Below are 71626 nucleotides of genomic sequence, written 5' to 3'. Positions count from 1 at the left end.
CTTGGCTAGGTTCATTTCAAATGAGCTTAACCTTCATTTGGCTCAAATTAATTATAAATTCGAAAATAATGGAGTGTTTGGAACAACAGCTTTAACATTCTTTGAACGTAGACTTAATTATGCACTACAAAACTCGAGAGAGAGATTTGGAAATTACTAGACGCAATATATAGGAGAGAATTCAAATGACAAGTTTCAAGATGTGCTCGTAGGCATTTATAGTATTAAGTATTAGCTTTGTACAAAGTTCTAAAAGACACTTGACGCTAGTCGGGTAGTGGGTAGTGGGTAGGAGCCTAAGTGAGCCTAGACATAAGCGATTATTTTTTTTTTTTTTAGTTAAACTTATTATATAACATATAATGTCTACATATACTAAAAAAATGTATTAGAAAACATAAATTGTAAAATAGAATGATATATACATTATTAAATACTAGAACATGTAGAAACATAGAGAACATGCATATAATGAGTGTTCATCTAAGTATCTAACAAGTATTTTACAATTTATTGAAAACATAAAAGCAAAATGAATTATTTATTTTCTGTCTAGGTGTGAGTCTTGAACCTAGAAATTTTCTTAAATAAAAAATGGTTTTGATCACAAATGGTCCTTAAAATTGACTTACCTCATCAAGATAGTCTGTAATTAACGTAGTCTCTGAAAATAGGTGTCGCAAATCAATATTGTCATTCCGTCACAATTTCGTAAAAAATTCTGTTATGTGCTGATGTGGCACATAACTGGATCTCACAATCTAATTAAATATTGTCTATATGGATTTAAAATATTTAAAAATTAAAAACATATTTTTTTATATAACTAAAAACTTAAAAAAGGAAAAAGGGAAGAAAAATAACTTAAAAACCATGTACTTCATCTACTCAACTTCTTCCCCTCCCACCGCAACCGAACACACCAGCCGCTTTGCAATCCCTCCATCTCCATTTTTCTCAACGATGAGTTTCCATTCACCACCTTCATCGACACCGTCGTCGTGATTTTAGAGCCATTGTACAACCAAAATTTTTATTTCTCCAAAAAAGACAAAATTTTACCTGTAAATCCCATTCAAAGAAACCCCATTTCATAAACCAGAAAAATTCAAAAATTAAAACTAACCAAAAATACAAAGGGTAAATTCCCATATCCAAAGCTGTTATGACGACTCCAGACCAAAGCGGCAATGCCCCATTACTCAAAATCTTAATGTAATCGTACTCTCAATCACCTTCTGCATATCCGCCCCAATTAGCACTGCCAGCTCCACCATCACCCACACCACATCCTCGCCCTCGGCTACTCCTCCCTACAAAGCTCTGCCAAGTTCCGCCTAGTCGCCACCCTGAGTCAATCCGACAGCAGCTGCACCAACAGCCCCATCGCCGTCGCCCAAATCAGTAGCCACAACAGCAAGATCTAGGTCGTCACCCACTTTATCATTTTTTTTCCAAGTTTTTAATTTTACAAAATAACAATCGTTTTTTTAATATTTTAAATCCACATGGAAAATATTTAATTAAATTGTGGGATCCAGTTATGTACCACATCAACACATAACAGAGTTGTTAACAGAATTGTGACGGAATGACCACATTGATTCGCAACATTCATTTTAAAAGACTACATTGATCGATTTTCAATTTCATGGACCATTTTGATGAGGTGAGTCAATTTTAGATACCATTTGTGATAAAAATCCATAAAAAAAATATAAGAAACTAAAGTTACAAAACCACCCACCTTGCCCGAAGATGTAAGGCCTTATAACACTGAATTTGTCGTGCTTAACAATATTCTTATAATGCATTTTCAACTCTAAAATTCCTTATCCAAACATAGCTAAATAGAACAAATACAAGTAATTGAACATAATATCAATATAAAGTCCAAGTAGAAATGTACATTTTGATAGATTGGTCATCAATACGAAAAGAGAATGTAACATTTTAAAAACTTCTGAATTAAGTTAAAACCTTCAGGTCCTTAGAGTTTCCAACATATCATAAGCTATACATGTTAAGTGTTGAGAATGAATCTCACATTAATGAGTGAAAGGATTTTGCATGGACATATATGGATTTGGGTTATTTCATATTGACAATTAGTTTTATGGTAGAATCTCAACTTTCTTCATGGTATCAGAGCAGATTGTCTCATGTTTGAAGTTTAATGCTCACACGTGTTCCACATTACCTCGTTTGTGTTGTTTACGTGTTTGGCTTGATGCTACACGTGAGAACACTTGTTGAAAATGAATCTCACATTACTGGGAGAATAAACTTTAAATGGGCTTATATAATTAAGGGGCCAAATTACTATTTATATTGTCAATTGTTTTAGGGAATATTATTGGCACTTCAAAAATCTCATTCTACACTCATCACATGTATATTTTTCTTTCTAAATATAAAAAGTTCGGAGTATAGAAAGAAGAATTTGAAGTGCTAATAACAATTCCTTTGTTTTATAATCAAACATTAATTTTCTTTACCAAAAAGTGATGCATCATGCGCGAGAGTCACAGTGCGATGGGAGAAAACAAAGCCTGATTAATTAAAAAGAAAGCATGTATGAAGTGATGCATTATGCATGAGAGAACAACTCATGTGGAAGAGGACTGAGAATCTTCAGCTTTTTTATATGAGAAATCCCTTGGCTACTTACTTCCTCTTTTAAAATATTTTGTTGCTATTTACAGAAATTTGTGGATTATAATCGAAATCAGTTATATTATAAATCATTATATAAAGATATCTTTGTAAACAATCAATTAAAAATATGATCGTTTAGTTAATTAAACTCTAGCAAATAGATGGACAGTTTGTAATGCTTTTATTGAATTCAATCATCCTTTTTTATACAATCCGATCACTAAACAATCTCATATTTTATTGATTTTTGTAGAGATTTGCAAAGTATTCTATAATATTAACAATTTCAAGTATAAACACGAAATTTCGTCAACCGGTTATAAAGAAATTTGAGGAGGAACTCCTCCTTGTCTATTGAGAAGCCAATTTATTGGGCGAGTGATATGACATTTCAAATTAGCCGTTGGATTAGCTCCTCTCTCTCTCTCTGTCTCTCTCTCTTTCTCTCTTCCCATTTCCGGCCTATTAGTCTTTTGAGCGGCTTCTCCTTCTGCAAGTAGTTTTTCATTTTTATTGTTTGGTTTCATTGTCAAGATTTTAGCTTTGCAACTGAAGCATATATGTTATGTTTTTTTTTTTTTTTTTTTATAAGTTTGATTTCATCACAATTCTTGATTTTGCTTATATGAGTTTATAGCTTGTTTTGTTAATGTTACAATATTTATTAACCTTTTTCCTTTTCATTTGGTCTCAGGGAAGAGATCAAGTCAGTCCTCTGCCCCCAGCCCATCGTCACTCTTTCCCCAACGTTGCTTTGTCTCCATGACATTTATCATTGAAACAGAAGCCTCAACTGAATCGGACGACGAAAGTACAGAGTGTCTATTGGAATAAATCTCATATTGATGGAACAAGGGACCTTGCATGAACGGTCTTGCCAGCACCAGTCACGTAATGAGCCTATCCTACCAGGGTTCCATTGGGGTCCAGCCAATGGTGACCCCCGACAAGAACATCCAAGGCTCGCATACGACCATATGGTTGGGGTACCATCTAAGTTGTTCTCGCCTGAACAAGTTGACGACTACAAGTAACTGTCAAAAACAGCTCAAAACAAAAGGATGGGACACACGTCAGATCTTTCCCGCCATATAATGCCTCATGTCTTCCATCACTTCTCAATCCTTATGGCGACAGAGGAGTCCATTGAAGGACGAGGCTAGGTACTAGCTCGGTCGATTTTATTTGTAATCATAAAAAACTATGATCCACACAGAAACGATATATGCAGAACCAACTTGAAGGGAAAACATAATTCACCATTAATTAAACTATGTAGCATCCTGAGAAGTCATTACACAGCAGATTAACAAACACAGTTATCATTTTTCATTCATGGAATGTATAATACCTGATATATAGTGGCCCAGACGAGGACGAAAAAGGCTTTCAAGGCGAAACAACAGAGAAATAGCACAACATTTCGACTGGCGTGCTTCCACTTTTGAAGAGTTGCGAACTTTTCATCTTCATCTTCATCTTCACCAGCCTCCAAATTCATTCCATGTAGGGCCGCCTTAATCCTTCGGAGCTGTCTTTTCAGCTTCTTCAAATCATACAGGGTCTGATCATATTTCGATTTGGTGTTAACGTAGGCGAACCCCTTCTTATAAATCATCACCAGAACTTGTACCGATAGCAAAAGATCAATAGTTAGCATGAGCTTAAAGTTAACTATAAACTTGTTAATGAACCCACGCAAAATTAACAGTTGCACCCCCATGTAAAAAAGGTTCAAATTCATAGCGGATGCTAGAAGACGGGTGAGATCCAAATCTTGGTTGTCGGTCTCCATTTCCACCTCCGTGATTTTGTTCTTGAAACGCTTCTTTAACTCCCTGAGGACGATGTTTGGATCCATGGTGTTCCTAAAAATACAAAACGATTGAAACGTTTAACCAAAAAATACATATTGGCATACAACAGTTGCGATGCATGCATCTATAAAAACAACAGCAGCATTATCCTACTACGTGATGTCGGATTGATGCATGCATTGACATTGATGTTTATAGTCCAAAGCAATCACATTCTCCATGCTTTACAAATCGAAAGCTGCGTACATATGTTTCACAACAGGGGAAGTTGAAATAATAAGATCAAAGAAGTGCTGTTGAAATTTAAGGGTCTTGATTTGATGAGTTGAAATAGAATCCTTGTTTGAAATACAGCAATGGCGATTTCGATTTGGCTTTTTTGTAAAGTTCTAACTATAGGTATATGAAAAACCCGTTAAGTTAAAAAATACGTACAACATTAAGATGCAACTCTAAAAGATTATGGTCACGAAACTTGAACAAAAGTCACACAAATTTACATAGCATAAATATAAAAGTTAAGCGCCTCACGGCTATGTCATAATAGATTCGAACATTTGTCTCGGATCAACTTCCAGATCATAATTGCTCTAGTGAATAACTAAGGAAAATAGATAGGTGCGAGATGGAAGAGAATAAAAAACCAAGTCTAAACATCTCTGGGTGCAACTATTCACCAAAAAAAAAAAAGTTAGAATTATGCATGAAAAAAAAAAATCTAATTAAAAGTTAAAAAAAATTGAAGCTTGGCGGGAGCTTTACCAGTGTCGACCCGCCACCGTGAGCGGCGGAGAAAAAGAAGGCGCAGACCACTTCAGCCGCCAATAACAACTGAAATGGGAAAATCAGTAAAAGAAATCAACTTACAAGCCGAATTGTGCCAACAAATTCAAAAAATTCAAAACCCAAAACAAAATTTAGAAGGAAAAAAATCACAGATTTGAATAACCCAAATAAAAATAAATACCTGGAAGGGGTTGGGGAGAAGTGGGTTTGCTCTGCTAGGGCAAATGGGGGATTATTAGTAGTCGCAAATCGCAATGGTCTCTTCATTTCCCGCTGAAATAAGCATACTTTCACCAAAGTTATTAAGGATCAAAATGTAATTACACCTACAAGAGACAATACTTAGAGATTAAGAAAGGATAAGAAATCTTTAGTTTGTTTTGATTGTTATCTCTTTTTTGTTAGCTGTGATGGCTTTGTATAAATACCCATAGTGTAAAGTTATTCATTGAATGAATGAGAAATATCTTTCTAATATGGTATCACTCGCCTTAAGTCTCATGACCCCCAATTTTTTATCCCTTTTTCCTGCTTCTCTCTGCACCGCTTCATCTTCTTTGTCTTTTCCGATCAATTGATCGCGTTCTTGATCTTGATCGTGATTCTTGCTCTTAATCGCGATCTCTTCCTCCATCTCTAGCTATGGTGACTATTGCATCTCCATCTTCGGAATCGAATTCTCCTGTTCATCCGATTCCTGATGCAATCCCCAACCTTAATTCTGTGATTTCTTCTTCCATCACGATCCAAAACATTGGATCCATGGTTCCAATCAAGCTTACAACTACAAATTACCTCAACTGGAGTGCCTTGTTTGCTCCGATTTTTCGTCGTTACAATCTTACTGGTCTCATTGACGGAACTATGGTGGCGCCGCCCAAATATCTTCTTGATTCCTCTGGAAATCGTATTGCAACTCTCAATCCAACCTATGTTACTTGGTTTAAGAATGATCAAAACATTCTTATCTGGATTAATTCCACTCTCTTTGAATCTTTAATCCCTTACACAGTTGGCGTGACTTCTGCTCGAGAACTTTGGGCGAAATTGGAATCGTGACTCGCCATTGCATCTCAATCACACATTCACGAGCTTCGTTCTCATCTTCGCAATCTTGTTAAAGGTGATTTGACTACTGCTCAATATCTCCAACAAATTGAAGAAATTGCAGATGCACTTGCATGTGCTGGTGCTCCTATGGAAGATTCAAAACTTATCTCCATCACACTTCATGGCTTACCTCTCGAATTTGACTCGTTTGTGGATGTTATTCAGTTCCATATTGGTTCCACAACTATTGATGAATTATATGGCTTACTTCTCAGTAAGGAAATTCAACTCAACAATCGGAAGAAAACCGTTTCACCTGCACCATTTCAGGCATATCATTCCTCTGATGGTATTCTTCCCTTGCCTGCAAATTCTACTCCCCAAGCTTTTGTTGCTCAGCATGTTCCTCCTTTCACCAATCAAGGTCGCAATGTGGATCACAATTATCTAAGTACAAATCGGGGTAATTTTCAATCTCGTGGAAATTACAGATTCAACAATGGTAGGAATAACTACTCTCAAAACACCAATCAACGATTTAATCGTGGAGCTCGCAACAATTACTCTTCAAATTGAAAGTTATTCTGTTAAATTTGTCGACAACCAGATCATGAAGCTTGTGACTGCCTTCATGGCATAGATCAAAACTAGAATAGCAAAGCTTCTCATTCTGCAATGGTTGCCAATACTTCCAATCATACTCCTACCTAGATTGTGAAATCTGGTGCTAGTTCGCACATGACGAATTCGTATGCCAATCTTCAGAATCCAGAAACATATACTGGTCCTAAGCAAGTGTATATTGGAGATGGCAAAGGTTTGCGTATTCTCTACTCTGGCTCATCATCTTTACATACTTCTACTAATTCTTTTACGTTGAAGCATGTTTTACATGTCCCTGACTTAAAGCATAACCTTCTCTCTGCAAATCAATTTCTACTTGACAACTCCTGCTATATGCATTTTTATCCTTTTCACTTCATTGTGAAGGATCTTTCTTCGGGGAGGATGCTTTTTAAAGGTCCAGTTCAACATGGATTCTATCCACTCTACTCATCATCATTTCCTGCTAATTCTCATCAAGCTTTAACTGCATCTGTCAAAGCTCCAAGGCATCTTAGGCATCAAAGATTGGGGCACCCTTCTGTGAAGATCATAAATAAGTTGGCATCTCAGTCATGTATTTCTGTTGTTAATGGTTTAAATAAAACTTTTTGCTCAGATTGTGCGCTAGGGAAATGTTCCAAACTTCCTTTTTCAAGTACTATTTGTACTACTAGCAAGCCTTTAGAACTTATCCATACGGATGTTTGGGGACCCTCGCCCACAGTTTCTCATCAAGGTTTTCGATACTATGTCATTTTCCTAGATGACTATACCAGATATTGCTGGTTCTATCCTTTAAAGTGTAAATCTAATGTACTCTCCACTTTTATGCAATGGAAATTACTTGTTGAAAACTCTCTATGTACAAAAGTTATTGCCTTACGGTCAGATTCTGGTGGAGAATTTGTTAGCATTGTTGTCTATCAGTTCTTAGTTAGCCATGGTATTCAACATCAGCTTACTTGTCCCCACACCCCTGAGCAAAATGGGTGTGCAGAACGTAAGCACCAGCACATAGTTGAGACTGCTAGGACTTTCTTAGCAGCATCTAAAGTGCCTCATGCTTATTGGGTTGAGGCTTTTGCTACATTTGTCTATCTCATTAACAGGTTACCTACTATCTCCAGATATTCTCCTTGGTAGTCTCTCTTCAAGAAAGCACCAAACTATAAGTTTCTCAAGGTATTTGGTTGCAATTGTTTCCCTTGGCTGAAGCCATACACATCTTCAAAACTAGATCCTAAAAGTAAGCCCTGTTTCTTCTTGGGGTATAGCTTAAATCATAAGGGCTATCTCTGTCTACATCCATCCACTCACAGATTATATGTTTCAAGGCATGTTATTTTTGATGAATCAACCTTTCCATTTCATTCCATGCATTCTTCTTCAACTACCCCTGTTACCTCTTCCTTATACCAATCTCCCATTACATCATCTCTCACATTTACTCATTTTCCTCCCTAAACTGTCTATTCACCACCATTATCAACATCTCCATCCACTCCATTGAATCCTGCACCACTCTCACCATCCATATCCACCTTTTCACATCCTGCATCATCACCCACTTCTGCAGCTCCTTTAAATTCCACTTCCTCACAGCTTACACCACCTACCAATATTCACCCCATGCAAACACGATCCAAGTCAGGAATTTTTAAACCCAAAGCCCTCACTGTAACTAAGCACCCCATTCATCCACCTCTTGCAGTTGACTATATTCCTACAACCTACTCACAAGCTTCCAAATATTTCCATTGGCGCACAGCAATGCAAGAGGAGTTTAATGCCCTTATCAACACTGGTACTTGGTCTCTTGTACCTTCTTCCTCTTCTCCTAACCTTGTCGGTTGTAAGTGGGTTTTTCGGATCAAACGAAAACCCGATGGATCTATTGATAGGTATAAAGCCCATTTAGTTGCTAAAGGCTTTCACCAGTAAGAGGGTCTGGACTACAATGAAACCTTTAGTCCAGTGGCCAAACCTGTGACTATTTGACTAATTCTCACTCTTGCTGCCCAATATGATTGGTTTTTCAATCAATTAGATACTAGCAATGTCTTCCTCCATAACACTCTTACTGAATCCATGTTCATGCAACAGCCACCTAGCTTTGAAGATCCAACTAAACCATATCATGTTTGTCATCTTCACATATCCCTATATGGCTTAAAACAGGCCCCTCGAGCTTTGTATGATAAACTTCATCATGCTTTGTCATCTCTTGGGTTCCAAGGCTCTCAAAGTGATCACTCTCTGTTTGTCAAGCGATCTCCCACTTTGGTATTCATCCTAGTCTATGTGGATGATATCTTAGTGACTAGACCATCATCTGTAGCTTGTCAACAAGTCATCACCCAACTCAGTGCCCTTTTTCCCATCAAAGATCTTGGTGCTCTTCACTATTTCCTTGGCATTGAAGTTAAAATATCATCTTCAGGTATCTTTATCAATCAAACTAAGTATATTTTGGATCTCCTGACAAAAGCAAAAATGGAAGGTGCTAAGCCCTGCAACACTCCTCTTAGTACCACTAAGCTTGATCACTCTTCTCCTCTACTTGCCAATGCTTCTGAATATCGATCTCTAGTTGGAGCTCTTCAATACTTAACCTGGACTCAAACTAATCTCAGTTTTGTTGTTAATTTGGTTTGTCAGTTCATGCACAATCCAAGAATCTCATATATGCAAGCAGTGAAACGCATTCTCCGATATCTCAAGGGTTCTCTTGATCTTGGATTATGGTTCTCCAAGTGTTCTCAGGTTCCATCTATTCAAGCTTTTTCCGATGCAAATTGGACAGCGTGCTCTTTAGACAGAAGATTTACTGGAGGTTATTGCATTTACTTTGGCAACTCACTTATTAGTTGGAGTGCCAAGAAGCAACCTACTATTGCTCCATCATCAATTGAAGATGAGTATCGGCATCTTGCTAATACCGCTGCAGAAATCACATGGCTATGCAAACTCCTTGCTGACATTGCTTATACTCTGCCTCATTCCCCCCAGTTATGGTGTGATAATGTCTCTGCCATTTCCTTAGCAAAAAATTCCATTTTCCATGCTCGAACTAAGCATGTAGAAATAGATTACCATTACATTCGTGAAAAGGTTATGGCAAACCAAGTTTCTGTGCATTTTGTGGGTACACATGATCAGATTGCCGATATTTGCACCAAGTCTTTGTCAAAGCCCAAGTTCCTGGTTCTACGTGAAAAACTTCAACTGAGAATACCACAGTTTTCGTTTGAGGGGGGATATTAAGGATAAAAATGTAATTACACCTACAAGAGACAATACTTAGAGATTAAGAAAGGAAAAGAAATCTTTAGTTTGTTCTGATTGTTATCTTTTTTCTGTTAGCTGTGATGGCTTTGTATAAATACCCATAGTGTAAAGTTATTCATTGAATGAATGAGAAATATCTTTCTAATAAGTACGGCCTCTATTTTCTTATTTCTCATGTTTTTGTCGCATTCCTCTCTTATGAATTATGATCGGCTCTATCCCCAAAATTACACTACAAAATCCTTACTGGCAACTGATTTACACGAAGCTCTATATTGAAAACGGAAATTACTTATATGATATGAATACGCTGCTACAGTAGTGTTTTGCATTGAAATAAATATGTGTAAATTTTATCCATACGTCTTTATTTTATTGGTATGAGATCCCAGTGTGACAATGTATCTGTGTCATGTAAGTGGATGTTAGTGAGAAGTGATTTACATACGAAATGAGGTGAGTTTTAGTTTTTTTTTATTTATGGTCATCCAATTGAAAAAATTAAGCAAAAACGGCAAACATGATTAAACATCTCTTGCTGTCAAAAAATTTTCCCATAGGCCCAACTATAATAATTTCCATTTTAATCACTTCTCAAACCCTAATTAGTTACTAGCTTAGGATGATTTAATGTTGATTTTCCCAAAACCAGCACTTTGAGTTACGCGCGCCTCCTTCGAAAGAGGTATTCTCAAAACGACAACGTCCAGCAGTAGTTTTAAACATTATAATCATTTTTTTTTTTTTTGAATAAGTGTGCATTTCAAATCTGACGGAACTGATGCCCAAATCGATATTCCCTTCTGCATCGCAAACCTCGATTCCTCTGCGTCGATTCAGTTCTCCACCTTCGATTCCAGGTACCGCCATCTTCAATCTCATATATTGATTTGTTAGGTTGATTACAATTTGCAAGTATAAATTTAATTTTAATTTTATGTTTTCTTCGATTTGTTTGTTGCTGTTGAGATGAAATTTATTGGAAAGAATAAGAATGCGATTCTAGGGTTTGAGTAGCACAAATTTGAATTTGGAATGAGATTTTAGGTTTTATCAACCAAATTTATTCTCGCGTATATTTTCAAAATCCCCTTTATTTAGCTTAATTTAATTTTGCAAAATTTTGTGATTCTAACTGGTTTCTGTGAATTTTGTTTCCTGCTTGTGACTGATAATCTTTTTTTTTTTTTTTTTTCAATCTTTCACAAACAGGGAGGTTTTGTATTGGAGAATGTTCCGAAATCGAAAGGGTTAGGGTTTTGTTAATGCATAAGTTCTTATGAGTTAGAAAAACAAGGAGGCACTAGAGATGATGAATTCATGTCCAACTATCTTTGTAATTCTCATGTTTTTAGTGATCTTGAGCTCTGGGGGTGTTCATGTGCTATCTGTTCGTACACTTTCGACTGATCCTTGCAACCCCAAAGCCCAACAGGACCCACAAAATCTCATTTCTGACCAGCTAACCGTACTCATCAATGGCTACTCCGAGTCTCGCATCCCTCTCCTTCAATCCATCGTCTCCACGTATGCAGCCTCGTCTTTGGTTTCATACATTCTTGTGCTTTGGGGAAACCCTTCCACCCCATCCCAGACCTTGTCCCAACTGGCTCGCAATCTCACAGACTCCTCCTTTGGATTCAGTGGCATCTCTGTAATCCGCCAAGCATCTGACAGCCTCAATAATCGGTTCCTCCCCAGGCCCGAAATTAAGACCCGAGCAGTCTTGGTCTGTGATGATGATGTTGAAGTTGACCCGAAATCCTTCGAATTTGCATTTAAAATGTGGGGAACAAACCCGGATCGGCTGGTAGGGTTCTTTGTCAGGTCACACGACATAGATTTGTCAAGGAAAGAGTGGATCTACACCGTTCATCCAGACAAGTACTCTATCATGCTCACCAAGTTTATGCTTTTTAAAAGCAAGTATTTGTTTCGGTACAGCTGTGCAGGAGGACCGGTGATGGCCAGCATGAGGAAGATCGTGGATAGGATGCAAAACTGCGAGGACATATTGATGAATTTTGTGGCAGCGGATGAGGTTAATGCAGGGCCTATATTGGTCGGAGCCGAGAGGGTTAGGGATTGGGGGGATGCGCGCAATGATCATGATGATGGTGATGCACGACGAGGATTGATTGGGGAGGTTGCACAGGTGGGTTTGAGTAGTAGGAAAACGAAGCATAGGAAGAGGAGAGGGGAGTGTATAGGTGAGTTTCATAGGGTGTTGGGGAGAATGCCCTTGAGGTTCAGTTATGGGAAGGTTGTCAACTCCGTTGGCGAACAAGGTCTGTGTCAAAAAGGAGGGAAATTGGTGTTTTGTGATCAATCATAGTTGTTTTTCTGGAAGAACATAAATTTTCAAATATTAGAAGGATTGAAATCTCAGTCTTAAGTTTTATGGTGTAGAACCCTGGATAAAAAAATGCTGCCGTAGCACTCCTTCAGTCTTGCAGTTTACAATGCTAACAAGGTCAGGTTGTGTTTGTCGAGGAAGTTCCTCTGCTTATTGCACTGTTGATGGATGACAAGGCAGGCATTATCGACAATGCCTTGGAAGTGCTTGCTCGAAGAGTTGAGGAGATTGGAAAGAACAGTATTTTAGTGCCTATTCTTTTTCATCTTTTCTCGAAGAGGGCAGGAAAATTCGATCACTCAACCGGTGCTGCTTTCAATGAAAGTGCCGTTGATTTATTAGAAATCAATTCCATAAATGAAAGTTGATCTTCCTTTTCGTATGCGGTGGGCTTGGGCCTGGAAGAGTAAGGCTACTTGCAACTTCGTCGCTGTTTGATCCAATTGAATGGATTGGGCTGCCTCTTAAAAAAGGATCATCCTAGCCATGTATATGCCAATTGTTTCACCGATTTACATGACATAAGTAACCAACTAGCTCTTTTGTCTAATGATATTTTCGGTTTGTATACTGAAACAAGTCTCAAATTCAGTAACCTGGTTACCGGCTGCCGGCATTTTTAGTTTCATCTCGACCTTTAAAATTTCAAAGCTTAATTTCGGTTCTCATTTTAATTAGCAATCTAACAGCAAAAAATCTCAAGAGTATAAGATATTTAGGAGCATATTAAAGAATCCTCAAAATGAAACCCAATGCATGAATCAAAACTAGGATTGGCTATGAATTGTCAGTAGAACGCAATCAGCAAATCGCACGATTCCAGGAATATGCTTGCCAGGAAGCAACCAAATTCGGAGTCAATCATACACCTTGAGCCAACCAGCCTTTCTTCTTCACGACCCCTACTGGTTGGGCTTTGGCAGCTCGGCTTCCGGTGGAGCAGCCCTTAAATCATGCATCAACATTTGAAATCCTATATGTTTAAGGAACGAGAAAAAACTGTTGTGTCGTAGGTGTATATCTCTTGTATCTAGTACACTCAATTAGGTGAGTTGAGTGTTGTAGATATAGTGGGATATTGTTGGGCATTTTCTCGAGTAAAGTAATCAAGGGTCCTCATGTCCCCAAATGTTCAGTGCCTCTCATGGCCGCCTGCAATTTACCGTTTGACGACTCTTTAAATTTGAGTAGGGCAGTTTAACCAGTTAGCTAGCTTGTAAGGGCACTCTCACAAAGGGTAAGGCTTTGTGCATTGGGAGTTGCACTTATGTGAGTTCTAATAGTAACCAAAATATAGTTTTAGCTAGTCAGGCTACAGTAGTTAAGTTTCTCTTCTTCGTTCAAACACCTATAGAAATGGATCGTAATGATGGGCTAAGTGCACACTTACTCAGAAAAAGGAATACATTAAAGGATAATGAAATGGAGCTGTAAATAATTGAAGGGCCATTACTATTAATGTGAAGAAAGTAGAAATCAAGAAACCCTAGGACTCGAAACATTCAAACAAACAAAAAAGGTGCCCTGCCCCTAAGCCCTAAGGGAATCCAATGATACGAACTCAAAAGAAACCTTGTGGTGTGAGAAAGACATTACTACCACAATTAGAGTATAGAAATTAAGTCCATTTTTGGTATAGAAAATTTAGTCCAACATTTCACTGTCATGAAATCGAAAAGGATTCATTGCAGTAGTGGTCTTTGAATTTTACCTTTAGTTTAATTTTAATCCCTGAACTCTTATATTTGTTTCTTTTGTTCTCGAACTTAACAATATGTTGAACCATTGGTCATTTTCGTTAATGTTGTTTATTTTATGGTTAAATTTAGGGATATAATAGGAATTTCATCCCACATCACTAAAATTGAATTAAAAAAAATGAGAAATGAGAAAGAAAAAAAACCTAAACAAACCAAAATTTTTTTGTGTTAGAATATTGAATACATACGAATTCTTTTTGGTAGTTTAATATGTGATTTCTTAGTTGTTTGAGTTCAACCACAGTTTGATCTCCTACCAACTTTGAAATCACATTGCCTAATATTTACAAGTTGCTAAAGTCTAACCATTGTAATTCTGTATTTTTATAGTTCAAATTTAATTTTGTTATAAGTTTTTTGAACAAACGATATTATCTACATTAAGGGGATGGGAGAGTGGGCTAAGTCTCACAATGGGTCCAATTTGTAAACACAAATTTTTTGCGACAAATGAGACAAGAACATGTGTACAAAATAAATGTATTTTCTGATTCGATCGCCATAATGCAAAGTGTGTATGTAGGGGATTGTTGATCTGTGGGTCGCGATGTCTTGATCTCGAATGAACGGATGCCGCAAAAGTTTGTTTTGTGGCAATGGAAGAATCAATGTGTGTAGTGATGCTTGATGATTCTTAACGAGTTTGATGAAGAATGTAGAGAATTTTTTGAGTGTTCTTGAATGTTAGAGTATTTGGAAATTTGGGAGTTTTAGAGGCTTGAGAGCTTCAGTGTATAGGTGTGAGAATCTAGCAATAATGTGATTCAAATTCATTGATGAGAATCGAACATAAAACCTCTCACTTATCAGTGAAATGAAATACCACTAAATTGTAGTACTAAGTGGCTATTGCTAGCTACTTACACCCAGACACTGAACTATAAATAAAATTCATGGACTATTGCTACAATTAAGCCAACGAAAAACTTGTGATGTTTTCTTTTCGGCCACTTGGTCATTTTTATGCAAGAAACTAGACTACTTTTTCATGGTGGTTCAGACGTGGGGGCTTTTCTGACAGCTCCCCTTCGAAAAAAGTTAGGTATTACCTGGTCTTAAATAAGAGTAATAAGGCCATGAAAACGAAAAATCCAAAGCTAATTGGTTTTAAAGAAAAAAAAACTCAAAAGAAAGTGAAGGAGAAAAGCCTCCTTTTAAGCAAGGCATGCAAAGCATCCATCAGCGTCTTTGTTTTTGGAAAGTGATATCCATAAACTCATTTTTACGTCTTAAACTAAATTTTTTACCATTGATCTTTTTCAATTCATTTAATCTGATTGTTGAAAATTGAGAAGAGCATTTGAGAAATAAAAATTAATGCGTGGATATCACAACCCTTATTTTTAGGTCGGCGCTTTTCCAAATCAAGCTTCCCTCATTGCTTTGCCGCACTTAAAAAAATCCTCAGAGATCCACTCTATTTACCTAAACAAACCACTAACCCTTGTTATATGCTTTGCCTTCAAGGCATTACTTTAATTTATAGCTTTTGCATATAAGATGGAAGACTACATAGTGTGATCTTTTGTTGGTTTTTGACTGCATCTCATTGGTGACCGCCTTAGTTTAAAGTTTATCCAAATTGATTGAAGAACTGTTTGGACCTAAATTTACGCTATCGGCCCATACAATCAAGGCCGTTAGATGAGTAAAGTTCTAGACCGTTGGATGATAAAGTGGTTGAGATAATTTTCAATTATTATTAAGGAATAATATTGTGGTTTTAATCATAATATTATCTCTTAATATATATTGGATTATCTAAGCCTAATATTGGCTATATCCAGCGGATCGTTTAAAGATAAATGATATCTAAAAGATAGGTTGTTGCTTACCTTGAGAAGTCTTTGACCTAGACTCTAGCTGATGAGTTTGAATTAAAATCAAATTCTACACAAGTGAAGCCGCACCACACATCTGCTTCTATAAATACAAGCCTGCGAACACCATTCAGGGGACCTCCAATTCAACACCCAACTGCCCTGCGCAAAACCTCTCAAACATCTTGAGATTTTTTATTTTCTTTTTTCCGCCGACACATCTTCAGTTTGGATAAACAGCACTGTGAAGGCAACCGGCGAACATCTTCAGTTTGGATAAACAGCACTGTTGCCGTAGAATCAGCCGTTCCCGAAGCACCTTCAGTTTGGATAAACAGCACTGCGTCGAGGCCGACTGATTATCTATCCAAGTCTCGGTCGAGAAGGATTTTCAAATCCTTATTGGCAGAGGTCATCTCATTAGCCTTCCCGGCGAAGTGAGGTGTTACTAGGTTACTACATTCGGCACCTTGAGAGCCGAATTTGATATTGAACTTCGTAGAACTAGCAGCCTTGTCTTCAGGCTCGAGAATCCAAAGGCCGAGATTTGTTCCTTCCTCGGCCGCAGTCGCAAGATAAAGAAGTCACCGACGCGCTCAACGCAACATCAACAAATTTTACTCCTCGGCCGAGCTCGGCCGACGAGTTGGCACGCCCCGCATTCAACCGAAGGACGTAGTTAGCTTATTAGTTACTCGGCCTGCGCGCCACGTAGGCTTTGTAATTTTTAGGGTCAACAAGAACATAGAGAGTCCTTGCTTGATGGTACTCTATAATTCAAACTTTATATCCATGAAATCACAAGGAAACTTTATGAAATATGATAAGGGCATATGCCACTATCATTTCCATATTGGCTCCAATGCCAAGGGCATAAAGAAACACTTGGTCCATCTATAATAATTGTCTTCAATAGACTTGTCTTTAATACATTAGTAGCTTGCACATCCGTAAATAATTGTCATTTATTTGTAGTGCATTGACAACTTACAGTCTTGCAGTCGTTACAACTACATGAATGACTGATGCTAGTATTGCTTAAAGCAATATCAAACTTCTAATGATATACACTAGCTAGTGTTGTGATTAAAGAGGATGATATAAAAGGCTAGGTTGTGTAGACTTAGCAACACCATTTAAAATAATAATAATAATTATTATTCATAGTTAATACTTGAAAGCATGTCAAACTCCTATGGACGAGGACCTATCAAATAAGAAAAGCCAATTCTCTAGAAGGATATCATCAAATGTAGCCTCATAGTGAAAATGGTTGAATAAAAAAATTAGACCTTCCATTACACATAAGGAACAATAATTCACTATAACAATTCTATTGGGTAACCTATTTAAATATGTGGCCCCAAATAATCTTGCATCTAATTTCATCTTTGATTTTATAATTGGTCATGTTCAATTAAAAAATAAACTGTATCGTTATTGGTCTTGGGAAGATTAGTCTAACCGTACTGCTGAAGTGCTCAGTTGCATCAACTATACTATTGATGAAATATCATATTTACATGTCATTTTATACTTATGAATATTAAACGGTCTAATCACGTACCACATTTAGTACGTGTGCATTCGAATTGACTAATCGTTTCATGTTTGCGTCGACATGAACATATTGGTAATCTCATTTTTGGATTTGACATGTTATTGCGTGTTGATTTGCTATTTTAACGAACTTTATAAATCAAGGCCATATCCTAAACCAATAACTTTAAGTAATGTAAAAACATAACATAGAATTTTGAATAAACTACTTTGAGCATTCTAACAACGTAATATATTAAAATTGTAAAACATTTTGAACTAGCTTCAAGGCCAGTTTTGAGTTTTCAATTGTCTGGGGCAAAATTCAAATGGTGCCTTCTGTAGATTAATTAATAGACATCTTTTTACACACTAATTAATTTTATTAACAATGATAAATATCAGGATTATAAAATAATATATGTGGACTAGAGCCGAAGAGAAGGAAAACTATGTGATCAAGAGAACACAACTAGTTTTTTTTAATTTGAATATATGTAGGGACAAAAAATAATTGGGAAATTCTTATAAAAAATAATTAAGAAATAGTTTGGTGCCCATAGAAAAAAAAATGCTCATGTGTATTAAATAATTTAAAAAGTAAAGAAATAAAAGACATTACGAAGGATCGAAACGCAATCTCATAGAAACACTTTAATAAGTAATCAAACTATTTGATATTTATACGAATATAACACAAACTCATACTTAATACCTTAATATTTTTGTCCCTTCGATTTTTTTAGTCCGGACTCATACTTAATACCTTAATATTTTTGTCCCTTCGATTTTTTTAGGCTCCGGACGGTCGTCCTGCTGACACTAGGACAGTGCTAACCCTAACTAGATTTTAATATAAATATTTGAAAAAGTCTCAAGTTCAAATTACACCCTTGAAAAAAATAATCAAACATAACTACTAACTAGGCAATTACCTAATCGATGTTTTCGTTAACTTTCATTGAAACAAATTTTTCGTCTTCTAACCAAAGAACCCAAAACCCTAACAACCATTGTTCTAAAAATATCCGCCTAGGCCCCATCTAGACGTTAGGCGGTTGGTTACCGTCCTGATTAATGCCTAGATATTTAAAAATTAAGAAAGGGTGCCTAGACCTGCTGAGGCGCCTGCCTAAGTTGCGACTCACTTAAACAGAAAATAGATAACTTTTATTTTGCATTTTTTTTAAAATTGTAAGAGATTTGTTGAATACTTAAATAAGCATACATTATATGCTTGTGTCCCTATGTTTTCATTATATTCCAATACTTCATAATATATATGTCACTCTATTTTGTAGTTTATGATGAAATTATATATATTTTAAGTATAAACACACTTATTTACACGAAATATAATAGATTTACTTAAATCCACATAGTCTGCTAGTTAGGCGCCCACCTAAACCTCGCCTAATCGCCTAGGTGTTAAGCCTCAACCCGCTGCGACTAGCATATTTTAGAACCTTGCTAACAGCTAATAATTTAACCCCATTAATGTCAAAACCCTTCCGGATTCAGGTGGCTACCCACAATCAACTTGTTTCGTGTCAGCATCATGATTCTTTCCAGATTCTAGGAATCAACGGTCTAGATCTTCATAAAATAAATAAAATATTGCATTACTTGCACACGAAGATCCCGTCATGTGCAATTACCACAAAACCCACATCTCGCGCCATTTCGTACAATTACCAAGGGTATTCCCGTACAAAAATAGACATTTTTTTTTTTTTTGAACACAAAATAGACATTTAACTTCATGTGCCCCTCACTTTTTCTTTACATACTTTCCTGCACCCCACCTTGCTATTTACACCCACTCCCATTATAGAATTATCAGAGAGAGACAGGTCGAATACTCGAATGTCTACTTCTAACAACATCGATAATGTTTCTAACTTGGTAATTATCATCTGCACAATTCATCAGGTATGAAGTTTTATCACAAAAAACTTCGGTATTAGTTAGAGTGGAATTAGAATATTTAAACTATTCTTTTGTCAATTAGGGTATTTAAACTATTCTTTTGTCATTGATACGGCCGATGTGAGATATTTCAACACGCCCTCTCACGTGAAACCCAATTAGTGGGTCACACATGAGAGATCTACACATCAACAATCACATAAAGTCAAAGGAACTCACTCTACACGCGGGGCCAAAGGAACTCACTCTCTGGTTCTGATGCCATGTAGAATGATTAGAGAGATGGACTGAAGACCCACTTCCAACAACACCAATACTATCCCAAACTTGGTAATTATCACATGCACAATTCGTCAGGTGTAAGATTTTATCACAAAAGACCTCAATATTAGTTAGAGTAGGATTAAGGTATTTTCTTTACCAAAAAGAAAAAAAAACATTAGAGTATTTAAACTATTCTTTTACCATTAATAAGGTTGATGTGAAACATTTCAACACCCACTACTTCTATTCCTCAAGCTTCCTTCTCCCTCTCTTTGTTAATCCCACCAGAGGTAGCATGGAGATCCCAAATGAAGCAAAAGCTGTCTTGCCACGCGGAGGTTTACTCCTAGACGGTGTCGTCCCCTTTCCAATTACAGTTGAGCTCGTCGGAGTTTTCTCTTGGTGAGGCCTTGGAGTACTTACTGGAGAAGTCCATGAGGTCAGAAGGCCGCCGATACTCAAGGGTACCAGGATGGAAAAGTCGGCGAGTTTCGGGCGAAGTACCGGAATTTCGCTAGTATGGATGTATTTTTCGGCGACGTTTGCGCCAGCGACCTCAGCTTCGCATTCAAAAATTGGGTTAGTCACACACACACACACACACACACACACTCTCCCTCTCTTTACGGAGCTTTTCGGACACCTTGGTCCAGTGCCATGTCATCCGATGCAATTTGACATGTTATTTTTTTTAGTATATCATTATTTTTATATTAAGAGGAGGAGAAGTTCAGTTAAGCTACACACAACGGCGGAGCCAAGAATTATTTGTTGGGTGAGCTAAACTAAAATTATTACTACGAAATCAAATGGTTAAATTTTTTTGTTATTTACATGAAATTACACAATGATAAGCCCAAAAGCAATAATTTGAAGTAAGAAATTATATTAGATGTCTAGTGAGAATTATGAGGCTGCTCAGTTGATACTGATGTGATATTATTAGATGCAAAAAGTATATCACTATCTAATTTATCACATCATCTCTTTTTCCTAAAGAATGAATCATTAGTTCTTAACTTCATCATTGAACAGATGTTGACCTAACAAATTGAAAAACAATAAACAAGTTTATATAATAAATTATATTTATAAGAAATCTATCAGAAAAAAATATATTAAATTTGACACGTAACTTTTCAAGTACAAACTCTTAAAATTCAAACAATAAATAAATAAACTGATCAAGAATTAAGAATAAAATAGTCAGAAACATACTTATTGACGAGAAAAATCAATAAACTTTCACAATTGTAGGCTTAGTCTCTGTGAATTGTACACGAATGTCACCAAAGCTTTCTGAAAAGGGCAAAAAATGGGCTACCGTTATAGCCTTCAAAAGCCGAAAATACAGTCTTAAGAAACGTGTAAGTACCCATTAAAATGAATAAAATAATAGAAGTTAATAATTACTCGTAAAAACCTAGAACCGTGTGTCGCTACTCCCAATAAAACCTAAAATAATAAAATACTAAAACCTAGTTTTTAAAACCGTGTAACTACGAGTGCATTGTTGCTCACCATCATTTAGTGTGCTATATGATCACCACTCTATTTATCATCGTTAGATAAATTTGAATTTTGAGATTTGTACTTATACACTACACGAATCTCGAAATTCAAATTCATCTAACAATAATAAATAGGGCGATGAACATATATTATATTAAATGATGGTGAGCAAAAATACTCTCATTATGACTACTACCTAAGAAATATAAAAATAATAAAATATTAAAACCTATAGACTACTCCCTAGAAAACCAAGGAAGTGTGTGAGCATATACTATACTAAATAGTAGTGCGTAAAAATGCTTCCATGTGACTACTACCTAGGAAATCTAAAAATAATAAAATATTAAAACCTATAGACTACTCCCTAGAAAACCAAGGAAGTGTGTGAGCATACACTATACTGGAAGTGTGTGAGCATATACTATACTAAATGGTAGTGCGTAAAAATGCTCCCATGTGACTACTACCTAGGAAATCTAAAAATAATAAAATATTAAAACCTATAGACTACTGCCTAGAAAGCCTAGGAAGTGTGTTCAGAACTTTCACTAAAGTAAACCATTTATTTAATATTTTTTAACTCTTTCTTTTTCTAGAAGTAGTCTTACTGTCGTAACTTTTACTTATTGGGTGGATTATAATAATTAAAAATAATAAAATAGTCTAAACTATTAGTATTTTTAATCCTAAATAATTAAAACTCTCCTTATGCTACCGCGCATCCTAGTCTTGTTATTGCCATCGCCATTGGCTACATAATGGACAACTTAATTTGATATCAAATTTATCATCTACAAGATTCGAACTTAAGACCTTTCACTTCTAAAGAAAGAGAAATATCACTAAATCGTAGTACTTAATAGCGACATGTTATTATATGTGTGGTTTTAATATTTTGACCAAAACGTCGTCCGTTTGGGATGAAAATGAAGCTTAATACATTAATCATTTGAAGAAGGTGATGGTAGATTGATAAATTAATTAATTTTTTCTTGGGCAATTAATTCGTACTTAATTTAAAACATGTATGGCATTGGCAAGCCAGTTAAATCATCCTCAAGAGGTTCCAGTTTAATAAGTCATGGATCATGGGGAGGATCATGTAAATTGTTTGAGAAACACAGAGAATAAATCCTAGAGAAGTTTTCTTTTTGGAAAAATGTGTGAATTTATTTGAAGTACGTAACAAAATATTTTTGATGGATCAGTTCTAGTGTATTTAGAAGTTCAAAATTGACACATGTAAGGATAATTTCTTTATATTATTAGTGCGTTGTTAGAATTTATTTGTGCATATAGACGACATCAACATATATAAAAAAAGTTAGGTGGATATGTGTTGTCCATAATCAACGTATATAAAAAAAGTTAGGTGGATATGTCTTATCTTATTTGCCTTATACTATTTTGTAATCTTAAATAGTTATCCATAATTAAGATAGTGTTTTAGTGGCTGGTTTTTTTAGACTACCAAAAGCTCATAGCAGCCATTACAATACAAGTATTAATAAAGTATATCAAATTTGAGTTCTAGCTGCAATCACATGATTCACAAAGTGTATGTATATATATATATTCCATATATGCAGGATATAATGAATGGTTTTTTCAAGCATTGGTGAACTGACAGAAACCCTGGTCTGCACTTAAAATCTCACTCCAAAAAACTCCTGCATCCCAGCAACCATGGATTCCCAGTCATCGATTTGTGGTATGGTTTCAGAAAAACACGTCATGCTTACACCTTTACACTTGCTTGTCTTTGTTTTCATAGCTTTTTCTGCGTGTTGTGTTTGTGTTTCTGGCGCCATTTGTTGTGTGATTTAGTGGTTTTGATATATGGTTTTTCAGTTGGCAATCCAATATCGGCTGCTAAACCGATTGTCAGAGATAAGCAAGCAAGAGGAGCCTACAGTGGTTTCGGAGAACAATCGGATGAGGATGATTTCGAGATAGAAGTTGGTCCGTGTGGAGACAGTACAGACTCCCTCGATATAAAACGCTTTAGAAGGTATCCCATATAGGAAATGATTCAGGCCATGGTGCATCAATGGGAAACCCAACATGTTTAAGGAACGAGAAAAAACTGTCGTGTCGTAGGGTTATATCTCTTGTATCTAGTACACTGAATTAGGTGAGTGAGTTGAGTCAAGTGTTGTACACACAGTGGGATATTGTTAGGCATTTTCTCAAGTAAAGTAATCAAGGGTCGTCATGTCCTCAAATGTTACATGTTTCTCATGGCCGCTTGCAATTTATGCATGCATGCTCTGGTCTCTATGAGAAATGAGAAAGAAAAGAAAAAAAACTAAACGAACCAGATTTTTTTTGTGTTAGAAAATTGAATCCATACGATTTTTTTTTCCATATTCCAATTTGTGATTTTTTTTAATTATTTAAGTTCAGCCACAGTTCGATCTCGTACAAACTTCGAAATCACATTGCCTAATATTTGCAAGTTGCTAAAATCTAACCATTTTAATTCTTTATTTTATAATTCTAATGTCATTTTGTTTTAACTTTTAGATATTAATGCATAAATTTTCATTTTTTTAGCTTTTTTTTTGGTTTTTTTTTTTTTTTTTGTGAAGTTTTAAGTTGAAGTTCCTTTTATATCCCTAGATTTAATGGGAAAAAAGGACATTTGTGAAAATCACCAAAGATACAAAACATTGTTAAATTCGAAAAACTACAGAAACTAACGTAAAAATTCAAAAACTAAATTAAACTGGAGATAAAATTCACAGACTATTGCTACTATTGATGCAATTAAACCATTCGAAAACTTGTGATGTTTTTCTTTTTGGCCACTTGGTCATTTTTATATTTCCAAGAATTTAGGCGACCTTTTCGTGGTGATTCTGACGTGGGGGCTTTTCTGATTCGCCTTAAAAAAAAAAGTTAGGTATACCTGGTCTTAAATAAGAGTAAATAAAGCCATGAAAAAGCATATTCCAAAGCTAATTTCTTTAAAATTAAAAAAAAAAAAAGGAAAACTCAAAAGAAAGTGAATGGAGAAAACCCTCCTTTTAAGCAAGGCATGCAAAGCATCCATGTCTTTAGAAAGTGATATTCATACACTCACTTTTATATTGTGAACACATTTAATAAATTTTTGGCATTGATTTTTTTCAATTTATTCATTACGACGGTTAAAAATTGAAAGAAACGTGTAAGAAATAAAAAGAAGTTTGTGGATAAGACTACACTTATTATTTAGGTCGGTGCTTGCTCAAATCAAAGCTTCCCTCATTGCTTTTCCACACCTAAAAAAAGTCCTTAGAGATCCACTCTATTTACCTAAACAAACCATTAAACCCTAGCTATATGCTTTGCCTTCAAGGAATTAATATAATTTATATGTTTTGCACATAAAGATGGAAGATTACGTAGTGTGATCTTTTGTTGGTTTTTTGACTGCATTCCACTGGTGACGACTTTAGTTTAAAGCTTATCCAAATTGATTAAAGAACATAGAGAGTCCTTGCTTGATTAAAAACTCTAATTCAAACTTTATGTCCATGAAATTACAAGAAAACTTTATGAAATATGTTAAGGGCATAGGCCACTATGCATTTCCATATTAGCTCCAATGCCAAGGGCATAAAGCAAAACACTTAGCCCATCTATAAAGATATCTTTAACACACTTGTCTTTAATATATTAGTCGCTTACACGTACGTCCGAAAAAAATTGTGGCCCATTCGTAATGCATTGATGACTTACAGTCGTTACAAACATATGAATCACTGATGCTAGTATCACTTAAAGCAATATCATACTGCTAATGATATGCACTAGCTAGTGTTGTGATTAAAGAGTATGATGTAAGGTCCCATTTGGTGTGCGAGATGGGATATGTTGTGATCAATTAAAATGGACTTGAGTCTAGTTTGTTTGGTGTGTCAAAATGTGAGATGGATATGATTGAATATGATGTGTTATAAATCCACAATAAAGTGGGTTATATAACGTATTCTTATGTATGAATTACAAGTCTTGTTTTATAAGCCTCTGCCAATCTAATCTTATCTCTAAGACTCAATCTCATTTAACCCTCCAAGGGAACTCTAAAAGGCTAGGTTGTGTAGACTTACCATCACCATTTAAAAAATTATTATTATTATTCATAGTTCTAGCTCAATACTTGAAAGCATGTCAAATTACTATTGACAAGGACCTATCAAATAAGAAGAGCCAAGTCTATAGAAGGACATCATCAAATATAGCCTTATAGTGAAAATGGTTGAATAAATTAATTAAACATTCCATTACACATATAAGGACCAATAATTCACTATAACAATTCTATTAGGTAACCTATTTAAATATGTGGCCCCAAATAATCTTGCATCTAATTTCATCTTTGATTTTACATGCCATTTTGTACTTATGAATATTAAACAGTTTAATCATGTAACACATTAAGAACCTATGTGTTTGGATTGACTGATCGTTTCGTGTTTGTGTCGAAACGAACATATTGATAATCTTATTTTAGAATTTAGGATAAATTACACAAAACTATCTCAACTATTGGTCTAACGACACTATCATACCTCATCTTTTAAAATTGACAATGCCATACCTTATCTTTTGAATTTGGTCAAATGTTATATCTTTCGTTAGCTTGGTCGTGAATTTCTCAGTTAAATGCTGACATGGTTTGATCCGAGGCCCACTTTCTATTAAATAATTAATAAAATATTAAAAATAATAATTTACCCTATAAAAAAAAAAAAAAAAAAAAACCCAAACACCCATCTTCCCTAAACCCTTCCCTTTCCCTGCAACCTAAATCCAAAACCAAGATCCATTCTCCTTCCCCTTCCCTGCAACCCCCGACCCCTTCCCCACCCACGCCAACATCTCCCCCCCCCCCCAGACCCACCTCCTCATTCTCTGTCGCCCACCCCTCTTCCCGAAATGGACCGATCCAGATTCGTAATCAAAGCCTTTGAAGCCGAATCAATGGCCAAGCAGTCCAACCGCATCGTCCTCCAGCTCCTCACCTCATTTGTCAAGTCTTCCCAGGCCCTCGCCCGCCCGACTCCTACTCCCCTCCTTCCCTGGAAATCGAATTGGAAGTGGATAGAGAAATGGTTGGTTTGCCGGCTGTTTTGTTTGAGGTGTTTGATTTTGGTTTGGATTCGAAGATGTTGTTTTCTTGTGGGGTTTGGATAAGGTCAAAACTTAATTCCAAGTCGAAGAAAGAATCTTCTTCTTCTTTGACATCGTTTTCTTTAGTGACATAAGGATTTGGGGGTGTAGCGGTGGAGGCATTGGGTTTCCAGAACTTAACGAATGAGGGGAGGAGCTGGAGGACGGTGAGGTTGCAGGGAAGAGCGGGGAGAGGTAGGTCTTGGGATGAGATTTTGGCGTGGGTGGGGAAGAGGTCGGGGGTTGTAGGGAAGGGGAAGGGGAAGGGACCTGGGTTTTGGATTTGGGTTGCAGGGAAGGGAAAGGGGAGGGGGTCGGGGAAGATGGGTGTTTGGTTTTTTTTTTTTAGGAAAACTATTATTTTTTAATATTTATTAATTTTTTAATAGAAAGTGGGCCCCGGATCAAGCCACATCAACATTTAACTGAGAAATTCGAGGCCAAGCTAATGGAAGGTATAACATTGGACCAAATTCTAAGGATGAGGTATGAAATTGTCAATTTTAAAAGATGAGGTATGATAGTGTCGTGAGACCAATGTGAGGTAGTTTTGTGTAATTTACCCTAGAATTTAACATGTTATTCTGTTTTGATATGCTATTTTAACAAACTTTATTTATCAAGGCCATACCTTAAAACATAATTTGACATAAACAATAACTTAATCTGAAAACATAACATAGAATCGTGAATAAACAATAACTTTGAGCAATTTGACAGCATAATTTATGAAAATTGTAAAACATTTTGAACTAGATCTTAGTATAAATATTTTAAGAAGTCTCAAGCTCAAATTACACTATTGAGAAAAAACTAGTATAAATATTTTAAGAAGTCTCAAGCTCAAATTACACTATTGAAAGAAAAAAAGAATCAGACATAGGGCTGGTCCAGAGATTTTTGAGGCCCGAGGTGACGTCAAAAAATGTGCCCTCATTTCATATACAAAAAAAATTTGTTTTCACAAGTAAAACATCGATAAAATTATATTTATAAAAACACTTCAAACTTAATAATTTAGAAATACGGAATAATTAATTTATTTTGTATCAAGAGAAGGGAAGTAAAAAACTTCGAGCTTTCAAGTAGATAGAATATGAGTTTTGTTTTCCATCTGAACTTTTAAAGTGTTTTTGTATAAATAGTGAGTTGTTTTTTTTTATTTACTAATCTTGTCAATATAAGATTAAAAGAATATTAATGTTTTTGAGTCTTTAGGGATATGTATAAGTAATGAATGAATGCTAAATTAAACCTTTTGATGACACGTAATATTATTTGCAAATTTGGTCTAAAAATTTAGTCTACGCATTATTTTTTGCTGAAGATTAGACTTGAATTGGAACAGATATTTAAAAATAGCAACCCACATAGCTACTAGCTAGTAAATAAATTAACAACCAAACAAAAGTTTGTAAAAATTAAAAAAAAATAAACATGCACATAGCATTTCAAACTTAGGACCTCTTGTTAATTTTAAACAACAATAACCATTGCTTCTAATTCAACTTCTTGATCATTTAGCCAAATTTTATAAATTTATATTGTTATGAAAAGAAATTTGTAAAAATTGGAATGTAAATAAGCACACATGGTGTTTTGAACCTAAGACCTTTTCATTCATTTTAAACAACAAAACCACCTGTTCTAGTTAAATTTCTTTGTCACTAAACCAAATTTTATAAATTTATACTCTTATAAAAACATATATAAATATATCACCTTAATAATTTTGGTGCCCCCAATTTTTTTGGGCCCCGAACGGTCGCCCTGCCTGCACTAGGCTTAGGCAGGGCCTGATCAGACATAACTACTAAGTAGGCAATTGCCTTTGCCTAATCGATGTTTTCGTTAACTTCATTCAAACAAATTTTTCGTCTTCTAACCAAAGAACCAAAAACCCTAACAACTAACAATTTTACTCATTAACGTGATCGTATGTCAAAAAATAAAAAAATAAAAACTGAAAACCCTTCCAGATTCAGGTGGCCACCAAACAACCAACTTGTTTCGTGTCAGCGTGATGATTCTTTCCAGATTCTAGAAATCAACCGTCCAGATTCATAAAATAAATAAAGTATTAGATTACTTGCACACGAAGATCCCGTCATGTGCAATTACCACAAAACCCATATCTCGCGCCATTTCGTACAATTCCCAAGGGCATTTCCGTAATCTAACCTAACACTAAACTTTAACTTCGTGTGCCGCCTCACTTTTTCCTTACGTACTTTCCCGCATCCCATTTTTGCTATTTATACCCAATCCCTACGCACTTATTCCCTCCCCCTTCCCTCTCCATCTCTCTCTCTCTGCGCTAATCTCACCGGTGGTAGCACGGAGATCCCAAGTGGAGCAAAAGCCGGCTTGCGACTTGGCGGTGCACTCCCAAACAGCGTTGTCTCCCTTCGAATTGAAGCGGGAATTTTCTCTTGGCGAGGCCTTGGAGTACTTAATGGACAAGTCCAAGATCGGTCAGGAGGGCGCTGATACTCAATGGCACCAGGATGAAAAAATCGGCGAATATTGGGCGAAGTACAGGAATTTCGCCAGTACGGATGTATTTTCCGGCGACCTTTGTGCCGGCGACCTGAGCTTCGCTTTCAAAAATGAGGTTAGTCACACTCACTCTTTCTCACCTTGAGGGACTTTCGGACGCCGTAGTCCAGTGCCACGTCATCCAACGCAATTTAACATGTTTTTTTTTTTTTTTTTTTTTGGAACAAATTTGACATGTTATTATATGTGTGGTTTTAATATTTTGACTCAAACGTCGTGGTAGTGGGATTTGGATTCTATCCATATCTAAATTGTATCTAAATTGTGAGGGTTTTAGAAATCTTCACATATTAGTTATTTATCGTGTATCATGTGTTCAGAAATCATTTGATTTTTTTTATTTAAAATTAAACACAAATAATACCAGACGAAAACCCACACCACAATGTTCGAATCTCTAGGATCCCCCCAAAATGAATTCGGAGAGGATCCTAGTTCGTTGTAGTGGGGCCGAAAATGAAGCTTAATTATTTTGTTTAATTATTTCAAGATAAACGTGATGGTAGATTTGGTTAATTAATTAAATTTTTTTTTTCTTGGGTAATTAATCATACTTAATTACCAGTTTAATCATGCTTGAGAGGTTCCAGTTTAACAAGTCATTGGTGATATGGGGAGGCTTATGTCAATTGTTTGAGAAATACATAGAATTCTAAATCCTAGAGATGTTTTTTTTTTAGAAAAAAATTATGGATTTATTTTCAGCACATAACAAAATATTTTCTATGGATAAGTTGATACTGTAGTGCTATTTAGACGCTCAAAACTGATACACTGACTTAGGGATGCACTATCTAATACAAGTTTGGGTGTGAAAAAAATTACCAATCTCATATTTGGACAATCGAGTTAGGTTAAGGTATGGAACAGTTAGTCATCCATTCGCGTGAATAATTTTTTATTATATTATTAATACTCTATTTTGTAATCTTAATTAGTTTTCCATAATTAAGTTGGTTTCTTAGCGAGTGAATTTTTGAGACTCTTCCTAAAGTTCATAGCAGCCATTACAAGACAAGTATAAAATGAAGTATCAAATTTTGATTTCTAGCTGCAGTCACATGTTTCACAAAGTGTATATATATGTATTCCATATATGCAGGATATAATAGATGGGTTTTCAAGCTTTGGTGAACTGACAGAGACCCTAATCTGCACTCAAAATCTCACTCCAAAAAACTCCTGCATCTCGGCAACCATGGATTCCCAGTCATCAATTTGTGGTATGGTTTCAGAAAAACACGTCAAGCTTACACCTTTCGCTTGCTTGTCGTTGTTTCGTCGCTTTTTCTGCGTGCTATGTTTGTGTTTTGGGCACCATTTGTTGCTTGTTGTGTGATTTAGTGGTTTTGATAGATGGTTTATCAGTTGGCTGTCCAACATCGACTGCTAAACCAATTGGCAGAGATAACCAAGCAAGAGGAGCCTACGGTGGCTCGTCCGGAGAACAATCCGATGAGGATGATTTTGAGATGGAATTTGGTCCATGTGGAGACAGCACAGACCCCCTCAATATAAAACGCATTAGAAGGTATTCCATATGGGAAACGATTCACGCCCCTTTTCTCCTCATGCATACTTTTTCTTATTGGCTTTTACATTGACTATATCAAAGGAGAATCGAGGGACAAAAAAACGAGGCTAAATTGCTTATCATATTATCGATATTCTATTGTTTCCATTCATTTAAAGGTGGGAATTGATCCAAAGCTGCATTACCTTGTAACCACCTTGCAGGATGGTCTCAAATAGGGAGTCTGCTAGGCGATCAAGAAGAAGAAAGCAAGCACATCTGGTGGAGCTCGAGTTGCAGGTATCAAATATTTTTCGTGGAGTCTTGACCAGAACAATGTTTAGTGTGCAGTGACTAGTGATTAATTGTTTTCTGTGTCAAGTTTGTGATAATCCATTGAGTAACTTGAACTTGTCAAGTTTGTAATTATCCATTGAGTAATTTGAAGAAAGTCTGATGCATAAGCTCTCTTCATGGTTTTATTTCAGTTTGAACAACTGAGAGGAGAAAATTCAACCCTATGTATGCAGCTTACGGATGCTTCTCAACAGCTCTGCGACGCTGATACAAATAATAGAGTATTGAATTCGGACGTGGAAGCCTTGAGAGCCAAGGTATAAAATAACATCAGAGAGTGTTTAAACGTGAAACTATCAAAATGTAGGCAAAGCAATCGTGACGGTGAACAAGATGATAAAAAGAAAACAGAAAAGAAGCAAACTTATAGAGGTTTAAAGAGGGTGAATAGACTCTGGAACAGAGCCTCTAATTTGCCTTGTGCTTGCGAGTGTAGTAGTAGATATATAGCCAAACCATGACAATTTACTGACGTGGCTGTCAGCGATTAGCGAATTCTATATCAAATTATAATACACAGAAAATAAAAAGTACTAATCATGGGTATGTATGCGTATTTAAAGGCAACGTAACAGTTGTAAAACGTTAAGAGATGTCACTAAAGAATGATGATTTAATTTTAGGTGAAGCTAGCTGAAGATATGGTTGCTCGGGGCTCAATAACCTCTAGTTTGAATCAAATTCTTCAAGGTCATCTAGGCACGCCGCAACCACTCAACCCTCACAATGTGCGTGGGGTAGCAGCACACGTCTCACCAACCATTACCATTCACGGACAGGATGCTCCGTATGCTGGAATTGCAGTCTCTGGACAGAACGCAGGCCTTGGACTCGGAAATGCTGGTATGGCTAATAGCAATCTGAGTAACCGGATGATGAGCGATACTGTTAGCTGTGTCTCGGATATATGGTGATAAAGTAAAACGATTGTAACGCCTGTAGCCCTGTCAATTGGATCGAATATGTCTTGTAATATGCTTTAGGCAGATCTCCAAGTAGCTCTAAGTGTCTCCTTTTCTTTCACTTTTCTTCTTTCTTTTTTATGGTTTCCTAGCTTGTTCTCATGTAAAATGTTGCATTTAGTGAAGAAATTGGAATGATTTTAATTGTAACACGCAAATCTAACCATCCATTACACTGACGCATTTCATACACTGGTGCATTTTAGAATTTTCAATTATTTTCAATTTTGACACGCAAGCTCCATAAGTCCACAGATTCTTCTCTTTTGGTTTCTGTATAATAATTGAGGTTGCAAAGAGGGAAGATCATGGTGTCAACTGTGTTATATAATTAAGGAAAATGCTTTTCCTTTTACTTGAGGAGTGCTCACATGAAAAGCACAGAAACCGCATTTTGTAGTTGAAACGTTTGGATCCATCCACATATGCTTGTCACCTCCCTAGTTAGCAAAGCACGCACATCCAGAGTTGCAAGATTTTATATTCAAGCCCTGCTATGCTACAGTTAGTCGCCTACAAGTCTACAAGTGGTGATTTTTTACCGTGGATCACCCAATAATCCACATTTGATCAATAGTTAGAAATCGCATTTGATCCCATATTTGATCAATGGTAAAAAATCGCACGATTGATCAACGGTCAAAAATCGCACGAATGATCAACCTCATTTATATTATTTGGGCATTTGATCTCACATTTGATCAATGGCAAAAATCGATCAAATGATCAACCTCGTTTGTACTATTCGGGCATTTGATCCCACATTTAATCAATGGTAGAAAATCGCCCGCATGATCAACCTCGTTTTTAGTATTTGGGCATCTGATCCCACATCTAGTGGTGCTGACTCAAGTAGTCGAACTGATGAAGTTTGATATCATTTACAAAAAGTCAGACAATTCACTCTCTTTTTATTTGGGTGTGCCTGGAATAAGGGAAGGTGCAAGGTTGCAACTACGCCGGTATAGCTGAATACTTAACAACGATTTATTGATAATTTAGTATTTTTATATTTGATTATATAGTGTTCTATCATCACTGCTAATCACACTCAATCTTATCGTAATCATAATTTGTTCGTGTAAAAATAATTGTTCACGCAAAATTATCTAATCGTTTAAGGGTACTTGTAGCTTCAATGGTTCGATTCTCAACATTCCCTCTATATAAACATCATGCCTTTGTGATGTAGAGCAACTAGCGAAAAAGATAGAAAAACAATTGGAGTGCCGCAAACCCGAGAGCACAACAGCAACCAAGTCTGATAGTTTTTGATTTTATATTTTCGTTTCCCTTTTTAGCCCTTCGAGAGTTTGTTTTATTGTAGACACCTTCTTGGCGTATTGTTAGGGGCTTTTGATTTTCCATTGAATAAAAATTGAGATTAATTCTCTCAAGCTTCTGGTGTTCCAGATTCTATTTAAGGGTGACTGTTCGTGATCCTTTTTTTTTGTAACTTCTGCTGTGTCACTTTGTTAGACAAAAGAAAAAAAAATGATTTCTTCATTTGAGGTTGAATGATTGAGTTTAAAATAAAGGAAAAGAAGAAACAACACAAATTGGACATTGCTGAGGAAAAAAGGTTATGAATCCATTGAATTTACAATTAGGACAACATTTGTTTGAAGAAAATAAAAGAATAATAATTAAGCATCTTGATCTTAATCAAAAAGATAATTACATTTTAATTACCCCATCATTAACTCAAACTCTCCAAAATCAACCTTACCATCCAAATTCAAATCCACAACCTTCACCATCTTCTCAACCTGATCCATGTCCCACCCACTACCCAACCCCAAGCACTCCAAAACCCTTTTCAACTCCACAGCCTCTATGAACCCGTTGCCATCCTCGTCGAAAATCTTGAATGCTTCACGCAGGAGCTCGCTGCGCTCGGACTCGTTATCCTCCAATCCACCAAGGACCTCCTCCACTGGCACTTCATGATCATCCCCAGGCAAATCGAAACCCATCTGGTCTTCCTCATTACGTATTAGTCCAAGATTTTCCACGACACGCCGCGCTTTTTCCTTCTTGATTCTTCCATTTGTTTCCATCCCAAACACTGTGATCAGTGCCCTTGCCGTGGACTCATCAACTTTGGTTGCAATGCTTTGTGGTTTGCAATTGGAATACTGATCACATTGATCAATGTGAGCTCCTTTGCTTGCCGAACTGGATGGGACTCCTCCAATGGCTTGAACCAGGTCACCAAGTAACCTAGAGCAAACTCCTGTAATTCCCATAATGGTACTGCACAGAAACCCTAATGAAGTTTGCAAATATGGAGAAATATGAAATGTGTGTGATTTCCTTCAAAAGTGTACACAGTTTTTATAGTGTTGGTCATGGCGAAATGCCCGAGTTTTTTGGGTAAATTACACAAGTGCCATTGCAACAATACTTAATCATGATAATTGTGATAATTATTGTTTGATAAATCTTTAAGATTCCTAAGAAGCTGGCAAATGGTATAGAAATTGAATTTTCATGTGGAACTGGTGCAATACACAAAGGATGCTGTCATATTTGTGTTAGGGTTGGTCGGTTTAAATAAATCTGGATCAAAATAAATTAGTTGTATTTTAATCGACACTTGAGATTAATGTTGTTATAACAATTAGCTTGTCATTTGCTTTGAAAAATCAAGAAATATGTCAAATAATTTTTGATACATTTATTTGGAACTTTAATCTAAATGGTCGATTAGAAATCTAAAGTTTGGTTCAATATGTCGAATGAACAATTTTTTTTTCTTTTAGTATAGGGAAATAAGCGAAACACCACTGTGATAGATGATAGTTAGTATACAACATAGTGCAGTGATTTTGATCTATTAACTTGTTTTAGCAGTGATATCGAACTCTTATTGTGAGTGTCAGATAAGTACTCGATCACACAACCATTTCGTTTCCTTGTAAATGGTATTGCATCTACTTCCAATTTGAAACAAAATGTAGTAAGTATACTACATTTTGTTTTATATACAATATAAAGAAATGAGATTTGAACTTGAGTGTAGAGCATTGAACCGAATCTGCAAAATATAAATGTCAATCTAGATACAAGAAAAAAAAGAAGAAATAACGATATATGGCACTTGGTGGAAGCATGAAGCCATGAAGGACACTGATAAAATGTTTCTTTATAAATGAAGAAGCTCAAAGAAATCAGATTTGTTATTGCAGAGATGATTTTCCATTTCCTTCCACCTATCTTAGAGTGCACATGAAGGAACAGAAATGCCAGAAACCGCGTTTTGTAGTTATTTAATCGTACTTGCAACATTAATTTATTCACTTATTTCCTAATTAAATTAAACAATGTTCTCTGTCTAATGCATGCACTGCCCACCATCTCACGTGGGATCTGCAACACACTATTTTAAACTTCTAATCTTTCATGTGGATGCAAATTCTTTCCAAAATAATATATACACAATGGGAAAAAAATATTTTGGATCATCCAGCTTTTAAATCGTTCTATACGAGAGATTCTAAAGTGTAACAGATTGTATATATTTATGCGTTTATTTCTCTCATTATATCTCCAACTTTTAAGTTTTTATGGACAAGAAATTCTTGAGTGTTCGCCATCTATATATAATATGCTAAGAGAGATGCATTAAATAATATGTGGGAAATTTTTTTATGTTGGGTCGTTTTTAATTGGTAGTCTATACGATTGTATGTCCATCTTTCATCATATAGTCAACTTTCAAACTCTCACCGATGATGCAACAGGATAAAAGAGATACACACATTTGTATAAAACTAGTTATACGACAGATTTTCTTGTTGTGACGGAATTTCATGGTTCAGTTTATTAAGTAATTTTTCAAATGCTAAAACAACTGGACAAGAAAATTGACAGAAAATGAACCATCTCAATTGTGTTCAAAGTTTCACTTTTAAATAATTGCTGTATAAAATTGAAATCAACATAACTGCATACACTCTTTCATCTGGGGTAAAAACCAGAAGAATATAATCGAATCAAAATGTGTAATACAAGGTTGCAATGATGATTAAGTGTAAAACGGCTTAATTACCATTTACCAGCCTCAATTGATCAGAGGTTTTCCATCACTAGATCCCGTTTCGGCGTATCTCAGATAATCCTCCGGCACCGGGATGTTTAACTCCGAACAAACTAACTGGATTATCTTTGCGGTCTCTAAACCAAACGACATTTTATTCAATGTTACAGCAATGGAGAACCGATTCTTTATGTCACAGAAACCAGTTGAGCCACCCATGCCCGAGTGGCCAAAGCCGATAAGGGACCTGTCCTTTGAATAATACCTCTTAAATCCCAGCCCGAAATGCCCATCTGGTTTGGCCAAGTTTGAATACTCGCCAATGCCCATGAAGGCATCGTGAATTCTGGGGTTGTTAAATATCTTAACGACGTCCTTTTGAGGATTAGGATTCACTATGATCTCATCCAACACGGTGTCACTTCCGTTGCAAGTGTTACTGTTGCCGCTCGTGTTTCTATTGTGACTACCAATGTCCTGGTCCTTGCTATCTTGCGGGGTCTTCTCATACTTATTAGTTCTCATGTTCCTAAAAGCAGCAGCTATCTTCTTGCTTCTGTTACCTTTCTGTTTTTTCACTGACGGTTGATCAGCAAATTTGGGAATGTGAGGGTGGCTACCAAGAGCTGGCTTTGAGGAAGAGGAATGAGGCGGCGGAACAACACCACCATCAACTAAGGTTGCATAGTAACGTGCAAGTGCACGTGCTGAGAAATGTCCATTAGCTGCAGGTATCATGGCACGGCGAATATTTAGCATGTTAAATAGAGCGGGCAATGCAGTTGCAGCCTGCATAATTTTGTCTGGTTGGAAAGTGGAGGGCAGATCAGTACGACCGCTAATCCCTGAAAGCTTCTTCAGGTCTTCTGTATTGGGTGTAAGGGTTGCAAGTCGAGATTCCACACCTAGGATAGGAGGAAAAAGGCATGGTAATTATGAAATCCCAGATTCACGATCACCATAATACATTCTGATAAATAGCTGAAGCAATACTTTCACATTAACAGAAAACAACAGAAAGTAAAATAGACATGTATTGCTCGCGTTTAATGAAGCAAAAAACATAGTATACTTGCCTGGAGGTATTCCAATATAAAACTCCCCTTCAATTTGGAGGGGGTGAACAAATGCTTCTTCAAGAATCTCTTTGAATTTCCTCTTCGATGCATGCTGTTCCACCCGAATAGATAATTAGAAAAATGATCAAAGCAAGTTTTGAACATTAGATTCCCGGTCACACAAAAAGTGATTCCACCACATATTTAAAAGCACTGAAAATAATAGGTGCCAATAACTGTTCTGAATAGTAGGCAATTGTACCTCGATAATCCCACCACATATCCAACCAAAAGATAGATAGTGATACAGCTGCTCCTGGCCAGGTTCAGTCTCAGGTTCTGAAAGGGCAACGCGGTTTAAACACTCCTCCCAGTCTAACATAAGCAAAGGGTTCTCTGTGCCAAGCTCTCCCAAGGCATTGTGCAGTCCAGAGGTATGGTTTAGGACGTGATGGACCTAAAATTAAGATAAAAATACAAACAAAACTTATAGCTTTATTGGATTAAGAATATCAGGAATTGAATCACAAAGTTTATACCTTTATCTGATGTTTTCTAAATGATCCAAATTCTGGCCATATATTTGCTACGTCTTCCTCAAGGCTCAATTTTCTGAAAGGGCAGAATAGTTAAAACAATTTACCGTATTTACCAACAATGCAGAAAGATACATCATAAATCTCTTGTCATGTCATTATAACTGAAATTAACATACATGAAAGTTATTTTATCAAACTGCTCCTGAAGCCATGCAGGTAATGCCTAAAATATCAATCATTTCTCGTTATGGATCACATGATCAAAGTTTCCATACTACGATAGATTCCCCTGTTGTGCTGAAAGGAATGGACATCCCAGACAACCTCAGACAATTAGATACAAACTATATGCTATGAAGACGCTAAAATAGAAATGAGAGCTTATTCTGAATCACGTATAATGCCTCAGGCGCAGATTTAATACAGCAAAAAGAAACATGGAAACATACTAATACGCACCCAGTGTCAACCAGCCAATGTAACATTCCAGCTGTTAAACCCTTTGTAACAGAAAAAACTGGGAAAAGGCTGTCAGGTTGAACTGGACGAGGATCATATCTACCAAGCACTCCAGCAGCAGTGTCAATAATAACTTCCCCATCTTTGTAGGCACATACCTTAATCCAAAATCATGAAAGCTTGATTAAACTATAATTTGAAAGAACAGCAGAAAAAAAAAAAAAAAAATTTAAAAACAAACAAGCAACATTTTGGAAGTAAAAAACAAGTAACAATATGAAGAACCTTGTGTACCTCTTCATTTAATACAAAAAACAGAGGTTTAAATAAATATAAAATTTCAAGGGCATCTACAAGCTCTAATCCTTCTAACATAAAACTAGCTCTTTGAACTATTAACTTAAAACTTTAATGAGAAAATATCAGCATTCAAAGAACACGCAACACCATTGTAATGAAACTGAGACTTGCACTGGAATTTAAGAGAGCACAATAATATCTACAATGTCAAGCTTTATGTAATTGAATGGAAAAGGACTATTCAAATTTTCATGGCATCATTTCAACAGATAAATTGGTGCACACCTGGACTCCAAGTATTTTATTGTCATTCCCCAGCTCAACTAGGAGTTGCCTCAGCTTGGCCTCCACATTAGAGTGGGCAGGTGTGTCATAGACCCACTGATCATTTTCCATTGGTCCCCTACTAATGTTTCTGAAAATTTGGGTCGATCAGAAAAGAACCAGATATGACGACAAACCAATGCAAAACAATATTCAAGATACACTTACCCTTGTAAAACGGATTCAGCAAATGGTCTCATGATCTCTTGATATACAATCCGGACATTCATTGTGGAAGAAAGCCCTACAACCAAGTCAAAAGTAAAATTAAAACGATATAGTTATTTAACACCAAAACAGCAGAGAAAATTTTCGTATACAGACCTCTGAGAAGATTGAGGACTCGTGCAAAAATTACAATATCACCAGGAAATGCATCAACCTGTTAAAGGGATTCTTACTAAATTTAGCACAGATGAAATAATCAATAAACATAGCAGAGAAGCACGACGGTAGGAGGACATTATGCATGAACTTACAGGATTAAAGCGTTTAGCCTCCTTCTGGTTAAGTTGCATCTTGTCCTGTATAACCTTCATGTTTTTTGCTCTTTGATCCACCATAGATTTCATTGTTTCCTGAGGAAAATAATAAGCTAACTAATCAAACTGAACAGGGTAGGAAGACAAACTGAACAGAATAGGACTTATGACATTGGAAAAATAGAAACAATCTAACAAGTACAAAGTGAATAAAGACAAACATTATTGCATACTTACACTAGACTCTTTGGCAGGTGTTGTACTTCGGAAGAATACAGTTGTTATCTCCATTGCCTGCTCTGGAATATCTAGGCGCAACTTAAGTCCCATTTCTGCAAAGGCAGACAATAGAGCAACATGGTCCCCCTGTGACAAGCATTGCAAAGTAATAAATTAATAATAATATAGTACTGTTTAGCAATATTCCTAAAAAAGAAATAAGGGAAAATGGATAACTAAAGTATACGCAGAGGGGAGCTATAATCTACAAACAGTAATATTCATCAATTAGTAATTTAAGTGAATGCAGATTGATCCCTATATACATTTGCAGTGCAATTAACTTAGTCTTACAAACAATGTTATCGTCATCACTTAAAAAAGCATTGCTATTACTCATTATGGTGCTCTTATTTGTTTGACAAAGATGATCCTCAGCATCTAAAAGGAAAGGCAAGAAAGTAAAAGTTTTCATTGTGTTACTAGTCCTTGTTACATTTCATGGAGAAGAATTCATAAGGGCTCTGATCATTTCAATCAATGACCCTACTCACCTAAAATTCTTAACATCAAGTAACCATATGATATCAAATAACAGTTTGTTTTAAAGAAATGATAACAGTTTGCACAAACCTCGGTAGATGCCAAGAACATCTTTGCTAGTGCTTTTTTAAAAGAGCTTGATAATTTCTTTGTAAGCCCAAAGTCAAGCAAAATAGGACGATATGGAGGTTCCTTGCTCACAAGAAAGTTTCCTGCAAAAAAGACTCCAGGATCAGTAAACCATGTACTATCTCACAAACTCGTTGACTTGTGAACTGACTTGTTCTAATAAAAAATTTAAGTAAAAATAATAAATAACGGAAGGGGTGGGAAGAGGGATACCAGGATGAGGGTCTCCATTAAAAAACCCATCAACATACATTTGATGGGCATAAGCACGTGTGATTTCTTCAACAACCTTTTGTTTGTCAACACCAAATTCTTCCAGCGCTTCTATGTCATTTATCCGAATACCATCCATAAACTCTGAAATTAGGACTTTCTCTGTTGACTGTAAACAAAAGCAGCAGGATGGTAAATAACAAATACGTATGAAATAGGAAAGACAGCACCTATAGTTGAAAGAAATGAATTAGACCAACCACCAGTAAAGATCAGCAATAAAGGAGGCACTCCCTACTCTATTCCACCATATATCATCTTCAGATTTTTTTTATTTTTTATGAACAATTGTTCACACTGTTCTCAGTTAAATGAAACTGTGCTTGCAGAATCATATATATTAGGAGAATGGAACAGATACTACCTGAATAACCTCTGGAATCAAAACATCCACTCGATCGGCGCGTGTGTTATCATCACATTTGGTATTGCAGCCAAGATTTTTTGCCACTGTTCTGGTGTTCTCTACAGAAACAGAGAGTGCATAAACAAAATCAATAAAGTAGACAAATTGAACAAGCTTGTAATACAAATAGTCGTCAAGGTTGCCAAACTAAAAAGATACAAGATCTCAGCAGTATGAGAGAAAATTCAGGAGTAAGAATGACAGTTAATTGTACCAGCTTCATGATTGAAGTCAAGTTCTTTGGGAGATTCTTTGCACCATTCATCTATCATAGGATTAAAATTGTACTGAGGCTCTGCCCATGCTATCCAGTCAACAATTGACTTTGCATTCTTCAAGTCCTGCAAAACAAAAGCATGTCCGACAATAATTTAGTGACCCCTTCTTAATTTTATACAACCTGAATCTTAAAAGCCAAGCGTGACAAACCTCCAATATAATTGTCTTGATGCCCTCATGTTGAACTTTAACAACTACTTCCCGCCCGTTGAGCAGGGTGGCACGGTGGACTTGTGCTATCTGCATAAATTAGAATGGGAAACCAATCAGATAGACCTTTTTAAAAATCAAAATCAAAATCAAAGTATAATTAACAATGAATCTGAGCTAATAGACCTTTTTAAAAATCAAAATCAAAATCAAAATTATAATTAACAATGAATCTGAGCTAAGTGGTTATATTTGTTCACTCTACTTTCAAGACCCAAGAGTCTGAAAATCTTACTGATGCTGTTGCCAAAGGAACATTTACAAAATCTAAGAACAACTCGTTCATTGATTTCCCCAACTCCTTCTGTATCGTTCGACAAACCTGTGTAAATGAAATTGTCAGTTAGCAAATGACGCAGCGGATGATAATTGTATATTGATATTATAACTTTCAAAACCTATGGAGACAACCTCTTCTAAAGGACGAGGAGGAAGAGAGTCCTGCAATTGCTTGAGAAGGCGTATGTATGCCTCAGGAAGTACATCTGCCCGTGTAGACAGATACTGCCCAAGTTTCACCCACAAACCTTCCAACTCCACTATCAAACGGAGAACACGTTTAGCATTTCGCTTATGTGCATTTTCCCATAAAGCATCTGTTTTAGTTTTGTTAGCCCATTTCTCTCTTTGCTGCAAAGCCTTCAATGATTTCAAAAATAAAAAAAGTTTAAACGGTATTTTATGTAAAATAGGCAACCTATAAATGAAAGGAAATGAATGAAAATTACCTTGTAATCTAGGTATATCAGAAAAGCAACAGTGCATACTTTCATGCGTCTTTTGCAGATGTTTGCCCATCCCATTGGTGTAAAAGGACTCGAGTAGTTTAATTTACAAATCTTTGCTTGAGGGAAGAGAAGGAAAAATAATTTAAAACCAAAATTAGAGAACCCTAGATTTAACTAAATAAAGAAAATTTGAACAGTTAATGCAAAACCACAAATTTGAAACTAAGTGAGCTGAAACTCCAAGCACCTCTCAAGCAATCATTGTATAAACTTGTACACAAAAACCATTCTGAGATCTTTCAAATTTGTAATTCCTGTTTTACACTTGTTGCTAATAAAACCATGAAATGAAAGCCCTTCTACGTTAAAGGTATACAGCTTCATATTAAAAGAATATGCCAAATAAATACTGGAGCAAAAGTGACACGTATGTCAGCAGTCAAGATAAGATAAATTAATTCAACAAGATTTGAAATTTATCGATGCAGCTTCAGACAACTTCACAAATACCAAACCTTTCAAGTGTCCTGATACAGTCAATGTGCCGACTTCAAGCTCATGAACTTAAACTCAAACTTAGAACATAAACCCCAAAGCATAACAACTATACTAATTTAGTTCGTAACTCCCATTTCCCTTCGGAAATTCGATCACTCACCGTCAATTTCCTCCATTGTAATTCATACTTACATATGTGCATACAAAGTTAACTTCTTTCACAAGGGTAAATTCAACAAAAAATCGAAATTTCATTTCTATCAACTACAAATTCTCATGAAAATTCATTTCTCTGACTGAAATCCAAAACCCAATTCTTAAAATCCTCTAAAAATTGACATAAAATTCATCATCCAAAACTTAGTCAGCAAACTAAACCACAATTAATCAGCAAATTCCAATCAATAACTTTAAGAAAAAACCGAAATTAACAAAAATAATTAGATAAATTAATTAGAGAAATGCAATCCACCTGAAGTCCCACAGAGCTCCGGAAGCGAAAGCAGAGAGAGAAGAATAGCTCAGAACAATTTGGAAATGAAAATTGCCGAGTAGACGAAGAGACTCATAGGTAACTTCGTCGAAACGACGAGATTCGGCGTCGTTTTAATGACACGATCTTTCCTTTTTTGTTTCAGCGTAGGCCTTCCCCAACTTCAACCACGCGACCAACATAAGTCCCCACCGCCTGTGACTTTTAGATCGCGAGCTCGTTCAATTGAAAAAAAGAACCCGCCGAAAAATAAAAATAAGGGATTACGCGTCGCTAGATGATTGGTTAGGTAAGTGCGTGTATGGGTGAGGTTAGTGTGGTCGAATTCTAATTAACGGTTAGTCGCGCGAAATAAAGGAATGTGGGTGGCCGTTGGATCGAGTGGGAGGGAGAATCATGGCCGTGGAATTCTTGAAAGGCGTGGCGCGTAGCTAACCGCCTTTGTATTTTGTACTCTGAACTATCTGTGGTGGGTCCATAACAAAAATGTGGTTATAGGCGCCTGGGCATATAGCTCGGTGTTGAATTCTTTCCATTTTCCGGTTCATAACATCATAGTGGTTGAAATTTCCATTGGTCCAAAATGAAAATGCTGACGAGACTCTTAAAACGGGCTTTTTCTTTTATTTTTATTTTTATAGATTTTCCGACATTTTATATTTTTAGTATAATATTTTAAATTATTACTTTTTGACACAAGTATCGCAATCACTTGTATATTGACATGAAACATACCATCCATGTTCTGCGCAACTGGAAAATCTCTAATCATTTTGAATATTTTTTTATATATAATTAAATTGAGCATTAATGTAAGTGAAATGTTTAATAGTAGTTATTTTCACTTATATATCGAAAATTTTAGATTTGATTTTTATAATTCCTATACATATTAAAGTTTAGTATTAATCTGTGCTCAATGTGTAGACATGTCACCTACAAATGTGGCACATCATAGTAGTTTAACGTGGTGTTGAGCAAAAGAGACCAAGATTTTGATGCGATAAAACACTTGGATCAAGAATTGTCAACCTTCAAAACACAGGAACGGCATCAAGAATTTGAGCAAAAACAACACACCTTTATACGTAGTCAATGACAAATGTGCTTTAGAAAAGAAAAGTTGATGGACGGTATTTGACTAATTACAAAGCGTTCTTAAGAAAAGTAAGCGTGTGTTTTTTCTAGGCACCAAGTTGGAATTGAACATGTCATCCATCGCAGGAACTACAAAGAAATTTCCGCTAAGAATACTTAAGGGGGAAGAGAGTATCGTTCAATTTTGTTCGTCTCTTGTAAGATTATCGCCAAACTAATGCAGTGATAACTTATTGCAGAAGATAAAAATATTCTTAACATACTAAATAACCCTAATACACACCAAAATACCCAGACATAAAAATAAACCAAATTGCTAATTCTATTATTTTCCAATGTCAGATTTTCTAACCATTGGAGATGCTGTAATGATTTTGGCTTAAAATTTCATTCCGAAATTATTAAAGAATGATTTTAGCCTACTTTTTTTGGAAAAAGAAAAGGTAATAACGGGGTTAAGAGTGGAAAAAGAAAAGGGTATCAAAAGTAATAACCGGGTTAAGAGTGGAAAAAGTAATAACGGGGTCAAAATGATTTTAGCCTACTTTTTTTGGAAAAAAAAAAAAAAAGAAGGTAATAACGGGGTTAAGAGTGGAAAAAGAAAAGGGTATCAAAAGTAGTGAAAAATTGTGGGACCATTTCAAAGAAAACGTGCAGGCTGCAGCTATAGAAAAAAGATGAGGCGACCATCTTAATTGAATCGTGCAAAGTCAGGTTAGGGAACAGAGTCTTCTTCTTTGCGGAGCTGACTCTGCAGTAAAAAAAAATTGCAGATTCCGACTTCTTCATATAAGCTCGATTATTCTATGCCCAGCTCCGCCTAGCCCTGCCCAGACTTGCATATCTCTACCTAGTCCCGCCTAATCCCATCCAGCGAATGTGCTCTCTGATTTTGTAGCCGATTAGGAGTTAAGCAAAGCGGTTGGCTACCGTCTAGCACCTAGGCCAATTTTTAGAACACTGCATACCACGCTATCACATAAATATTACTTCAAAACATAAAATTAAAAAAAAAAATTGTCTTTGAAGTTTTGTTTGGACCAAAATATTATTTTGGGCCGAGCTTAGAGTCATTCTCGGCTCGGTAATATTCATCTAGAATCTTTTGTGGGCCGGCTGGTTAAGGTCGGGCGAATCCTAGTATGAAGATGATTGTTTTGGATAAAGGAGAAAGTAGTCGAATCCTGGTGCAATAAGGAGTCCTAAAGGCTGAAATGCTTAGAATTAGGAGATGAACCTGGTTTATTAAAGGGTTTGGTTCAGAGTCCCATAGGGATTAGGATAGGCTGAGACCTAATGAGATTGGGTTGAGGAGTTCTAATCCTAGTCCATTTCTAGTTCGGTTATGAAGGGGGAATACATTAGTCAAGCCCGCTTCAATTCAACACACAAATTGCCTTATGCAAAGCTTCTCAACAACCATTTCTAGTTCGGTTATGAAGGGGGAATACATTAGTCAAGCCCGCTTCAATTCAACACACAAATTGCCTTATGCAAAGCTTCTCAACAAACTTTGACATTTTATCCTTCTCCCCTTTCTTCCGCCAACACATCTTCAGTTTGGATAAACAACACTGCTTCGAGACCAACTAGTTACTATCCAAGTCTCAATCGATAGGGATTTTCGAGTCCTCATTGGTAGAGGTCATCTCATTAGCTTTCTCGGCGAAGTGAGGTGTTACAGGTTACTAAGCTCGGCACATTGAAAGTCGAGTTGTTTTATGATTGGATACTTGCAAGTAAGTTTCACAGTTCAGCATTTCGACGGCTGAACCACATTTACCATCAAGACATATATATCATTCGAGTATTTGTGTCCGTATAATCTAGTGTCAGTTCAGCGTGCTTATACTCTCACGAATATAATCATCGTGATCGAATCCGGCACCGACGATTTGAGAACTTTGCAGGACTAGCAGCCTTGTCTTCAGGCTCTAAAACCCTAAGGTCGAGACGTGTTCCTTCCTCAGTCGCAATTGCAGGATCAAGAAGTCAGGAGCGCACTCAACACAACAACACATTTTACTCCTCGGCCGAGCTCGATTGTCGAGTTGGCACGCTCCGCACATAAACGAAGGACTTAGTTAGCTTATTAGTTACTCAGCCTACGTGCCACATAGGCTTGGTGGTTTTTAGGGTCAACAAGTTTACATACCCAAAGTAAGAGTCTAATGAGAAAACATTAGGGCATACTACAAAATACAAATGTTCAAAGATAAGCAAAATGAAGAGAGTTGCGTTTCAAGGTTGAGGAACCTTGCACGTTTTTAACAATAAAACCCTTGAAACGCAACTCTCTTCATTTTGTATATCTTTGAACATTTTTCTTGAACATTAATGATTATGAATTTTATTTATTTTGAACTTCCTTAAAAATACTATTCATGAGGGTTTGTGTGGTTTTAAAAATTCAAATGACAATGTAGAGGATGCGATTACGAGCGTTTGCATATTTTTCACATTTTTCATAGTTGTAGATTAATTACTATAATTTTTTAATGTGTTTGGTATTTTTAAATTACTTGATATTTTTATTTTTAATGTGCTTTCTAATTTGTTAATCTCACTATTTGCATATAGTATACTATAAATAAATAAATAAAACTTAAAAATTTAAAATTTATATAGAAAACAATACAATAATAATTAATAAACAATATATACTTATCCACTATATCTAGTGTATTTTTTTAAGCTTAAAAAATTAAAACCATCAAAATATCTTTTTTGTTATCGTGGCGAAACACGTTATCCGTGTGTCATTCTCGTGTAAACTTGTTAAGGATCCGTTATTTTTAGGTTCTTATTTTGTGACTCGATTAGTTATCATGTTGACCCGAAACCCATTATTTTCCTTGCATTTGTTCTCCAAGGTTCCAAGTTACGAACCTAACTTTCGACACCTAGGGAAGATTAAGATGGTAGTGGATGAGGGAAAAGAGAGATGATAGTACTCTCTTGTTCTCTTGGGAAAGTAAAATGGTGCACATGCATCACTAAAAATGAGAGTTTTTCTTATTTTGGGTTAACAAATGACAACTTTTGAGTGGGTTGTAGTGCCGCTCAACATGAATTAGTAAAACAACTAACAATGTGGAATGACAGAGCTCCAATAGATTACGCAAACTAGGCAGACAAAATTATGTTTTATTCTTTTCTTTCGTCTATAACATCTACTTTCACCTTTAAATTTTGTCATTTTCCTCCACATAAAATGGTGTACAATAAAAAGAGATACGGGGCTCCATTTGCCACTCATGGTCTTGTAGGCAACATTACCTACTTGGGAGAGTAGGCAAAATTTGCAAACCCAATCGCCTACACCATTGAAACTAATTTTTGCCTATGGTTATGTAGCTAATCAAAATGAATTTGCCTACTCAATTGTCTACATCATTGAAGATGCTCGTATATGACAACCGATTTATCCATGGATTACCAATGGCTTAGAGCATTTTTTAACGGTATTAGGAAAAATAAAGTGGAGAAAATTGTACTATAAATGCTGATGTAAAATATTGCCACTCAATTGCCTCATAAAAGAAGTTTGTCGCTCCAATGAAATAGGCAAAACTTGTATGACACAACCGATTTACCCATGGATTGCCAAGAATGCCTCAAAATCTATAGAGTCATGATTAGAATATTAATTAGTAATTGAGTTTGAGAGCATCTTAATGTCATCATACCAACCATTTAATTTATTAGAACAAAAAATCATAATTAAGCAATGGGCAATGAAACAAGTTAAAAAGGTAGGGTAGCCCTTCTTTATATATACAGAACCATCTGCTACGAATGACACCATATCATTAGATTCATTACACCTAAAGTGATGTGCTTACAAGATTTGTAAACATAACAACTACAGGGACTCGATCTTCCTTCGACTACGAGAACCAATCATCTTCATCCAGTACATCAAAATCCCAACTTACCACTAGTTACTCACCAATACAAGGTACAGACCAATTCTCTATTTTGGGCATGGACTCGCACTCCTCAATCCAATGGCTACGGAAATACTCACGACAATCATAGTACTTCAAAATAGTACGTCATTCATAGTCCATATTAAGCTCCCCTTTGTGCTAAAAAACAAGCTCACCACATTATGTAGAAACTATATCACAGTGTTCGCCAACACGAGTTCCCTTTGAGACCTAAACAAAGTACGGGCAATCATTACTCTTGTGGTCCTCAACCACCTAACAAAAAACTTCACGGTAATTTTTTTTTTCTTTTTTTTTTTTTTGGAGTTGGAGTTGAGCCATTGGGTCTCCAATCCCCTTTCATATACCTTCCTTTTCATAAGTTTGTTTAAAGTTTCATTGTTAGACTACAAAATAAGAAAATATTAATAACAATAGTACCATAGCATCTCAAGGCCCTTAAGAGTTTTTCTTGCTACAAAAACATGAATACATGTATAAACTAAATTGAGTTATAAACATGAATACATGTCGATAAGTTTTCTAGTCCCTTCTAAAACCATAGTAATAGTTCCAATTCAATCCTTTCAGTTCACATGCTTCATGATACATTGGTGATTAAAAAAAAAAGGATTTTGGTCACAAATGGTTGTTTGGCAGTCTTGAAGCGAGGTACGAGAACACTTTGAGTTTTTCCATTACAATTTCACATAAGAAGCCTATCGCGACGTGCTCGGGGAACCATGTCTAAATATTCTGATCACCTGTTTGCGTCGACCACCAAACAAACAACATAAGATACATTCAGGAGTCATTCACTGAAACTAAATTAATATTCGGACCATTATAAATGCATGCAAAGGGAGGAGTTTAGTCAACCAAGGCCGAACCCACCTCGTTTCATTTTGTTCATGAGGTTTTATCATCGATTTACAACACATATATAAACATCCAAATTCCGATCTAAATTTCTCACTTCTCTTTTTTCAAGATTCAAAAGAACGTTGAGGCATGTGTGTTGTGATTTGAGAATTGGATTGGATCACAATTTTCGAATTTGGACTTTTAGGCATATTTTGAAATTATGAAACGTAATTCAGAAATTCATATATTTTATAAGCTTTTGAATAATGTATACTACTCGAGTGAAAACAATTAAGTTTCTAACTATATTTTGTTCCGAAGCTTACCTTTGTAGCATGCTTTAAGCCCTCGTTGGTACTTCTCCAAGCTCCGTCCTGCAAGCTCCGTCCTGCAAGCTCCATGCTCCAAGTTTCTTCCCCTTGATCTTCCTTGCATGTGTTCTCCAAGGTTCCAAGTTAGGAACCCTCTAACGTTCGACACCTATGGAAGACTAAGAGGGTAGTGGATGAGAGAAAAGAGACATGCTTCATGTTCTCTTGCACTGCCAGCAATGACCATTTGTTCGACAAACAGTATTTCGTTGGGCAAATAACCTTTACCCGACATAATACAAAAGTTTGTTGGGCAAAAAGGTCGACGCTTTGGTTTGTGCAAAGCCTTTTGTCCGACGAACTGTTTTCGACGGTCAAAGCTTTAGTCGTCGGGTATAGGAGATCCAATCTTTTGCAAGGCTTAAAAGCATCTTTAACTGTATTAGGAAAATTAAAGTGGGGAAAATAAAATGTTGCCAACTCAATTGTCTCATAAGAAAAGTTTGGGGCTCCAATGAAATAGGCAAAACTTGTATGACACAACCGATTTACCCACGGCAATCCAAGAAATGCCACAAAATCTAAAGAGTCATGATTAGATTAATTGGTAATTGAGTTTGAGAGCATCTTAATGTCATACTAACCATTTAATTTACTGGCACAAAAATTCATAAGCAATGATAAGCGCAAAGAAACAAGTTAAAATGGTAGGTTAGCCTTCTTTATATATATATATATAGAACCATCTGCTCCAAATAACACCATATTATTAGATTCATTACACCCAAAGTGATGCAGTTACAAGACCTGTAAACACAACAACTACAGGGGCTTGATCTTCCTCTTACTACGAGAACCAGTCATCTTCATTACCGCTAGTTACTCACCAAGACAAGGTCCGGACCAATTCACTATTTTGGCATGGACTCGCATTCTTCTGTCGCGTGGCTACAGTAATCCTCACACCAATCACAGTACTTCAAAATAGCACGTCCTTCATAGTGCACATTAAGCTCACCTTGGTGCTCAGAAACAAGCTCACCGCATTCTGTGCAAACAATATCGCAGTGTTCGCCAACACGAGCGCCCTTTGGGACCAAGACAAAGTACGGGCAATTGTAACTCTTGTGGTCCTCAACTTCCTCACAACAAACTTTACAGTAATTACGCTTTTTTTGCAGTTGGAGTCGAGCCATTGGGTCTCCAATTGCCTTTTGTATACCTTCCTCTTCATCTGATTGTTTAAAGTTTCGTTGTTAGAATACAAAATTCGAATATCAATAACAATTAGTAACATATCATCTCAAGGCCCGTAAGACTTTTCCTTGCTACAAAAACATGAATACATGTCTAAACTAAATTGAGTTGTAAAACATCAAGCCCTTATTCTAAGGAGCACTTGGGCTCATAAACGCTTTTGCTACAAGTACGTCCCCTAGAAACACGTTAGGACAGTGACTTCTACTCAGTTAACCAACTATTAACTACTGAAGCATACAAAAATAGTGCGAATACATTATAAATGCACTAGAACAAGACTACACATTAACTACTCAAGTGCTAGAAAAGTAGTGCGAATACACTACAAAGACACTAAACAAAGGACTACTAAGGATCATAGATGCATTCATATTCATATTCATTTGGGAGAAAATGAGGATTTAGTACTAAAACAAAAATCAAAAGCATACCGTTACGATTCTGGCCAATGCAGTCATCGTCATCATCGAACCAACTTGGTTTTGGTTTGAGGGTAGCTTCAGATTTGCCCATTACTTCATCTGTGATAGAGAGAGAGAGAGCGATATGTAAGAGGTGGGGTGGTGAGAGGCAGAGCGTAATTGTGATTCATATAGCTATAAGCGAGAGACAGCCGACACTGGGTTTTGGAAATTTAAATAACTCTTTTCAAATATGAAGCATTTCCAGGAGACTCTTTAAAAGCAGATTAGCTAATTATTTTAGCAAAGCCCCAACAAAACCAAACCTTGATCTGAAACTGATTTTCTCACACACATCGTCGTGTACCCCATACCTTTGTTAGCGTGGTTTCTATAACACAATAACATATCTAACCAAAGATTATAATACTGAATTGAAAATTAGCCAAATAGAGAATCAAAAGCATACCATCATCGACCATGGTTGCTTCGTCGAACATGGCTTCGTCTGAGAGAGAACAGGGGAGATGGACAGGAGAGCGACAGAAATCGAGTTAGGGTTCGGCATTAGGGTGTTAGAGCGTAAATTAACAACTATAAAAATTGGAAAAATTCTAGATAATCACAAATCGTACCGTTAAGGTTCTGCATCTGGACGTTCGCATCGATCTCTTTCAACGGACGCCACTCCATGGATCTCGCTCCGCTTCGTAACTGGAGGCTGTGGGAGAGGGAGAGGGAGAAAGAAGCTCGCGCGACCGAATTGGGGTTCGGCAATTTCTGACTTACATTTTTTTTTACGTGGGTTGAATGCATTTTATAGCACAAGGTTTCCGGGTGATTTGTAAAACGACCCACAAGTTTCAATTTTTGCATATTATACCACGTGACTTTTAAATTGCATCCATTTAACTTATTTGTCAATTTGAACGTCTAATTAGAGACTTGGCCCATAATTTTCAGCGCACCTTGCCCGTTAATTTCAATATTTACTACTTTACGCTTAAACTGGTGCAATTTGAAGACCATGCAGTATAATACGCCACAATGAAGCCCCATGACTCATTTTGAAAATAACCTCCTTCCCCTTTCCCCTTGTAATTAACCCCTAATTTTTGTCCAGTTGGGAAATTTTATGGGATTTTACAAAGTCAATCTCTTGTTTGGTGGGAAGCAAGATGTCTAATTATATTAGGCAAAAGTGAGGGAGAACCCTTGCTAAAGATCGAACTGGAAAATGAGCAATGTATCGCACTGTTTATTTTTGTAACTATATCAGACAACGAATCAAGTAATGAGGTGCATAGTAAAATTTCTGTAAAGTTGCTTGGGTTATTACTAGTCGTAAGCAACTGAGCTCCAACTAACTTTGTTGTAAGCACATGTCATGTTTACAATGTAGAAAGATCTTGAAAATGTTAGATGACTATAAACATGAAAATTATGTATCAAATGAAACGAGAACACGAGTACAAAGTAGATTTGTATTGATTTTAATTTGTAGGTTACAATCTCTGTTTACAACTTTTCCTCTGATTAAGTCTTCAAATTTGATGTAAATGGTTGATTGTTGATCCAAGGGTCGTGATGACTTGATCTAGGACGAACGGTTGAACGATTGCTTCGAGTTTTGAGCTTGAAAACAATGCTCGGATGGTCTTCACCTCAAAGTTGCGGCAAGGGGGTGTTGATGCGAGATTTCATTGCTCCAAGGGTCTAGACGACTTGATCTAGAAACAAATGTTACTACAAGTTTATAAGCTTGCAACAAAGTCTTGAAGGAATCGGCACAAGTGCTTGTTGATTCTTCAAGGGAGTGCTTCGGCTTTGGTTGTGCGTTCTTCGAAGAGAGCTTTGGTAGCGTATTAGTCTTCAAAGGTTTGGCATAGGTTCTTCTGTGTAGAGATTTTCTGACCCCAATGCTTGTGCGAAGACCTTGTATTTATAGGCTTCTCAAAGCTTGCCTTTGGGTGGATTTGGCTTTGATTTGTGTCTTAATTGTCCATGGGAGAATTTAGGTATGTTTTGTGTCTTAATTTCAACTACTTTACTCCTTTGGCTGAAATTATGAGGTCTTGTTGCCTATTTTGTGAGCAATCTTCAATTCTTGCTTGTTTTATGAAGACGCCTTAGCTTTCTTTCTAGTTTTGAGAGATTTTGGAACTCTTTTGCAGAATTTAAAGGATGTTTCTTCCTTTATCCGAATTTAGGGAATGTTTTATACTTCCCTTGCTTGATTTGTGCCACATGTCATTGATGACTTGTTCATTTGTGATGATATGCCACGTGGAATTTTGTGAAGCATCATTTGTTTGCAACAAAATTTACATGTCTACAAATGCCCCCACTTCAAGGCGCGTTGTAGGCATGTGCTTGTCACATGTAGGAAATGTGTTTTGAAGTCCTGCAATGTGAATATGCTAACTCAAGAGTCGTTGAGACTTGATCTTGAATTAGTTTGCTTCTTCAAGGGCCGTAGAGGCCTATTTCTTGAATTGACATGATGAATTTCGCAAGGGCCGTAGAGGCTTGGTCTTGAATGGAATGAAAGTTTTCTTCAAGGGTCGTAGAGGCTTGATCTTGAAAGCAATGAAAACTTTTTTCTCCAAGGGCTGTAGAGGCTTGATCTTGAAAGAAAATAAACTTTTTCTCCAAGGGCCGTAGAGGCTTGATCTTGAAAGGAATTTTGAAAATGGGTAAATCAACACATACTTATTGTGCATATTGATATGAAAATGGATAAATCGGCACATACATTTGGCACATTTTGATTTTTTTCTTCTTCATGTGGTTGTAGGAAAAAATGTTTTCCTTCCTTTGATAGGAATTCCCTTCAATTTTGGTAACGAGGGTGACTTCCTTCAAAGTGTTGGAAAGCTTTGGTGATTTCTTTCAAGGTTTTGGAAAGATTTAATGATTGTCCTTAGGTAAGTAGGATGTGCATTTTTCTTTCCTTCTTTTCCCACGGCAATGAAGAAGATGTTTTGTTCCTTGTTTTGATTTTCCTAGCAAGGAGGACAATTTTTCTTTCCTTTTTTTTTTTTTTTTTTTTTTTTCAATTTCCCATGGCAAGGAAGGAGTTTTTCTTTCCCCTTTTGATTTCTTACAGCAAGGAGGGATATTTTTCTTTCCCCTTTTGATTCCCCATGGCAAAGAGGTATTTCTTCTTCTTTTGTTTTTTTCTTTTTTTGGGAAACATGTCATCTAACTTGCATGCCCAGTTTGAGGTCAATTTCTCTTCTGGAAAATTCTGAAAAGAAATATGGGAAACATAGCTTTGTTCCTTATCTTTTTAGGCATATATCGCATGCCACTAGGAAAAATCATAAAAGCCTTCAACTTTGCATTTTCCTACAGCTGCGCAATCTTGACGGAAAAACAACTTTTGCGTGAATGACTTTAAAAACTAGGACATTTGGCTTTAGGGAAAATTATGAAATATGGATACAATGATCCTCAACCACTTACCTTCCTTCTCCAATTTGCCTTGCATCAAAATTCTTCTGGAAAGTTAAATTATCACCAAAAACATCTTGCATGCGCATATTGGCTGAAACTTGCCATTTTTACTTGGAATTTGCTTCCTTCTTTTGGTGGTAAGGTGCTTCCTTGTTTTGATTTTTCATTTGCTATTCGGGTATGTATTTCCCTTATAGAATTAGGAAGCAATTGACCCCTATTTATAGGATAATTGGGTGTGCATTTTTTTTCACATCACACAATTCTTGTCGTGGGCTTGCTTGGGGCTTTTGCCGTGAGTTTTGCTTAGAGCATCATTGTTTACCACATGGTGCTGTGCAAAAGACTGCAGCATTTTGTGCTATGTAGTGCCTTTTGGTCACAGTATTCCCTTGGTAGCGACGTTGTCGTGTGCATTTGTTGCTGCTTCTGCCACCTTTTTGCTGCTTGACCTTGTTGCAGTGCATCACTTTTACTGTGTGAAACTGCTTGCATAATTGTTGTGGGGTTGCGTAGCATTTTGGTTTTCTTTGCCGCTGTAGCATGCTTTGAAGGACCGTCCTGTAGTTGCCTTCTTTGCCATGCAGTGCAAGAAACTGCTTGCGTAATCGCTGAGAGGTTGCGTAGTGCGATTACGTGGCGTTTTGGTTTACTTTGCTACTGTAGTGTGCCTTGAATGACCATTTTGTAGCTACCCTCTTTGCCATGCTTGATCAAGCTTTGTGGCTGATTTTCTTTCGTCGTCGTGACTTTGTCATTGTTATCCTTCAATGTTCACGAGGCTCGTCTCGCATGTCTTTTGTTTTGGCGAAGCAAAAAATTTTCTCTTGATGTGCCCTTGTGCTTATGTTGCCTTGTTTGTTTTTGTTGGTGATGTGACTGTGCTTGAAGTTTTGAAGTTTTAAGTTACCTACGTACCCTCGGTTGAGGAGGGATCAAATCATGACGTAGTTCAAATGAGTGATGGATGTCGGCGAGTTTAATGGTGACTTTTGATGATGTTGTTTTTTTGTTTTGCCGTACACAGTTTATGCTCTTGTGGGCTAGGAGCGTTGGGTGCCACCTTTTAAGCTCGTGCGAACAAGGAGCATTATGTGTACTTAGTGCCGTTTACAGTTTAGACTCATATAGGCGAGCAATGTTGTGCCGTTTGCAGTTTAGGCTCGTGTAGGCGAGGAGCTTTGTGCCGTATGCAGTTTTAGCTCGTGCAGGCGAGAAGTATTGAGTGTTGCCTTTTAAGCTCATGCGAACAAGGAGCGTTGAGTGTCACCTTTTAAGCTTGTACGAACAATGAGCGTTGTGTCGTGTGCAGTTTAGGCTCATGCTGGCGAGAAGCTTTGTGCCGTGTGCAATTTAGGCTTATGCAAGCGAGGAGCTTTGTGCCGTGTGCAGTTTTGGCACATGCAGGCAAAAAACGTGGTGACATTTACAATTTAAGCTTGTGCAGGCAGGGAGCATTTTGCCGTTTGCAATTTAGGCTCGTGCAGGCGAAGATCGTTAGGTGTATTTAGTGCTGTTTGTAGTTTAGACTCATGCAGGCGATAAGTGTTGTGCCGTTTGCAGTTTAGGCTCGTGCAGGCGATGAGCATTGTGCCGTTTGCAGTTTAGGCTCGTGCAGGTGAGTAGCTTTGAGTGTTTGGTTTAGGGGTAGTAGCGCTTCAAGAATCTGTCGTTGATGGGGCCAATCTTCAAGACGTTTTCCCCCATGATTAAGTAGGCGTCGTTGGTGTAGACCTCTTGTATTATGTAAGGTCCATCCCACTTTGACATGAACTTGCTTTTTGTTTTGTGAGTTATGATGATGGGCTTTCGTAATGCCAAAACAATATCTTTAGTTTGGAAAGACCTTGGGCGGACTTTCTTGATGAATGCCTTGGATAGTTGTGCTTGGTAGCATTCCAAGTGTTCTTAAGCTTCAAGCCTCATTTTGTAGAGTGTTTCCAGCTCTTGAAGTCGTAGTTTTGCATTTTCCTTTTCAGTTAAGCCTTCTTGTATAGTCATCCTTAGTAAGGGGATTTGACTTTTGAGTGGCAGAATAACTTCTACGCCATATACGAGAGAATAAGGCGTAGCTTAGGTAGAAGTCCTATGTGTCGTCCTATATGCCCAAAGTGCTTCGCTTATTCTTTCGTGCCAATCTCTCTTTGTTTGGCCGATTACCTTTTTGATAAGGTTGCATAACGTTTTGTTAAATGCTTTCGCGAGACCATTGGCCGGAGCATGATACATGGAAGACATGTGTTGCTTGAACTTGTATTTCTCGCAGAGCTCATCCACGAGTCAGTTAGAGAACTGTTTTCCGTTGTCGGTGATGATCTAGCAAGGCACACCATATCGGTAGATGAAATGCTTTTTGATGAAATGGACAACAGTTTCCTGCTTGACCTCCCTTAGGGTTGTGACTTCAGCCCACTTGGAAAAGTAATCTATTGTGGCTAGGATGTAGGTTTCTTATGATTTTGGTGTAATTGGTCCCATGACGTCCAATCTCTATGCATCAAATGGCTATGAAGCAATTGTGTGATGTAATGGCTCAAGCGGTTAATGTATGAAGTTGGCAGGGAATTGGCAAGCTTGGCACCTTTTGGCATGTTCCAGGCAATCCTTGACCATGCTTGGCTAGTAGTAGCCCATCATTTTGAGCTGGAAGTGCAGCTTTGGTCTAAACTGATGCGCTTCGTATACGCCTGAGTGTGATTTTTCCATCGCTTGATTGGCTTCTTCCTCTCCTAGGCATCTTAGAAGTACTCCTTTAAAATAGCGTCGATAGAGTGTTCCTTTGTAGTAGAGGAATCGAGGTGCTCGTCGACGTATTTTAGAACGGTGTTTAGGATCGTCCGGAAGCTTTCCATGTTCCAAGTAGTCGATCAACGGCTGCCTCCACTCTTCAATGTCGACTGGAAGTATTGAGATGAAGTTTGTATCATCCAGTAGCATTTCAGTGACGAGCAGGATTACCCATCTTTGGCAAACTGGCATGTCTACAGCTTCGTCTTCTCCTAGCGCCATACTTGAGGCTAGGTTAGCGAAAACATTCGCCATTTGATTTTCTTTTCTTGGCATGTGTTCTAGCGTCATGGCCTCGAACTTTTGTAATAGTTGAGTTGCTAGCCAGAAGTGTGGGACGAGATCATCTTTCCTCAGTTCATATTCAATCAAGAGTTGATTGATTATGAGCTTGGAGTCACTATACAGCGTTGTGATTTCCATGTCGATTTCCATTTGGAGTCTAATAATCGGTGCTTAGTACTCAGCGACGTTGTTGGAGCATAACGCGTTTAGTCAGAAGGAATATGGTAGTATTTGTCTTTGTGGTGACATGAATACTACTTCTGCCCCCGTTCCGTCTGCTTGTGTGGATCCGTTGAAGAACATTATCCATGTCAGGAAGATGTAGATGTAGAACACCTCGTCAGGCAAGCCGTCTGAGATTTTCTAATCGGCTAGGATTGGATCATCGGCAAAGAAGTCTGCTAGCGCTTGTCCCTTGAAGCCTTTAGTTGGAATGTAGATGATCTCGTATTGATTAAGAATCAGCACCCATTTTGCTAGTCACCTTGTCAAAATTGGCTTGGACATGATGTATTTGACCGGGTCAGCTTTAGCAACCAAGTGGATGGTGTAAGCATGCATGTAGTGTCTAAGATTTTGGACGGAAAAGACTAAGGTAAGACATATTTTCTCGATCAGTGAGTAGTTAAGCTCGGCACCAGTGAGGGTCCTACTTAGGTAGTAGAGTGCTTTTTCCTTTTGGTCTTCATTTTCTTACGCCAAGAGTGTTTCAATGGAACCTTCTTGTACAGTAATGTATAGGATGATGGGATTCCCAGGCGTAGGTGCTCCTAAGACAAGTAGGCTTGCTAGGTACCTCTTTATGCTCTCGAAGGCGTTGCGACATGCGTCATCCCATATGAATGGAGTGTCCTTCTTCATGAGTCGACAGAAAGGTCGCCAAGACCACTATCAGCTCTATTTGCATTTCCTTGGGTAATCATAACGCTTATGGTTGGTTTGGTGGTCACAGCAGGCTTGGTGATCTCGCCATTATGGGTTGTTGCTTTCCTGTTCTTAGGCTTCACATTCTTGCCATGCCACTTGTGGCCCACTGGAAACCCAATGATGTAATAGCATCTGTCCACCAAGTGCCCATCTCCATCACAGTAAGTGCACTTAAGTGATTTGCGTGGGAATGAACTTGCGGAAGGACTAGGAAACCTGTCATTAGATGATGACGGCGCTAGGGGGCGCTGAACTTGCACTGCATGAGAACTCGTCCCCAATTCACGACGGCTTGCCACATCCATTTGTTGTTCGTGTTAGGCATCTCAAAGGCCAAATAGCATAAACTGAGCTGAACATTTCTTGCTAAACAACATGTAAACGAGAGAGTAGTCAAGAACATGTATGAATATTGAGACAAATCAATTACATGAATTTTTGGGCAACTAATTAACCAGAACAACGGGTATGTTATAGCTAGAAAACATATAAACATATACATCTTATTGTTTGTAATTGAGTATGAGAACCAGTCATCTTCATCCAGCACCTCAAAATCCCAACAAACTGTTAGAAATTTAATAATTTAAATATTAATATTATTAATATTTAAAATATTAAATATTCAAGTGAATGAAAATTAAAGTAAATGTTTGACCGGCAGATTTTCAAAGGTTGTATATGTTTCCTTTTAATTTTATTTTATTATGAAAATGGTCAAGGAAAGTTTTGACCTGCAGCTTTTCTCAAGAGGTTATGTATGTTTAGGAAAAACAGATGCAACTTTTGGAGCTTTTGGAAACAGATGCACCTTTGCTCAAAGGTTGCATCTTTTTCTTTTGGAAAAGCAGACAAATTGTTTCAGTGGCAGATTTCCAAAGGTTGCATACTTTCACCTTTGGAAATAGACGCAGCTTTTGTGCAGATGGAACCTTTGTCCTTTGGGAGCAGACGCATCCTTCGAAAATGGGGTATGTCAATGCCTATAAATAGACTACCAAGTCAAGCATCTTAGATATAATTTTGCATCCAGAAATCATATAGAAATTAGAGTAGTTTAATGTTCAATAAAGAGAGAGTTTTAAACACTTTTGGTTCGCTGTTCTTCGTGGATTGGAATGCTACTTCCGCGAAGAGAAGGATCATTGTATCCTGGGAGACATTTGCCAATGCAAACCTTGAGGCACCACTGAGGGGCAATCTTGTCTTAAGGCTATAGAATCAAATTCTAGCCTCGATCTCTTAAGGTTCTTCTATTCCTTGTTTTTCTTGCATTTATAGAGATACTATTGTGTGTTATTTAATAGTTTATAATAAAATATATAGCAGTTTTTCCATAACTTTTCCAACAACTTAAGACAAGATATAGGTTTATTTGCTATATGCTGATTACAATAGTGCTGCATATATATTTTAATTGACTATTCGAAGACATATATATTGTGTTGTGCATTTGCATTATAGTACTGATTGGTATTTGCATTTTATATATGAAGCATGATTTATGATTCATGATTATGATAGTAATTTCGGTGCATGCTCATAAATTGATTATATTTTATTAGCCAAGTTTAATTAAATAATCTTGTGGGTTATGGTATTAAGAAATTAACGTCTGGTTGTTTCCTAAATACTTTGTTGTTTTACTTTTATTATAATATATTGAATTGTGTGATTTTCTCTCTCAAGGAAAAATGGATAATACTAGTAATTTTCTGGTAAATTGGGCAGCACATCAATTGCGAGTGTTGTGCCCGTGGTGATCCCATCTTCCACCAACCATGGTGAGAAGCCTGAGAAGTTCAATGGGATAGACTTCAAGAGGTGGCTACAGAAAATGTTATTTTATCTCACCACTCTGAACTTGGCAAAGTTTCTGATTGAAGATGCGTCTGTGTCTGGAACTATCGTATAAGAAGTGGCTGCAGTAGATGCATGGAACCATTCTGATTTTCTTTGCAAGAATTACATCCTCAATGCATTAGATAATGCACTATACAATGTGTATAGTCCAATTAAAAGTGCAAAAGCCTTATGGAACTCTCTTGACAAGAAATATAAGATTGAAGATGCTGGCATTAAGAAATTCGTGGTCGGTCGATTTCTTGACTACAAGATGACAGACTCCAAGAAGGTTATCAATCAAGTCCAAGAGCTACAACTTATTCTTCATGAAATACATGCTGAAGGGATGTCGCTAAGTGAGACCTTTCAAGTGGCTGCAGTAATTGAAAAATTACCTCCTGCTTGGAAAGATTTCATAAATTATCTCAAGCATAAGCGCAAAGAGATGGGACTTGAGGATTTAATCGTAAGATTAAGGATTGAGGAAGATAATCGTTGCCCTGAAAAGAAGTCTAACAGTCAATTTATGCAAGCCAAGGCACACATTGTGGAGGGTGGGCCAAAGAATAACAAAAAGAGGAAGCACTCTGGTGAAAGTTCAAGCCAAGGGAATTTTAAGAAGTTCAAAGGCAAGTGTTTTGTTTGCAACAAGACAGGACATCGTGCTAGCGAATGTTGAAACCGCAAAGGTCAAGACAATTCCAAAAAGAAGAGTAATGAAGTACACATAATCGAGGAAGAGAGGCTGTCCAAAGAGATCTCTGACATAAATCTTGCGGCTGTGGTATTTGAAGTCAACATGGTGGGAAACACTAAGGAATGGTGGGTTGACACTGGGGCTACTCGCCACATATGCTCTGATAGAAAAATGTTTACCACCTATTAAGAAGTTACTCATGGAGAGCAACTATTTATGGGGAATTCTTCTACATCCAAGGTTCAAGGCCTAGGAAAGGTAATTCTAAAGATGACTTCTGGAAAGGAACTCACTCTTAATGATGTGCTTCATGTGCCTGAAATCAGAAAGAACTTAGTCTCCGGACCATTATTGAGCAAAAATGGTTTCCATTTGGTTTTTGAGTCTGATAAGTTTGTACTAACAAAGAGTGGAATGTATGTTAGGAAAGGATATCTTAGTGATGGTCTTTTCAAAACCAATGTAATGACTGTTGTACCCAAAATTATCAATAAAGTTAATTCTTCAGCTTATATTGTGGAATCACCAAATATATGGCATGGAAGGTTAGGACATGTGAATTATGATCCTATCCGTAGGCTAATTAACATGGACCTATTACCTAAGTTTCATATTGATATAAGTCATAAATGTGAAACTTGTGTGGAAGCAAAGTCAACTAAAGCACCTTTTTCACTCTGTTGAAAGAAGTACGGAACCTCTAGAATTAATTCATAGTGATATTTGTGATCTAAAGTTTGTGCAAACTAGAAGAGGCAAGAAATATTTTATTACTTTCATAGACGATTGCACAAGGTACTGCTACGTGTATTTGCTAAGAAGCAAAGATGAAGCCTTAGAAGCATCCACAAATTATAAGAATGAAGTTGAGAATCAACTTAGCAAAAATATAAAGGCTATAAGAAGCGATAGGGGAGGTGAATATTTTGCACCCTTTTCTGAATTTTGTACTCAGCATGGGATTATTCACCAAACTACTGCTCCTTATTCACCTCAACAAAATGGAGTTGCTGAACGCAAAAATCGTACATTGAAAGAAATGATGAATGCTATGTTGATAAGTTCTGGGGCAACCCAGAATTTGTGGGGAGAGTCATTGCTTTCTGCAAACCACATTCTCAATAAATTACTTCACAAGAAGTTAGATAAGACACCTTATGAATTATGGAAAGGCACAAAGCCTTCTTATAAAATTCTCAAAGTTTGGGGGTGTTTAGCTAAGGCAATGGTCCCTGATCCTAAGAAGATTAAAATAGGACCTAAAACCATTGATTGTGTTTTCATTGGTTATGCCATAAATAGTAGTGCATACCGGTTTCTTGTACATAAATCGGATAATCCCGAAATACATGTTAATACAATAATTGAATCAAGGAATGCTACATTCTTTGAAAATGTATTTCCATGGAAAATTGCACAAGAACAAAGTTCTTTGAAAAGAACTTATGATGACTTTAATAGCAGTCATAAAGAAAGTAATGATAATTTTGTTGACCAAGAACATGTACAAGAAATTGAACCAAGACGTAGTAAGAAGGCTAAGATATCAATGTCTTTTGGACCTGATTTTCTTACTTATTAGAAAATGAGTCTCAAACGTATAAGGAAGTTATATCCTCTCCAGAAGCTTCATTTTGGAAAGAGGCTATTAGTGCTGAAATTGAATCCATCATGCAAAATCATACATGGGAATTGGTGGATCTTCCTCCTGGAAATAAACCTTTAGGTTATAAATGGATTTTCGAAAGGAAGATGAAAGCAGATGGATCTATTGACAAATACAAGGCAAGAATCGTCGCCAAAGGTTATAAGCAAAGAGAAGGCTTAGACTATTTTGATACATATTCGCCAGTCATGAGGATAACATCCATCCGTATGTTGATTACTATTGCATCAATTCATAATCTTGAGATTCATCAAATGGATGTCAAGACTGCTTTTCTAAATGGTGATTTGGAAGATATGGAACAACCTGAAGGTTTCATAGTGCATGGCCAAGAAAGAAAGGTATGTAGACTTGTTAAATCACTTTATGGTTTAAAACAAGCACCTAAACAATGGCACCATAAGTTTGACACTACAATGTTGTCAAATGGATTTAAAATAAACGAGTGTGACAAATGTGTTTACACTAAAAGCACACAAGAGGGATATGTCATTGTGTGTCACATCCCGACCCGGGAGGGACCACTTCCCGGGCCCGCTCCACCACCGTAGCACGATATTGTCCGCTTTGGGCTTACCATTCCTTCACAGTTTTGTTTTTGGGAACTCACAAGCAACTTCCCAGTGGGTCACCCATCATGGGATTACTCTAGCCCCCTTCTCGCTTAACTTTGGAGTTCCTACGGAACCCAAAGCCAGTGAGCTCCCAAAAGGCCTCGTGCTAGGTAGGGATGAGAATATACATATAAGGATCACTCCCCTGGGTGATGTGGGATGTCACATTGTGTGTCTATATGTCGATGATATGCTAATTATTGGTTGTAATAATGAGATTATTAAATCTACCAAAAGAATGTTGGCTAGTAAGTTTGATATGAAAGATATGGGAGTTGCAGATGTTATACTAGGAATCAAGATTTCTAGAACGTCTGAATGACTAATTTTATCTCAATCACATTATATTGAGAAAATACTTACAAAATTTAGTAATTATGTAAGTAGTCTTACAAAAACACCATATGATGTCAATTTGCATTTATCAAAGAATATTGGTCAATGTATATCTCAAAGTGAATATGCACGAATAATTGGTAGTCTAATGTACATTACAAATTGTACACGTCCGGACATTGCATATTCAGTTAACAGATTGAGTAGATATACGAGTAATCTTGGAAAGGATCATTGGAAGGCAATTAAGGGTTTTTGGTTATTTGAAATTTATGCAGAACTATGGATTGCACTTCACAAGATATCCAGCAGTACTTGAAGGCTATTGTGATGCTAACTGGATATCTAATACACAAGACTCAAAGTCCACGAGTGGATATGTTTTTACTTTGGGAGGCGGAGCCATTTCATGGAAATCCTCTAAACAAACATGTATAGCTAGATCCATTATGGAATCTGAGTTCATTGCTTTAAACAAAGCAGGGGAAAAAGTGGAATGGCTTCGTAATTTCTTAGAGGATATTCCCAATTGGCTGAAGCCGGTGCCTGCCATATGTATACATTGTCATAGCCAATCAGCGATTGGAAGGGCACAAAATCATATGTATAACGGTAAGTCCCCACACATACGTCGTAGACATAATACTGTTAGGCAACTTCTCTCAAGTGGTATAATTACCATTGATTACATAAGGTCAAAAGAAAATATAGCGGATCCGTTTACTAAAGGTTTGACTAGAGAGCAAGTTTATAAATCATCAAGGGGAATGGGTTTAAAGCCTATGTCTTAAGAATCGCCATAATGGCAACCCAACCTAGCTGACTGAAGATCCCAAGATCTAGGTTCAAAGGGACAACCGAATTGTGGATGATTCAGTAGGAGCAATGCGGAGATAATCTCCTACCCATATCCTATGATGAAAATAGTGTTATCTGCAACGTGTTTAGGATAAGCTTTGCTTTTAATGATTCCTATACTTGGAAATAACAAGTGGGATATTGTGCAGGATACTCGTAATGGGATATCACCTGCATGAGTGTGAAAAGTGGTCGTTTCTATGAGAATTATAAGGTTGAATTCTCTAAAGCACTCAAGATTACGGGGAATTGTTTAGGGCCAAAATGAACACAACCGTAGAATCATATGTGTTCAGAGGAACCGTGTGAATATTATTGTCTTGGTTTACATCAACAGCTGAGCAGTTCAAGACATCGCGTTCACTGATTAGCTAGTAAATCCGATAATATTTCACTATGGAAGTTTCAAAGCCAAAAGCTACCTCTCCCCATACGGTATTTGTCCAATTAAACTCTCTCTTAGTGTCTGCATCTTCATTTGCATTAATTTTAGTAATTTTCATTCATGTGGGGATTGTTAGAAATTTAATAATTTAAATTTTAATATTATTAATATTTAAAATATTAAATATTCAAGTGAATGAACATTAAAGTAAATGTTTGACCAGTAGATTTTCAAGGGTTGTATATGTTTCCTTTTAATTTTATTTTATTATGAAAATGGTCAAGGAAAGTTTTGACCTGCAGCTTTTCCCAAGAGGTTATGTATGTTTAGGAAAAGCAGATGCAACTTTTGAAGCTTTTGGAAACAGATGCACCTTTGCTCAAAGGTTGCATCTTTTTCTTTTGGAAAAGCAGAAAAATTGTTTCAGTGGCAGATTTCCAAAGGTTGCATACTTTCTGCCTTGGAAACAGACGCATCTTTTGTGCAGACGGAACCTTTGTCCTTTGGGAGCAGACGCATCCTTCGAAAATAGGGCATGTCAATGCCTATAAATAGACTACCAAGTCAAGCATTTTAGATATAATTTTGCATCTAGAAATCATATAGAAATTAGAGTAGTTTAGTGTTCAATAAAGAGAGAGTTTTAAACACTTTTGGTTCACTGTTCTTTGTGGATTGGGGTGCTACTTCCGCGAAGAGAAAGATCGTTGTATCTTGGGAGACATTTGCTAAGAAATGCCACAAAATCTAAAGAGTCATGATTAGATTAAATTAGTAATTGAGTTTGAGAGCGTCTTAATGTCATCATACCAACCATTTAATTTACTAGCACAAAAATTCATAAGCAAACAATGAAACAAGTTAAAAAGGTAGGGTAGCCCTTCTTTATATACATAGAACCATCTGCTGCAAATAACACCATATCATTAGATTCATTACACCCAAAGTGATGCGCTTACAAGACTTGTAAACATAACAACTACAGGGACTCGATCTTCCTCTAACAACGAGAACCAATCATCTTCATTACCACTAGTTACTCACCAAAGACAAGGTCCGGACGAATTCATTATTTTGGCATGGACTCGCATTCTTCAGTCCAGTGGCTACAGTATTCATCACATCAATCACAGTACTTCAAAATAGCACGTCCTTCATAGTCCACATTAAACTCACCACATTTTGTGCAAACTATATGACAATGTTCACCAACACGTGCGCCATTTGGAATGAAGACAATGTTCGGGCAATTGTAACTCTTATGGTCCTCAACTTCCTCACAACAAACTTTACAGTAATTAAGCTTTTTTTTGCAGTTGGAGTAGAGCCATTGGGTCTCCAATCGCCTTTTGTATACCTTCCTCTTCATCTGCTTGTTTAAAGGTTCATTGTTAGAATACAAAATGAGAATATCAATAATAATTAGTAACATATCATCTCATGGCCCATAAGATTTTTCCTTGCTACAAAAATATGAATACATGTCTAAACTAAATTGAGTTCTAAAACATTAGGCCCTTATGTGGACAACTTTTCTGAAGAGCAATTGGGCTCATAAACGCTTTGGCTACAAGTACGTCCCCTAGAAACATGTTAGGAGAGCGAATTCTACTCAGTTAACCAACTATTAACTACTAAAGCATACAAAAATAGTGCGAATACACTATAACTACACTAAAACAAGACTACACATTAAGTACTCAGGTGCTAGAAAAGTACTGCGAATACACTACAAGGATACTGAACAAAGGACTACTAAGGATTATAGATGCATTCATATTCACATTCATTAGGAACAAAATGAGGATTTAGTACTAAAACAAAAATCAAAAGCATACCGTTACGATTCTGGCCAATGCAGTCATCATCATCATTGAACCAACTTGGTTTTGGTTTGAGGGTAGCTTTAGATTTGCCCATTACTTCATCTGTGAGATATAGAGAGAGAGAGAGAGAGAGCGATATGTAAGAGGTGGGGTGGTGAGAGGCAGAGCGTAATTGTGATTCATATATAAAGAATCTCCAAGAGACTCTTTGAAAGCATATTAGCTAATTATTTTAGCAAAACCCCAACCAAACCAAACCAAACCTTGATCTGAAACTGATTTTCTCACACACATCGTCGTATACCCCATACCCTTTGTTAGCATGGTTTCTATAACACAATAACATATCTAACCAAAGATTATAATACTGAATTGAAAATTAGCCAAATGGAGAATCAAAAGCATACCATCATCGACCATGGTTGCTTCGTCGAACATGGCTTCGTCTGAGAGAGAACAGAGGAGATAGACTGACAGGAAAGCGACAGAAATCGAGTTAGGGTTCGGCATTAGGGTGTTAGAGCGTAAATTAACAACTATAAAAATTGGAAAAATTCTAGATAATCACAAATCATACCATTAAGGTTTTGCATGTGGACGTTCGCATCGATCTCTTTCAACGAACGCCACTCCATGGATCTCGCTCCGGCTTCGTAACTGGAGGCTGTGGGAGAGGGAGAAACAACTTTAGCTCGGGAACGATATTGGGTTCGGCAATTTCTGACTTACAATTTTTTTTTGGGTAAATTATATTTTACCCTTTAGTTTCGATGCAATTATAATCTCATACAATATATTTAAAACATTTCAATCTCATACATTTACTATTAATTTTTTTCAATTTTATACAACCGTTAAAAAATCTGTAAAATTAACCGTTAAGTGATGACATAACAAATATAGAATCTCCATTTGTCGTGACGTGGCTGCCACATTTGTGCCACATCACTAAACACTTAATATAAAAAAATAATAATAATTAAAGAAAAGTACAAAAAAAAAAAAAAAGCCAAAAATCCCTTTCGTCTTCCCCACCCCCTTCTCCCCGTCTCCCACTAGGGTTTTTGAATATGAACACCACCACAGTCGCTCACTGTTTGAGTTGAGTAAATTAGGCATGCCAAGCAGATCCAGAGATAGAGATGTGGAGGTATGCAGTGACAGCAAGAGCAGCGTCCCTTTCGACGCAGGCGGCAGCACGGAAGCTGTGCGCAGCTCATCCAAACCACAAGGTGCTTTCCTCTAAAACATTAACTCTTCCTCTAGTTGATCAATTTCCTCATTTTCACACTAGATTCCAACACCCTAGGTTCTTCTCTCAGCTCTTAGAAAACCCCAGCGATTCTGATTCCGCTCAAGCAGAAGAGCTACCTGCCCCTGTGGGATTTGGTGAAAATGGTGATTCCCAGCCGGAAAATCTTGCCCCTGGGGATGGGGATGCGGAGGAAAAGTGTCCAGAGGGTGGTGACGTAGAGTTGCCGAAACGGGAAGAGGTTTATGAGATTGATTTGGAGCAGCTGGAGAGTGTTTATATTCAGAAACCCTAATCTCTAGGGGGAGACGGGGATAAAGGGTTGGGGAAGACTAAAGGGATTTTTGGTGTTTTTTTTTTACTTTCTTTAATTAATTATTTTAATATTTTATAATTTTTATTAAGTGTTTAGCCACGTTAGCAAAAATGGGGATCCCATATTTGCTATGTCATCACTTAACGATTAACTTAACAGATTTTTTTAATGATTGTATGAAATTGAAAAAAATAGGGGTTTTTAGATCCAGGTCCAAAAACATAGAGTGTTTTTAAGAGTGAGTCAAATTATCTAATTATATGTTTTTATTTCTTTTATACTCGTTTTATATTTTCTACAAATATTAAAAATCAATTAAAATCTTCTAATAATATGCATTTTCCAACTCCAAAAAATATAATTAATATCTTATAACAAAAAAACTAATATACTAACATAAATTTATCTGCAAAACATTCTACCCTAACTCAAGTAACAAATATATGAATGTATATTATACCTATACGTGAGATATGAAACCTAATTAAAAAGTAGAAAAAAAACATAACATACCTACAAGTAAGACACATTAATCTGTGATAGGTTGATTATAAAAAAAAATTAAAATTAAAAAAAAAAAAGAATCTATCATATAGGCAGATAAATATAATTAACCTATGATATAGGTTGATTATAACAATTAAAAATTAAATCTATAAATAGGGTTTAAAGCAGAAGGAAGAAGGAGAAATAACAAAAAGAAAAATAAAAAGAAATAGGCAAAGAGATAATTGGGAAGAAATTTGATTTTTTATAATAAATCTTATCATTGAACATATAACTATTGATAATTAAAAAATTAAATATAACAAATTGGACTTATTTTAATAAATTGGACTATTTTTACTATTGGCTCAAAAAATTGGACTTATATCAAGTTTCTCCAAAAAAATAATAGTAAATGTATGAGATTGAAATGTTTTAAAGATGTTGTATGAGGTTGTAATTGCATTGAAACCTAAGGGGGTAAAATGTAATTTGCGCATTTCTTTTTGGGAAAATTAGAATCCACTGCACTTTTCTAATAGTCTTTAGATTAAACATTGATTCTATTTTGAAATTTGATTAGGACGTCTAAACAATAGCCATGTCAACATTTTTATATTTATTTATATTACATGTAATTATTGTGTTTTTTTTTTTAAATTTAAAATGTTAATTATTAAATTCCATATATATATCCTTTTAGGTTGATACATTTTTGTACGTGACCTTTTTTTTAGGAAACCAATTTCTTCTCCCACGTTTGAGTCGTATGGTTTCTTCTCTCACGTTAAAATTCTGTGATCGTCATTTTTGAATTTTGAATGGACTTATCCATTTCAATTAGTGGTTGTTTTCACTATTTTATATTCATATCATGTAACATCCCACATCGCCCAAGAGAGTGGATCCTGTGAGCCTTATATGTATATTCTCATCTCTACCTAGCACGAGGCCTTTTGGGAGCTTACTGGCTTCGGGTTCCATCGGAACTCCGAATTTAAGCAAGTTCGGGCGAGAGCATTCTCAGGATGGGTGACCCATTAGGAAGTTCTCCTGTGAGTTCCCAGAAACAAAACCGTGAGGGTGTGGTTGGGGCCCAAAGCAAACAATATCGTGCTATGGTGGAGTCGAGCCCAGGATGTGGTGGGGGCCCGGGCCCGAATGTGACATATCATGTGAGATAATTAGATGTATTCTTTAGCTTGAGGCTGCTACATTCAGATAATATATTTAAACGTACCGAATACGTACCAAGAAGATATATAAAGTAACTGTTGACCCTAAAAATTACAAAGCCTACGTGGCGCGCAGACTGAGTAACTAATAAGCTAACTATGTCCTTCGGTTGAATGCGAGGCATGCCAACTCGTCAGCCGAGCTCAGCCGAGGAGTAAAATTTGTTGATGTTGCGTTGAGCGCGTTGCTGACTTCTTTATCTTACAACTGCGGCCGAGGAAGGAACAAATCTCGGCCTTTGGATTATCGAGCCTGAAGACAAGGCTGCTAGTTCTGCGAAGTTCACAAATCGTCGGCGCCTGACTCGATCACAGTGATTATATTCATCAGAGTATAAGCACGTCGAATCGACACCAGACTATACGGACACAAGTATTCAAAGGTGATGTATGTCTTGATGGTAAATGTGGTTCGGCCATTAGAATGCCGAACTCTGAAACTCACTTGTGAGTATCCAATCATAAAATCACTCAGCGTCCAGTACGCCGAATGTTGTAACTCATAACACCTTACTTCGTCGAGAAGGCTAATAAGATGACCTCTACCAAAAAGGATTCGAAAACCCTTCTCGACCGAGACTTGGATAGGTAACCAGTCGGCCTCGACGCAGTGCTGTTTATCCAAACTGAAGGTGCTCCTTGGTCGGCTGATTCTACGGTAACAGTGTTGTTTATCCAAACTAAAGGTGTTCGCCGGTTGCCTTCATAGTGTTATTTATCCAAACTGAAGATGTGTCGGCGGGAAAAAGAAAATAAAAAATCTCAAGATGTTTGAGAGGTTTTGTGCAGGGCAATTGTGTGTTGAATTGAAGGTCCTGAATTGTTGCATGATGTCTTGTATTTATAGCACCAACTCCTTCTTGAGATTGAATTAAACTCATATCTAGATTGGGATTTTCGAACAACCGTACTCCCATTAGAACTTTGAACTCACCCCTTTTTGGGGCTTTATTTATTGTTGGTCGAGAATCCTTATTGCACTAGGACTTCCTCGACCCCTTTGCTTATCTGAACTACTTCTTCTTGTGATAGGACTCCACTATCCCTGCTGAATGGCCTGAAATCACCAGACAGCCCATAGTACTTTTGACACGGCTTTGGGCCGAGCACAAACCTACACTCGGCCCAACGATATTATTTTGGGCCCAAACATTGCCCCCTCGCTTCTGAGGTTGTCGACTGCCAACCTTTGGTCGGATCTTGACCTTGAAGAAGCGAAAACATCTTTTGCTTTTAGACTTAACTGTTCTCGATAACCATTACCATGCGCATTTATGGAATATGATTGCACGATCTTCGTTACTCCTGATGTCTTGCCACGTGTCGATTCTCCGATAAACCTAGCAACTCTCAATCATGGCCCTCGAAAGCGTGCGCCTGTCGAAACGTCTCTTCCTCATTAATGCATTAAAACCGCTGCCGCACGCAATCGTGTGTCCCAAATCCCCAAAAACCTTGATCATATCCTTGAAGATTCCCGAGATATCCGAAATGATTGGCCATTTCTCAGTTGATTTTCCCTCAAATTCAAAAATCTAGCGCTTCCGAATACCAAACGTTTGATCTTCCTTCTGAAATGCCTATAAATACCTAAATTTCTTTCATTTGCATTCCACGCCTTCAGACACTTTGAAACTTCCTTTAGCTATTCTTGCTTTCTCAAACCAGAAGATCTCAAGCTCATCTCTCACAAACCCCTTTTAAACCTACGTGAACCTTTGAATCCTCACCAATGGCTTCCTTCCTCTCAAAGCTCTCCGACGAGTGCAACAAATGCAAAGATTTCATCGACCGGAGCGCTATCAAAACGCTACGCTTTGAGGGCGACCTAAACACCACTCATAAAATTCTGGGGCCACTTTTTA

The 71626-nt window shown here is 36.8% G+C and overlaps 7 protein-coding genes across 8 annotated transcripts; 3 read left to right on the top strand and 4 right to left on the bottom strand.

Annotated features, from left to right (window-relative positions):
* The first annotated feature begins 10963 nt into the window (after positions 1–10963).
* Positions 10964–13089, top strand: LOC137718443 (glycosyltransferase family protein 64 C3-like). Its single transcript, XM_068457995.1, has 2 exons — positions 10964–11065; positions 11418–13089. The coding sequence occupies exon 2, from the start codon at positions 11515–11517 to the stop codon at positions 12538–12540; it is 1026 nt and encodes a 341-aa protein (XP_068314096.1). The 5' UTR covers positions 10964–11065; positions 11418–11514; the 3' UTR covers positions 12541–13089.
* A 15766-nt stretch (positions 13090–28855) lies between these two features.
* On the top strand, positions 28856–32091 carry LOC137718581 (basic leucine zipper 9-like). Its single transcript, XM_068458129.1, has 6 exons — positions 28856–29162; positions 30210–30330; positions 30464–30638; positions 30845–30920; positions 31109–31234; positions 31601–32091. Exons 1-6 carry the CDS (start codon positions 29004–29006, stop codon positions 31889–31891), a joined length of 948 nt encoding a protein of 315 aa, XP_068314230.1. The 5' UTR covers positions 28856–29003; the 3' UTR covers positions 31892–32091.
* Positions 32092–33627: 1536 nt separating this feature from the next.
* LOC137717279 (calmodulin-like protein 3) lies at positions 33628–34217 on the bottom strand. The gene has a single exon (XM_068456588.1). The coding sequence runs from the start codon at positions 34186–34188 to the stop codon at positions 33628–33630; it is 561 nt and encodes a 186-aa protein (XP_068312689.1). The 5' UTR covers positions 34189–34217.
* Positions 34218–35832: 1615 nt separating this feature from the next.
* LOC137717800 (uncharacterized) lies at positions 35833–43057 on the bottom strand. Of its 2 annotated transcripts, none has more exons than XM_068457287.1 (19): positions 42901–43057; positions 41931–42041; positions 41614–41841; positions 41438–41524; positions 41143–41232; positions 40928–41054; positions 40672–40772; positions 40248–40416; positions 39996–40117; positions 39381–39509; positions 39141–39239; positions 38986–39043; positions 38830–38905; positions 38623–38752; positions 38038–38195; positions 37579–37651; positions 37302–37496; positions 37058–37151; positions 35833–36886 (listed from the first exon to the last, which is right to left on the bottom strand). In XM_068457287.1, the coding sequence occupies exons 2-19, from the start codon at positions 42003–42005 to the stop codon at positions 36006–36008; spliced, it is 2892 nt and encodes a 963-aa protein (XP_068313388.1). In that variant the 5' UTR covers positions 42006–42041; positions 42901–43057; the 3' UTR covers positions 35833–36005. The 2 variants fall into 2 exon arrangements, with proteins under 2 accessions (XP_068313388.1, XP_068313389.1); XM_068457288.1 differs by having other exon boundaries at positions 41931–42046; positions 42901–43051.
* A 6816-nt stretch (positions 43058–49873) lies between these two features.
* Positions 49874–51560, bottom strand: LOC137718701 (uncharacterized). The gene is made up of 4 exons (XM_068458247.1): positions 51423–51560; positions 51257–51295; positions 50818–50907; positions 49874–50360 (listed from the first exon to the last, which is right to left on the bottom strand). Exons 1-4 carry the CDS (start codon positions 51478–51480, stop codon positions 50038–50040), a joined length of 510 nt encoding a protein of 169 aa, XP_068314348.1. The 5' UTR covers positions 51481–51560; the 3' UTR covers positions 49874–50037.
* Positions 51561–56865: 5305 nt separating this feature from the next.
* Positions 56866–57456, bottom strand: LOC137717012 (uncharacterized). The gene has a single exon (XM_068456333.1). The coding sequence runs from the start codon at positions 57454–57456 to the stop codon at positions 56866–56868; it is 591 nt and encodes a 196-aa protein (XP_068312434.1).
* A 1755-nt stretch (positions 57457–59211) lies between these two features.
* On the top strand, positions 59212–60769 carry LOC137717011 (uncharacterized). The gene is made up of 3 exons (XM_068456332.1): positions 59212–59216; positions 59977–60154; positions 60209–60769. The coding sequence occupies exons 1-3, from the start codon at positions 59212–59214 to the stop codon at positions 60767–60769; spliced, it is 744 nt and encodes a 247-aa protein (XP_068312433.1).
* The last annotated feature ends 10857 nt before the right edge of the window (positions 60770–71626 follow it).

The sequence above is a fragment of the Pyrus communis genome, chromosome 15 (assembly GCF_963583255.1).
Source record: "Pyrus communis chromosome 15, drPyrComm1.1, whole genome shotgun sequence".
In the NCBI taxonomy this organism is placed as follows: Eukaryota; Viridiplantae; Streptophyta; class Magnoliopsida; order Rosales; family Rosaceae; genus Pyrus; species Pyrus communis.
Note: the sequence above shows the minus strand (reverse complement) of the source record. Positions and strands in the feature narration are given on the sequence as shown.

Coding starts and splice junctions, on each gene's coding strand:
- LOC137717800 (XM_068457287.1), bottom strand. CDS start 42,005: ATGGGATGGGCAAACATCTGCAAAAGACGCATGAAAGTATGCACTGTT. Junction 39,044..39,140: donor AGGCTAAACGCTTTAATCCT/GTAAGTTCATGC, acceptor TCCCTTTAACAG/GTTGATGCATTTCCTGGTGA. Junction 38,906..38,985: donor AGTCCTCAATCTTCTCAGAG/GTCTGTATACGA, acceptor ACTTGGTTGTAG/GGCTTTCTTCCACAATGAAT.
- LOC137718443 (XM_068457995.1), top strand. CDS start 11,515: ATGATGAATTCATGTCCAACTATCTTTGTAATTCTCATGTTTTTAGTG.
- LOC137718701 (XM_068458247.1), bottom strand. CDS start 51,480: ATGGAGTGGCGTCCGTTGAAAGAGATCGATGCGAACGTCCAGATGCAG. Junction 51,296..51,422: donor CCAGATGCAGAACCTTAACG/GTACGATTTGTG, acceptor GTTCTCTCTCAG/ACGAAGCCATGTTCGACGAA. Junction 50,361..50,817: donor CATTGGCCAGAATCGTAACG/GTATGCTTTTGA, acceptor TTAAACAATCAG/ATGAAGAGGAAGGTATACAA.
- LOC137717012 (XM_068456333.1), bottom strand. CDS start 57,456: ATGGAAATCACAACGCTGTATAGTGACTCCAAGCTCATAATCAATCAA.
- LOC137718581 (XM_068458129.1), top strand. CDS start 29,004: ATGGACAAGTCCAAGATCGGTCAGGAGGGCGCTGATACTCAATGGCAC. Junction 30,639..30,844: donor AATATAAAACGCATTAGAAG/GTATTCCATATG, acceptor ACCACCTTGCAG/GATGGTCTCAAATAGGGAGT. Junction 30,921..31,108: donor TGGTGGAGCTCGAGTTGCAG/GTATCAAATATT, acceptor GTTTTATTTCAG/TTTGAACAACTGAGAGGAGA.
- LOC137717279 (XM_068456588.1), bottom strand. CDS start 34,188: ATGGGAATTACAGGAGTTTGCTCTAGGTTACTTGGTGACCTGGTTCAA.
- LOC137717011 (XM_068456332.1), top strand. Junction 60,155..60,208: donor CGTCTGTGTCTGGAACTATC/GTATAAGAAGTG, acceptor TTTCTTTGCAAG/AATTACATCCTCAATGCATT.